Raw genomic sequence first — 58,416 nt, forward strand, 5'->3', positions numbered from 1 at the left:
TCCCCTTACCACTCTATTTCTGCCACAGCACTCATCACAATCTATAATAGCCTTTTTGTTTAATTCTTACTTTCTGTCTACTAGAATGAAAGCTCAATGAGGGTCCTTTTTGATCCTGTTAACCAGTTTATCCCCAATATCCAGAATAATGTCAGGCACCTGAGAGGCATGCACATTGTTGACGGAAGAGATAGGCAAGCAGACTCAGCTATGGAAATCAAGTGGAGTGGTAGTCTTACTCCACAATTCCCAAGTACAGATTGGAATTCTCCCTGAGCCTCTCATAAAGTCACAGAATAAATAGAGGAAGGTGATTTTATTTCTCTAATTTGCAAATTAACAATTTTTTTAAAAGAAACAAATTAGTACAATAATAGGTAGAGTCATACACGTATTTCTGGCTCCATTAGGTCAAAAGAAAAGAAGGACAAGAACACAAAGGAGACAAGCCTTCTAAGAAACTTGCTGTTCAGTCTATAGTCAATATGAAAAGGTAGCCTTTGGAGCCACGAAAAAGATGAAATCGTAGATGATTATGCTTGATTCTGAAGGAGTCAATCTCTCTGAGCAGCAGTAAGCAACAACTCAAATGTCCAAGTAGAGCATCAGGGTCCCTGAACAAAGAGCCTTCTTCTGGTTCCTCGGGCTCCCCCCACCAAGGGTATGGGCTCCGCAAGCGGTAGCAATATCATTCATAGCAAATGTCCCTCCTGTTTCAGGATGAGAACATCCACTCACTACAAGACTACAGAAGGACTCCTGGAGAGAAATGGGTAGTGTTCCCCACCAAAGGAGCTGAGGCTGGAGAAAGATAGTTTTCTCATGTTTCTGTCTTGGAAGCAGGCCAATGCTGAAGTCAGCCGGGCTATACCAATTCTGGTGTGAACATGGAGCAGCCACTGGGGGTAACAAGGTACCTGGCTGTGCATGGGTTGATGAGGCAGGAGACGCCAGGCCAGCACAAAGTCAGAGGCCCACTCTTCTAGTGTTGGGTCCACTTGATGCTCTTGAGGTCAATGCCATCCTGCACCATCTCCCAGAGAGGGCTGCCAAAGAGAAGAGGTATTTGGATGAGTGAAGGCTTAGGAAGCAGCCAGCACTGGCTACTAGGCTGTAAGCCTTGACTTGCCTCCATCTGCTCTTGTCTCTCCTCTACCTCCTTGCCCTGATAGACCCCAACACAAGAGGTTATCAAGTCTTTCTCAGCTATATGTAAGCAACAACTACTGAAGCCCACGTGCCACAACTACTGAAGCCTGTGCACCTAGAGCCTGTGCTCCGCAACAAGAGAAGCCCCTGCTCGCCGCTGCTATAGAAAGCCAACACGCAGCAAAGAAGACCCCACGCGGCCAAAAAAAAACAACAAAAAAAACCCTAAAGAACTGAATAAATTCAGATGTTTTTCATTATTTAATTAAATTTTATTTATTTGGCTGCATGGCTTGTAGGATCTTAGTTCCCTGACCAGGGATTGAACCCGTGCCCCCTGCAGTGGAAGTGCAGAGTCTTTTTTTCTTTTTTTTTTGAACAGAGAACAGGAGTATTTATTTATTTATTTTAAAATTTATTTATTTATTTATTTATTTTTGGCTGTGTTGGGTCTTCGTTTCTGTGCGAGGGCTTTCTCTAGTTGTGGCAAGTGGGGGCCACTCTTCATCACAGTGCGCGGACCTCTCACTATCGCGGCCTCTCTTGTTGCGGAGCACAGGCTCCAGACGCGCAGGCTCAGTAGTTGTGGCTCACGGGCCTAGTTGCTCCGCGGCACGTGGGATCTTCCCAGACCAGGGCTCGAACTCGTGCCCCCTGCCTTAGCAGGCAGATTCTCAACCACTGCACCACCAGGGAAGCCCTGAACCACTGGACCGCCAGGGAATTCCCCGTTATTTTATTTTATTTATTTATTTATTTAAAATTTTTTTAATTTATTTTTATTTTTGGCTGTGTTGGGTCTTCGTTGCTGTGTGTGGGCTTTCTCTAGTTGTGGCGAGTGGGGCTCTGTTGTGGTGCGCGGGCTTCTCACTGCGGTGGCTTCTTTTGTTGCAGAGTACAGGCTCTAGGCGCTCAGGCTTCAGTAGTTGTGGCTCGCAGGCTCTAGAGCGCAGGCTCAGTAGTTGTGGCGCACGGGCTTAGTTGCTCCGCGGCATGTGGGATATTCCCGGACCAGGGCCCAAACCCGTGTCCCCTGCATTGGCAGGCGGATTCTTAACCACTGCGCCACCAGGGAAGTCCAGTTCTTTAGTTTTTAAAGACACCTTTTCATACTCTGAAAACAAGTAGCCAAGAGGATCCACTTTCCTGCTTTGTGGTATCTCTAAATCCTAAAATTCAAGGATTCTCAAACTTTAATTTCTGGCAGTGTGAATACACAGCCTAAGGATAAGAGAGGAGCCAGCACAGCAATTTCTTCCAAAGGGTCTCTGGTACAATAGTGCATACCTCATTTCTCGAAGACGCTTCACATGGTAAATGCACTTCTCCACTGTGTAGTCTACTTCCTCCTCTGTAGTGAAACGGCCGATTCCAAACCTGAAAAAGACACAGAGAGGAGCTCTGCATCAGACCTGTGGCACCAGGGTAAATTCATTCAGCAAATACTCAATGAGGATATACTCCACAAAAGACATGGAGAGAACATGGTCCTTCCCCTAGAGGGCAGAGTTTCTGCGAACATGGTCTGTCCGCCACCTGAGAATCACTCTAGAAGTTTCCTACTCCTCCTCCAAACCTAATGAATCAGAATCTCTAGTGTGGCACTCAGACCTCTTCATCTTTCACAGACTTCCCAGGTGACAGTCAATAAGGTCTGCAAAACACTGCTCGAGAAACTTTCATGAAGAATGAAGAAGGGATAAGTTTAACTAAATTGAGGAAGACTCTAACAGGAGAAGAATAATACAAAAGAGGATGCCTTCCATAAATGCTGCAGCTCAAATGACTGACCTGATAGAAGAGTGAGCTAAATCCTCATCAGTGCCAATTGCTCGAAGGACGTAAGAGGGCTCCAGGGATGCAGAGGTGCAGGCGCTGAGGAGAAAGACACAGAGCCTTGCTCAGTTCAGCAATAAATCTGCTTTTGGCCACAAACCTCCAGTCTTGCTCCCACCCCCAGACCCCTGGAGTCATACCATGGAGACAAAAGAGACATTCTAATCTGACACAGCGAAAGGGCCAGACGCTGCTAGCTGCTCTGGCCCCTGTGAAGGATAACCTCCTTGAGAAGGACACTGCCAAAGCATGACAGAGCATGATACCACGTGAGCTAGGTGTGACACCAAGAGGCAGCAGAGCACCAGGTGCTCACTCCCCTACAACCAAATGCATTATCTGTACAGGCCTGGACAGCAGCTAAACCCTTGGTGGCCTCTGAAGCATCCTTGAACTCTGGAGGCCTGTAACAGAACTACCAGAATAACACTAGAACAGATACATGCATCTCCTGGGACCACAAAAGGCACAAAACTCTACCACAGGAGGCCCTCCTAGGGTGGCAAACTTTAGCCTGTGCCCAGTCAGCTAAAAATAGGTGCTTACAAAATGACTTTTACTCTCAACTGAGAGCTCTTGTGCCTGTCATCTCCACAATGGGAAGCTTATTAACCTAACACTTAAAGCCAGACTAACTGGTCCTGCCACAGTCCCTGTCTATCCAATCCAACTCACCTTCCCGAGGATAAGGCAACATCCTTGAGTGCCATCAGCAGACTCTCCCCTTCCACATATGCAAAGGAGAGGTTGATACAGCCTGGAAGAGTGAATTACTATGAGAGAAGGCTCAGAGTCTCCAGCTCTTCCAGATGGGGACAGAATGGGCACGTCTGTACCTGGGTAATGGTGCTCAGGGTCCCCATTCATCACCACGTCTGGAAGGCTCTTCATTATCTTCCGTGTCAGTCGTTCTGCTAACTTGGAGATCCGCTTGTGGTCATACTGAGGAGCAGGCAAGGGAGGACTAAGCATAGTGACCATTAACAGCTCAGAAACACACAGGACGAGAAGCCCTGCCCGGTGCCCAGAAGTGACTGGGCATCTGACCCACCTATTGCCCTGTGTTGCTCATGGAGACCACTGTATCCCCAGCACTGAGCACAGAGATGCTCAATAACTGGACAGATGGTTTCAATAACCCAGAATAAATGAGCTGATAACTACTGAAGGGCCTGGATTTTGGAGCCCATAACACCTCCCTCAATAAGATGCCAGAAGCACTGGGACAAAGATGGTTTTCTTAAACCTCCTCTTCTGGAAAAGATCTGACCCAGTCATGCCCAGAAGCCTCAACACAGGAGACCCAGCACAGGGGAAGAATCTGTGGGAGGGAACTGCTCTCCGCATACCTCCATCTCTTGCTGTGCCACCTCACACGCAGCCCCCAGCCCCACCACCAAGGGTGTTGGGACTGTCCCAGACCGCATGCCCCGCTCCTGCCCCCCTCCACTCTGCAGGGCCTCCACACGCACACGGGGCCGGCGGCGAATGTAGATGGCACCAACCCCTGGGAAACAAAGTTTATTACAAAAAAAGAGAAAAAGGAAAATGCAGATGAAACAATATATCACTTTTCAAAGGGGTCAAAATATTCTTTCAACTTTTCTGTAAGCTTGACATTTTTCAAAAAAAAAAGATTGGGGGAAAAGAAGAAACAGCAGCAAAAGCATAATATTTATCAAAATTATTTTGTACCAGAAGGAGTGACAGCCAAAATGGTTTAAAGTAGCTCCCTATGCATGTATAAAATGACATCATGCAATGCAGCATTATTCATAATAGCAAAAAATTGGAAACAACTTAGATGTCCATAATCAGGAAAATGGGCAAATAAATTATGGTACATCCATGCCTGAAATTCAAAGGAGGTGTATAAAAGAATGAGGAAGCTCCTGTACTACCACTATAAAATCTCCAAGATACATTGTTAGAACACTGGTGAAATGTGATAATGTCTGTACTTCAGTTTAAAAAAATTAAAGATGCATTGTTAGGTGAAGATGCAATGAGTGTAGTATGCTACTGTTTGAGTAAAAAGGGGAAGGGGGGAAGTATATATGTGATTATGAATGTATTTATTTATTTATTTTTGGCCACGTTGGGTCTTGGTTGCCGTGCATGGGCTTTCTCTAGTTGCGGTGGGCGGGGCCTACTCTTTGTTGTGGTGTGCGGGCTTCTCATTGCGGTGGCTACTGTTGTGGAGCACGGGCTCTAGGTGGCGCGGGCTTCAATAGTTGTGGCACACGGGCTCAGCAGCTGTGGCTCGTGGGCTCTAGAGCGCAGGCGCAGTAGTTTCAGTGCACGGGCTTAGCTGCTCCACGGCATGTGGGATCTTCCCAGACCAGGGCTCAAACCCGTGTCCCCTACACTGGCAGGCAGATTCCTAAACACTGTGCCACCAGGGAAGTCCCATATATGTGATTATAAATGCATAAAATAGTTCTAGAAAAATACTCAAGAAACTGTCTCCCTAGGGGGAACTGCATGGCTTAGAGACAGAGGTGAGAGACTTTCCACAGTGTACTTTTTTGCAGCTTTTGAATTTTGAACCATATTACCTTGTCTAAATAGAATAAAAATTTTTAATTTAAAAAAAAATTAAAACCTTGAGGGGAAAAAAAGGGGAGAAGTCAGAATGGAAGTAAAAATTAGCATAATCTCCTAGGGTCTATCAAAACTTAAAAATGTATACAACTTGTGACTCAGCAAATCTGTTTATAGGAATTTCATACCAAAATATGAGCATGAATGTACAAAGATATTCACTAAGTAGCCAAGGGTTTTGAATAGAGTGAGCACTTGCTGAAGGTCACCTTCTCCCTCACAGAACAACTACTGACTTATTGAGGCAGAGACTACAGGTACCATAGCAAGTAAGGCAATGGTTCCCAAATTTATTATGAAGGACCCTAGTTTTAAAATAATTTATGTGCCAAGCTGCATTTATTAAGAAATATTTCATTTCCCCATTAAAATAAAATCAAATTCAAGTATCCTACACTGTCTGAATCTCCGCAGTTCCCAGGTTCAGAGAGTCAGTGCTCAGATACTACATCTGGATAGTGAAGTATACAATGTTATCTAAATCTATTTAGATCCTGAGTTCAACAAGCAAGAGTTTGGATAGTGAGGGATACCTGTATACATTTACGTGCTGATCAGAGCTCCTGCTCAATATGAGTTAATTTTATCAAAACAGATTTAGGTACAAAAAAAGCCAATAAGCCAATTTTAGTTAAAGACAGAACACCTGTTGGGCTTACAAAAACACTCCTTACAACCTCTGGGAGCCTTTAGAAGAAGCCCCTCTTATATACTTCCAGGAGTTATCACACCTTTTTCCACAAGGTGTACATCCAGATGACACACCCCGCAGACACAGCAAGCGTACTGGCATAACCAACCACCACAGGCCCTCACCCAAGAGACAGAGAAGGAGTTGTTCATTTTGGATGGCTACCTCCATAAAATAGAGGACAATAGTCTCTTCCCAAAGATTGGGGTGCAGAGGCAGAATTCCAGCTAGAAAACATTCCTAGACCAATAGGACCATAGGAAACAGACAAGTATCCTTGAGAGATTAATAGGAGCAAAGACTACTAAAACTAGGAATAAACACCAAGAAACATAAAAGCCCATACAATCTTCCCCTAAGGCTAAAGCAAGACACGAGGGAATGAAGAACTCAAAGAATATTGATCTGCAAATCACAGTGGGGTAGACAAGATAACTGGACTTATCCAGCTCATTTGATTGACAAAACCTTTGTTCCTCAACCAAATTAACATCTACATGAAAGTATTTTCTAAAGAGACCAGTGAAGAATGGCCTGCTATATAGTAACTGCTAGAAGCTACCAATAAGCACATGTTCCTAGCTATTGCTAAATGACACTTGCATTCTGCAGGGCACTCTGAATATACAATTTCCTCTGAGAGCAGTGAGAGTGCCCAATGAGTCCCAGGAACACCTGTCAAAGAGTTTGCCGGGAGGTCCAGAGAGGAGGAACTCTAGGAGGGGCTAGTACCTTTCGGACCATAGATTTTGTGACCACTGATGCTCATGAGATCAATTTTCATGTCGTTGACGTCAAGTGGGATTTTTCCAACAGCCTGGGCTGCATCAGTATGGAAATACACCTTTCTGGAACTGCAAATGTGCCCTGAGAAAACAACAAAGGGGAAGAACCAGAGCACAATGTTAGGAAGTAACCTGGCAGTGGTCCCACAATGTACCATGAGATCTAAGGCAAAATTATACATGGCATTGGCCACTAGCCACATAGTAAATCACTTCTCTCTCTTTCTGTCTCTGTCTCTCATTCTCAGCTCTAGTGTCCTTGACTAGAATAAACAAGAGCAAATGCAAAACACCCAATCAAAACACCCCCGATATTCTGATTCATAAGACTCTTCCTACCTCATTAACACTGGCCTTTCAATATATCAGATTAACTTTTAGATCCTTTTGATTTAAAAGAAGCAAAGATTAACAGATCTATTTGCTAATGTACCTAAGAGGTTACAGGGCGAGTGCCTCTGGCTCTATGAGCATAGTAAAGAGATGTTCTAAAACAAAAAAGGTAAAAGAGGAAGAGAAAAAAGGTGGAGGTTTTTTGTTTTGTTTTCTGCACCAAGTGCAATAAAATGAAAACAACATAAAGGGTACTACACCTGGATTCAAATACTAGCTGTGCTATTTACAATATGTCCTTGATCAAGGAACTGAAGCGCTCTCTCTCTTGGTTTCCTTACCTCATTCTATAAAGTGTTACAGATCCTAGTCCAGTCCTGCTCCTCAGATGCATCTCAGTGGTGGGCAAGCGTCAGGGTCCACCCATGATACTCACCTATTTCTGCAATGGGCTGCTTCACTCCAATCTCATTGTTCACAGTCATGACTGAGACCAGACTGGTATCCGGCTGGATGGCAGCCTCTAGTTCCTAAGAACATCAGGAGTAAGGAAACTATATAGTACCAACACAGTCCTCCCTAACTCAGAATGTATGCAAGCTTAGTCTTGAAAAGGGGCCTTTCACTACACACCTACCGGAGTGGGTAAAATTAAAATAGTGACAACACAAAATGCTGGCGAGGAGGCAACGAAACTGGATCACTCATATACTACTGGTGGGAACCTAAAATGGTACAACCACCTGAAAAACAGTTTGGTAGTTTTTGTTTCTTATAAAACTAAACATGAAATTACCATATGACCCAGTAGTTGCACTCTTGGGCATTACCTCAGGGAAATGTAAACTTAAATTCACACCAAAAAACCGACACATAAATGTTCATGGTAGCTTTATTCATAATAGCCAAAACCTAAAAACAACCCAGATGTCCTTCAACAGGTAAATGGTTAAAGAAACTGTGTACTTCCATTACATGGAATACTATTCAGCAATAAAAAGGTACAGACTACTGAGACATGCAACAACTTAAATGACTCGCCAAAGACTTATGCTAAATTAAAAGAGTCAATCCCAAAAGGTTACGTACTATATTATTCCATTTACGTAACATTATTGAAAAGACAAAATTAAAGAAATGGAGATCAAATTAGTGGTTTTAAAAGAAGACCATGGGACTTCCCTGGTGGTCCAGTGGTAAAGAATCCGCCTTACAATGCAGGCGGATCTGATCTGGGTTTGATCCGTGGTCAGGGAACTAAGATCCCACATGCCATGGGGCAACTAAGCCCATGCACCACAACTACCGAGCTCGCGCGCCCTGGAGCCTGTGTGCCACAACTAGAGAAGAGAAAACCCGCAGGCCGCAACTAGAGAGAAGCCCGCACACCACAATGAAGAGCCTGCGCGCCGCAACGAAAGATCCTGCATGCCTCAACAAAGATCCTGCGTGCCACAACTAAGGCCTGACGCAGCCAAAATTAAAATAATTAATTAAATAATCAATCTTAAAAAAAAAAAAGACCATGAAGCATCATTGTAGTGATAGTTACAATGAAACTACACATGTGATGAAACTGCATAGAGCTAAACACACACACAAGTGTGTACAAGTAAAACTGGGGAAATCAGAGCAAGATGGATCAACATCAATATCCTGGTTGTAATATTATACTATACTTCTGTAAGATGTTATCATTAAGGGAAACTGATAGAGGGTACATGAGATCTCTCTGTATTACTTCTGACAACTGCATGAGAATCTATAATTATTTAAAAATTAAAAGTTTAATTAAAAAAAAGAGGGGGAGCCTTTCCTACATAAGGTTGTCAGAGTAAAAAGCAGCAAAGAACAAAGTAAGTAGTAAAAAACAAGGCTACTATTTTCAACACTGAGGTAGGGACCACATTTGACTAAAATATTTATCTTAAAGAAACTAGTAATCAACCTCCCAACATCTATTATACTTTCCCTGACACTGGTCTAATGTAGGTTCTCAATGTTATGTTTCTCTCAGTTTCTTGTTTACTTCCTTTATTGCATATATCTCAATTCATAATTATTTCATTTATGTGTTTGTTTACATGTTAACTGTCCCCTTCACTAAAATATAAGCTCCTTGAAGGCAGGGACTAACATCCTACTTAATGGTGAAAGCTTTCATCTAAGATCAGGAAGAAAACAAGGGTATCTGCTCTCACCACTTTTATTCAACTGGGCAAAAAAAAGAAATAAAAGCCCTCCAGGTTGCAAAGAAAATAGTAAAATTATCTCTATTTGCACATCACAGGGATCTGTCCAGGGATGGATTTGTCTAGGGATGTCTAGGGATGCTGATATCCAAAATTTGGTGGAGAAGATACTCGGACCCAAAATTGACATATAAAGATATGGGCCAAAAAGGGAAATATTATTCACAAAAACTACACCTACTCTTTTGAAGGATGAGAAACATCAGTGCAGGGAGAAGGAGGCCAGAGCTTTCCCGCGATGGCTGTCACACAGACCAGGAAGCACCAAAAAAGCTGAGAAACAAATCTTCAGCAAAAAAGGAGGATGGTACACACTCAAGGGGAACATACTCTGAGTCCCACTGCAAGGCATATTTCTCTAAACCCCTCCGTCACCATTAGATCTAGTCCTTCAAGCTCCAGCTGAGGCTGAAGAGATAGATTTATAGGCTGAAGCCAGGCTCCTCCTATTTTGTCCCTCTTACCTTCAGGTCGATGATCCCACTCTTCTTCACTGGGAGGTAGGTGACCTGAAAGCCCTCAGCTTCCAGTGAACGGCAGGAGTCCAAGACACATTTGTGTTCTGTCTGAGTGGTGATCAAATGCTTTTTCCGTGATCTGTAGAACCTGGCCACCCCCTAGAAATTGGCAGTGGTGAAAGGAAGAAGAATATACTCAGAGAGACAGCAGTGACTTCCATCCTAGTTGTAGGGAGTAAGTGGACAAGGGCAGTATGCTCCAACATTAATTATCTGACACCAATTGCATGTCCTATAATTCAATTTAATTCTGACACTAACTATCCCAAATTAGCGCAAATCCCACAGGTTAAGGGCCTCAGTCCCGCAAGACTGCCTCTACTTCAGATGCCAGCCATAAGGCCTAGGTGTCACAAGTCACCCACCCATACTTCCCCAGCTGGCTACAAATACAGGGCTTCCCACAGTCCCCTAAGGTTCAATAATTCTCTGTGATTCACAGAACTCAATGAAAACACTATATTACTATCATAGCTTTATCACAAAGGATACAACCCAGGAACAGCCAAATGGAAGAGATGCACAGGGTGAGTTCTGGGGCAGGGAGGGGCACAGAGTTTCCATGCCCTCTCCCCGTAAATCTAAGAATGCCACCTTCCAGTACAACCATGAGTTTGCCAACCTGGAAGCTCCTCTGAGTTTTGTTTTCCAGAGTTTTTATGGGGGTTTCATAACACAGGCACAACTGCTTAAATCATTGGCCATATGACTGGACTCAATCTCCAGCCCCCCTCTCTTCCCCAGATGAAAGTTACAACTCTCTAATCACATTCTTGGTCCTTCTGGAGTGGCCAGCATGTCCCTTGAAACTATCTAAGGGCCCACCATGAATCACTTCATCACCAGAAACTCAGGTATGGCAAAGGGGCTTGTTATGAATAACAAAACACATTCCTAGCATTCAGGTTTTAGAAGCCCTGTGCCAGGAACACAGGACAAAGACCAAATATATTTTTTATTGTACCATAGGTGGAAAATGGGGAACATTGCTATCCTTGCATCCCAGGAAAAGTCTGTCTCTTTTATTTCTATTTAAATACAAAACATGCAAATATGGTGATACCCAAAGCTGGCAGTGCAGAAGTGAAACTCATAGACGCATTCCTTGCTGATAGCATTATTTACACTATAATCTCTTCAGAAATCATTTACAAAGATGTCTTAAAAGCTGAATTCACACTCTTTACTGTGATTCCTCTTTTGGGAATTTACCTTAGGGCAGCGGTCCCCAACCTTTTTGGCCCAGGAACCGGTTTCATGGAAGACAGTTCTTCCATGGATGTGGGGGGGGGGGGCAGGGTTCAGGCAGTAATGAGAGCGATGGCGAGCGGCAGATGAAGCTTCACTCGCTCGCCCGTCTGCCGCTCACCTCCTGCTGTGCAGCCTGGTTCATAGACCGGTAGCGGTCCATGGCCCGGGGGTTGGGGACCCCTGCCTTAGGGAAATATTTCAAAGGATAGATGAAGCTTTAGAGGCAAAATATGCTTTAGTTATATTTACAATCCTTAAAAAAATAGAAAGATTAAACACCAACAACAGAGAAATGAACAGTAAACTGCAATAACACAACTCCATGAAAAAGAATATAGTTAGTTATATTAAAAACTATCGAGTTTGAAATGGAAAAACATAGGATATGTTATTAATGGTTACAGAAGAATAAACGTAGCATGCTACAATATGTGAAAATATTAAAAGCAAATTCATATGTATGTATAATTTGTTTTCTAGAACAATACTAAACAGACTTGAGGTCAGAATAGGGGAGGAAGAAGTGGAAGACCTACACTTTATTTTAAACCTTTCCATAGGGTTAAAAAAAAACAAAATCTCACCACATATGCATGAATTCCTTTAAAAAAATTAAAATAAATAAAATGTGCAACCCAGTCCCTCCCAGAGCTTATAAGAATACTACTTTAAAAGCAGAATATGGGGCTTCCCTGGTGGCGCAGTGGTTGAAAGTCCGCCTGCCGATGCAGGGGACATGGGTTCGTGCCCCGGTCCGGGAAGACCCCACATGCCGCGGAGCAGCTGGGCCCGTGAGCCATGGCCGCTGAGCCTGCGCGTCCGGACCCTGTGCTCCGCAACGGGAGAGGCCACAGCAGTGAGGGGCCCACGTACCGCAAAAAAAAAAATAATAAAAAATAAAAAAGCAGAATATGAAACTAATTAGGCCAAAATTATAACTACATAAAAACTGTATGTTCTTGAGGACAAGGAACATAAAAATGAAAACATTAGAAGTTCCCTCCCCACCTCCTATCTCACTTACCCAAAGCGTTGAATCCTCTAATAGCAGACAGATATTTACTCTACCCGTCCAGGAGACCAGAGGAAAGCTGTCGCAACTACTCTAGCAATCCTTGGCCTCTAGGTTTGGGAATCTGTGGAAACCTTCAAAGCAAACATTTTCTAAGTTCTGAAAATGCTCCCCATTCCAGAAACCATTCTCATCTTTGGAGAGACCACACCCCTGGCTCTGTGGCCTCTGCAGTCCCAAGGAAGGATACCTTCCTTCTAAAGGGATCAGGCAGAGTACTGATGACTCTGGAACCTGGCCCATGTCTAGGCCTCCTTTACTCAGTCCAAGGTCAGAAAAAGCCATACTGGCAACACAGGTGAGAGACAGTGGTGAGAGAGGGTAGAGCCAGAGTTGAACCTACAGCAGCCCACAATTTATCAGAGCCTTGGTATTTACACAAGTGACCCTGGCAACCAGACCCAGTCAGACGTGTTTATGTTCTGTGAAACACCGACATGACTACTGAGACTGGAATTTTACTTTTGTTAGCACCGAAGATCGGTAGGTCCTAAGGATAGAGTGACTAATCTCAGAATGGGTGATCAAGTGAATGTCTGCAGAAGGCACCACAGCAACCAGTACAAAACGGGGACATCTAAAGAAAACAGGAGGAACTTGCTGCAGACAGATCTCATCAGAAAGAAAGGGAAGGCTGAGAGGAAGGCAGCCCTGAAATCACAGATATGTGTGAAGCTGGTAACAAGAAGCAGAGAAATATATCCAATTACAAGTGTATTCTGGACTTCACTGTGACTAGATCAAAAGGATGGGGAAAAGGGTTGAGTCACCATTATTTACTCTTTGAAGTAGCTGCCGTCCAAAACACCACATGGCTGATGGTCCAAGAGCCACCTCCTTTCCTATCCAACTACCTCACTGAACTCAGTTCAACAGGAGCAAAGACTTAAGATAGAGTAGACTGCAAAGGGCTGAAGGAAGCAACAAATCAGAAAGAGTATGTGTCTGTATTTTCTTCACAATAGGGTGAAAGTGGGTAGCTGGGAAATATATATGAGCCTAAATGATGGCAGGACACCACCTCCCAGGTCAGGAAAGCCCAGATATGCCCTTTGGTTCCCTTCTCTTACCTTAATTGCTATGTTGTTGGATTCAGTAGCGCCACTAGTGAAGATAATCTCACGAGGATCAGCCCCAATCAGAGATGCTACTTGCTGCAAGCCAAGAAACAAAAATAAGTAGCATCAGTTCCCTAGGCAGGAATGCAGCTGCAGAGACAACTAAGACAAAGGTCTGGAGCAAGAAGAGCTCCACTGTATTCTATCAGCTGCTCAAGAAGCAGCTCTGTACCCATTAGAATCAGACAAGGGGATATACTCAGCTACATCCCAGATCCCAGGCTCTTTTCCAGCCCAATACAAAATAATAACTTTGGTGTTTTTGAAAAAGCACTTATTGAGCTCTTAGCATGTATACGCATCATGTTAATAAACACATCACCAGGGCTTCCCTGGTGGCGCAGTGGTTGAGAATCTGCCTGCCAATGCAGGGGACATGGGTTCAAGCCGTGGTCTGGGAAGATCCCACATGCCGCGGAGCAACTAGGCCCGTGAGCCACAACTACTGAGCCTGCGCGTCTGGAGCCTGTGCTCTGCAACAAGAGAGGCCGCGACAGTGAGAGGCCCGCACACCGTGATGAAGAGTGGACCCCGCTCGCTGCAACCAGAGAAAGCCCGCGCACAGAAACGACAACTCAACACAGCCAAAAATAAATAAATAAATAAATATATAAACACGTCACCAGAATTGTCTGATTTAATCCACCCAATAACCCCAAGAAGTAGGAACTACTACAATTTCTATTTTCTTTTTCTTTCTTTCTTTTTTCGGCCATGTTGGGCGGATTGCAGGATCTTAGTTCCCCAACCAGGGATCGAACCCAGGCCCTTCCCAATCTCCATTTTCAGTGTGAGGAAACTGAGGCTTCGAGAAATCAGATAACTTGCCAAAGGTCACTTAGCTAGGAAATGTGGGAACTAATCAAATGCCTTCAGAGGGACTCCAAAGGCCTGTTCTTTGAATCTCTTCCTGAGAGAGCCCCAAGCCATTTCCACCTCCACCCACAGCTACAAAAAAAGAAATGCCTCCCACAGGCCACTGACCCTCTGACATCAGAACCTCCTGGAGTCCTCTGTACTAACCTGGCGAGCACGTTCCATGGCTGCCTCACTCTCCCAGCCATAAGCATGTGTCCGGGAATGTGGGTTCCCATAGTAGTTGACTAGGTAAGGGAGCATGGCATCAAGCACCCGAGGGTCCTGAGCATAACAGAATAGATCAGTCTCCTTGAGCCCACAGTTTACTCGGGCCCCACTCCATCCCCTGAGACCTGCCCAACCTGCCTCAGCACACTCCCAACCCTTCAGACCCTGCCTAGATTAGGCCTCAAACATTCTTCCATCCCCTCAGGTACTAACCAAATGTTAGCCTAATATACTCCCCTACCAACCCATCTTAAATCAGATTATTCTACCATCTGCTCAGATAATCTACAAACATTGCCCTGTTCTGATAGCCGTGTCTGCAGGTGTTTCCACTCCTGCCAAGAAATGTGATCTACGAGAGCCCAGGACATGACAGAGTCCACATGTTGATGAAAACGTGCATTAATATTCAAGTGTTTATCATGCGCCAGGTGCTGTTCTAAGGGCTACTTTATGTCTTTTAACCTATTTAATTCTTGCCCAAATTCACGTAGTAAGTAGCAATCCGGCTAATTCCAGAGCCTATGCTTTTAACTACTACCAGAGTGCCTGCACTGAGTGATGTGTCCAAGATCAATAGCTAGTAAGTAGTAAAGCCATTTCTAGAGGATTACAGCTTAAGCCTCCTGACTCCTGGCTCATTGCTTTTCCCAACACACAGTTCTCAATGGCTCTTACTTCTACAGGGATTCAGCCATTTCTGTGCATTGCCACTTCTACAATATAATTCCTAAAAACAGCTTGGGGAAAGCTGCCCCTCGATCCTTACCAGAGGAGTTGTAGCTTGCACATCCATATACAGAGGTCGCAGCACTGATTCCGCCTCCGGAGCAGTGGCTGCATCTGAGGGAACAGCAGACTGGGGAGCATGGTCTACAACTGACAAAAAATAGAACGGAGTGGCCACGTGAGAGGATGCAACTCTGCACACAGGGCATCCAAGACAGCAGAAGGTAAAAGCTGGATGGAGGTGAGATAAATTTAAGGGGTGCTGAGGTCGAATCTCAGTGGAAAAGGAAACAAAACATCATAAAACTTGAGCCAACTGTAAAAAGAGGTAAGGGAGAGAGACAGGGTTCTTGGAGGGGGGTGCTGAGACAACATTCAAATTGCATAGTTGGGAGTGAGGAGACCTCTGAAAGGGCAAAGCCACTGAGAAGGAATGTGGAGACGGTATGTAAGATCTCCTTCAAAGGTTACTGGCTGGACGACTGGCATCTCTAAAATTTGGCCAGGAAAGGTCCGAAGGCCGAGCATCAAGGGCTCTGAGGGCCTGCAGGGAAGGATCTGAAGTGCGGGAGGGGGGCGCGCGGCGAAGTCAACCGTTCGCAGGGCCGGCATGAGAAAGTTTGAGGGGTGCAGCCAAGAGGAAGGGTCAGAGGGTCTGGGTAGCGGGCGGAAGAGGGAGGCTCCTGAATATGCAGGTGCGTCACCACGCCCAGGGGAGAGATCCTCGCCTCCGGGGAAGTGGCAGCGAGCGAGACCCGGAGCGTACCGCGCAGGCGCAGCCCCCGAGTGGGTGCCTTCGCCCTCGGCCACAGAGCGGCGGGGGCGGCCGCGGCCACCAGCCTCCAAGAGGTTCTCAGTAGCATCATCTCGGTGGCAGCCCTGCGCCCGAAGCGGCTGCCGTCCCCAGCTACAGGCCCCCGGAAGTACGACTCCGCGCCCCGGAAGCGGTTCCTCTGGCCGCGAGTGCGCTCCGCCTCGCGTTCCGTGTGAGACGTGGAGCTGAGCGACCAAGGCCGCGAGCAAGGTAAGGTGGGGGCACCGTGGCGCGGGGACTCGAACGCTCAGCGGGTGATGGAGCCGGGCTACACCCTTCTTTTCCTTCCCGGATTTCCCCGAACCCTCCGGCCTGCTCCCTGCCCCACCTCCTACGCCCCCTGCCCGACTCGGGCTGGCGGCTAGGCCCACTCTCCCCAAGCCTTCGAACTCCGCAGATGCCGGTGGCCGTGGGCCCCTATGGACAGTCACAGCCAAGCTGCTTCGACCGCGTGAAGATGGGCTTTGTGATGGGTTGCGCCGTGGGCATGGCAGCCGGGGCGCTCTTCGGCACCTTTTCCTGTCTCAGGTGAGGGGCATGGGCCGTGATCTCTGGGCGGGACTACCGGACTTTCCCGCCCCACTCGGCCTGCCGCTGGAATAGAGCCTACTTCTTTCCAATTCCCTCGCTGCCCTATAACGAGCGAGACTGATTTCCTAACCACCTTCAGTCTGGGAGGACAGGTTGGAAGCCTAAATGGTTGAGAATATGAGCTCTGACTCAAACCACTCAATGGCCCCTTACTCATTTTGTAACCTTAGGCAAGTTGGAGCCTGGGTTTCAAGTGTAAAATGAGGTCAGTAACCTCTACATCATATAGAGTTATAAGGCTCAAATCAGAGCACACTTAGCACACAATCTGGCACGTGTTAAGTGCTCAATAAAAGGCTGTTCTTACCGTCTTCCTGCTGTTATATTTATTTCCAATTGCGCATAGCGAAACAAACGATTAAATTTACTGGGAACAGGATGTAGAAATTAAGCAGATAAACTCTACACCCTGTCATTTCCACACATAAAAGAGACTATTCCCATTTTTCCAGATTGTAAATTATCATTTACTGAGCACTTACTGTCAGTCACGGTGCTAAATGCCCTGTTATCACGACGGGGCTGTGAATGCTGTGCTCCTCATTTTACACTTGACACAGCCTGTAAATTGCATTCTTAGTTCTTGAACCCGCGTCTGACATCCCTATTATTGTTTTAACACTAGGAAACCGTCTAAAAGACAGATGTCTTATTGGATCATAAACCAGCACAAAAAAATGGTTTCCCTGTCCATGTACTTTATACTGCTTCTGTTGCCTCCCACAAACAGAAGTCAGTTGATACATTCATCAGAATCCACCTAGAGACCCTAACGGACCCTTTTCCTTGGCATTACACAACCCATATGGGAAGAGAAAATATCCTGCCAGACTTCAGCAGTGCCCATTATAAACACAAACTGTAAAAGGGCAGTTAATGTTCCCTGCATTTTTGTTCCCAATTGGCCCCATCTTGGTTTCCTCCTCTCAGGATCGGAATGCGGGGTCGGGAGCTGATGGGCGGCATCGGGAAAACCATGATGCAGAGTGGCGGCACCTTTGGCACATTCATGGCCATTGGGATGGGCATCCGGTGCTAATCAGGGCAGTGGTTGCCCACAACATCCACCCCCTCCCATCATTCCCAGCCCATGTACTAAAATAAAACAAGTCTGAGTATTCTGAGTTTCTGTTAGAAGCATTTTTTCTCTCAGCCTGTTACCCAGCTCGGTTAGAGATCTTTGCAGGTGAGCTAGTGAGGTTTGGTGTCTTGTTTCACAAGACCTTTCTGTTAATCCAAAGTTGGGGGGACTTCCCTGGTGGTCCAGTGGCTAAGACTAGGTGCTCCCAATGCAGGGGACCCGGGTTTGATCCCTGCTCAGGGAACTAGATCCCACATGCCACAACGAAGACCCAGCGCAGCCATAAGTACTTTTTAAAAAAAGTTTAGAATGATTCTGCATACCTGGGACTTTTCATAGATTCTAATAAATCCTTATTATTCAACCCTTTAAGGTTGATGCTATTAGTTTTTCACCTTTAAAATGTTAAGTCTAGATTTTCCTTAAGGTCACAAGGTTAGCTATTACATTGTTCACCTAAAAATTGTCCTTCAGATATGACTTGATCAGAAAAAAGAACAAATTCAAACCAACTAACCTCTCAGCTTCATGAATCCCAGATAATTTTCTAACCAGCCACCAGTGAAGATGTAAACTTTACCAACTGACCCCCCCCATTCTATTAATTGGCTTAAGGTAGTTTCGTTTCCCTCACCTGTACAAGCAACATATTCCTTGATATTGCCGAGTTCCCCTCAAATATTTCTCAATCATTAAGATGGTAATAAATGTTATAATAAACTACACTGGAATATTTGGGGGGCATAAAGACACTCAGATCTAACTGCAATCAAGGACACTCCCAGAAATTACAGCACCTAAAAAATTCACAACCAAATTGGATGTTGTCTCAGGAATTGATTAAAGGATCTCACTCCGAATAGCCATTTGAGCTATCTATCTTCTATTTGACTGAACTCTTTAACAAATTTGCTTTGAACATCATTTACAACCCAAATTTCTTTTAGCTAGCTTTGGCTCTGTTGGGTCTCCGTTGCTGTGCACGGGCTTTCTCTAGTTGCGGTGAGCAAGGGCTACTCTTGCACGGGTTTCTCATTGTCGTATCTTCTCTGGTGGGGCACAGGCTTCAGTAGTTGTGGCACAGTGGTTTAGTTGCTCTGCGGCATGTGGGATCTTCCTGGACCAGGGCTCAAACCTGTGTCCCCTGCATTGGCAGGCGGATTCGTAACCACTGCGCCACCAGGGAAGCCCTACAACCCAAATTTCATTCTTTGGTGGTGGGCAAATTTTTGCCACGTCTTAACAGATGAGATTAAATAACATCTGAAGGCACCTTTGCTGGCCCAGTTCCCTAGAAAGGAATGACAGAACAAACCTGATAGTAACTTGATCCAAGAATACATTTTTAATTACTAGGAGATAATCTGGAAAGAAAAAAGTTGGCATTATGTATGTCTCTGCCACCCAATAACACTGCTGCTTGGTGTTCAAAAATAAAGTTGAATCTTGAAATTTTTCTTCAGGTTAAATAACTGAAGCAAGTAAGGGAATTACAAACATCCCTCAAAAGGGTTGGTAGAAAACTGTGATGCCTCTAAATTCAAACTGAGTTATCTTGATATCTGAATAAACCTGTAATACTTATGATTCAGCCCTAACAAATCAATACAGTAGTAACAGAAATTCAGGCAGGTGAGGAAATCAGTATTGGAAGGAGCAATTAGCAGCAACATCCCCTACTCAAAAGATTCAACCTAGACACAAAAACTTGAAGCAGAGTTCAGAGTACAAATCATGAAGGGTTGCTCCCCAAGTAAAGTTAAAGCTCAAAAATGCAGTTAAATCAATTTGGGAAACCAGTTTGAACTTACACCATTTTCTCCAGTATTTGCTTTTAAATAACAAGGCATTTTTTTCCCCCACAAATACGTCCAGAAAACGTAGGAGAGACTTAAGGATGCCCAGGTTTGAGGCCTGGTCAAATCAGTTTGGTTTTCTTTTGGTAAGTTCCTCAGTTTTGATATAATACCCTAAATAAGTAGTACGGTACTAAGACTGATACAGAGGAATGTAGAGGGACAACTTGAGGGCAACAGTTTCACTAAGAATTTTCCCAAAGAGGCAACTAAAAAGTCAAAGAAACTAATATTCTATTTCCAAGTTTCTGTGACTTTAAAACATTTCAAAAATGAAGATTTCTTGTGGCCTTTTTAAGAGAATTTTATTTGAGTGGTTCTTACAAAGATTGTTGCAATATGAAAGTCATTTGTTTGATAGAAATATCAAGCTGTCTTGTCAAACACACTGAAGTAACCCAAAAATATATTTCAGAGCTCACAGAGCTTAAAAAGAGCAAAGATTATATGCAACCAGACAAAACCTATTTCTGCATTTCCTATTTCTTGCTCAGACTGCTTTGCTTACCAGACTGTCACTAAACATCTTGAGGAAATGCAGGGATCATTTTGTTTGGAATCTTAGACACACCCAAACACATAATATTTACAAAGAAACTTTTACAGATACATTAATTGAAAAGATACCATCCAGAAATGTAATTTTGAAATCTCCTTTTCTTGCCAGTTGATCAGAATGCAAGATGAGATGTTAATCAAACAGCCCTTTTAGCTGTCTTGAATTTCCATAAACTATGTATTCCAGAAACCTCTGCTAAACCATTAACCAAATATCAACATTAGTGAAATGTAACTGCTGTGTAAAAAGTTAGGCTTCTGAAACATTAAAAACATCATTACATCCCTGTCTGCCTTTTTATGTTAAGCACATTTGTTCCCCTAGAGCTATTTCTATAGATCCTTAATGTAATTTTCTACATGTACATTTAAAAGGCAGAACAAGAGAACAGCTTTGTATACAGTGGGATTTGCTAGTTAGGGAGAATGAGCACACTGCATTCCTGTTAACATTTTTATTTTTTCAAGGTAACAGGAACTGTATACAAATGACAGCAGACCCTTGCCTCTTTATTTTTATCTAAATAAAAGATAACTCAAGATGAATTCTCAAGAAAGAAAAAAAGCTATGTACATAAGGGACTATATTTTCCTTCATCGTCTACTTGGAACCAGTAGTTGTGTTGCTGTCATGGAATCAGGAAAGAGGTTGTGGTAAGTTGGAAGAGGTACATACGCTGCTGTTATCATTTTACCTGTTGAAAGAAACACATATGGTCGTTTAGCTTCTTCACTTAGATTAGACCATTAAAAACAATCACTCAGAAAAAAGGTCAAACTCACCAGCAAACCACCTGCCATGCAATGCATTGACAGCAGCAATGGCTGCAGCAATTGATGGGCACTTCACATACACATTGCCCTAAAATACAACAAAAAAGGTTAAAGGTGTGATATACAACATGGATTCCAATAGGTTTATTCAAGTTACCTATAGAAAAACTGCTCTATAACTTTTCCACTAGCCAATATATATAACCTAGAAATTCACTGAAAATACTTCATCATCCCCAAAACTGGCCTTGTTACTATCTTCTATGATGTGAAAGCTGCTGAAGAATGAAATCAAGGTGCCAGAATTTCATGGCAACCTTTGAACACTAACCAGCAACAATAATGCTACATGATGACCTGAACTATTTTAAAAGTGTCTTTATTTCGTAGGGGGTGTATTTAGTCAGTATGCTAAAGCTTCTCTCAGGAGAAAACAAAAAACCCCAACACGCTCTAAGGAAAAACAGTGATCATAATATGCCCCAAGTGTGTGAAAATTAAGACACAAGAAAGTAACAAAATACCTGAGCTGAATTTTTGTCAACATAAATATGAATAACTCCTCCATGTTTATTACATTCTTCAATCACATCATCTTTAATCTCTGTATCCCATCCAACTTCTTCTTCTCTGTAACAAAGTATTAAATCTATGAGACACTACTCAAACTTATAAAATGATACACATATATTCCAATCTGTCTAAAAAATCTTAAGTGTGTTACTTTAAAAATCATTTGCTTAACATTTAAGTGGTTAATTGACATCTTTCAAATATACTTATACCAAGTTTATCACCATTTCATAGGACTAGGAAAAGTATATTTGTATACTGGTGATACAAATAAATACTGATACAAACTTCACAGAAAACTACTAGATATAAATGGAAAACATAAAATCTACAAAGTTTTCAAATGAATTCCAATCTTACAAACACATTCAAGGGAAATAATTCATAATGTGCAGAAAAATAATTATACTAAAAGGATCAAAATTGTGGCAGTGTTTGAACTATGAAATATGTTGAAAACATGCTAAATGTTAACTTAGACAAGTTAAACATTAAAGATTTCACAGCATACCCTTTTGAACTTGACCAAAGTATATTACTTACGTTTGAGGGTTAAACATGTTAGAGAGTTGGAAACACTGTGTTGCAAGAGGTTGAACAGAGGCAGCTGCAGCTAATGCTGAAGCTAAAAAAAAAAAAAAGAGAAAGGGAGAAATCAGTTTCATGGAAAATGCATCAGAATATCCCTATGAATAAAACAAAGCCCAATATAACCACTGGACCCACAGGGTGAAACTAGGGTAGTCAGTCACTTCACTAATTCACCATATTCAATAATGCTATCAAACATCAGTGTATATAACAATACCCCATTTTAGCTGCCAGAAAGCTAAGGCAACTTAGTATTTGAGACAGCTGATCCTAAGTTGGGACTTTTGTTTTTAGAAGGGAAGTTAAACCTTAAATGTAGTGAAAATTCATTCAATTAGACAAATATCAATAATACAAACAAGAAAATAAAAACAAGACTGATTTCGTAGGACTGCTGGAGTTAATACCCTGAGAAGCAGGGGATGATGCAAATACAATATTAAAATGCCAACTAAATCTATACCATGTTTTATTTCTTATGTTTCTGCCTATGAATATATAGTTACATATTTTCTTTTAAATATATAAACATTATAAAAGGATGAAGTTTTAAAAATAATATACATAAAACCATCCAAGTATTTAAGATTTAACATCTTAGGACTGTAAAACCTACAACATCAAATTAATATTTTTTAAATGATTAGGTCTGTTCTAGCAGGAGAAAACACTAAAAAGAGTAATATGTATCTATAATAGTCATTGTTAAAAATAAAAAACTACTGGACACTAATACTTAGGAGCAAATTTAAACCAATGTTGGTTTTAAGTTTGAAGTGCATTTTCCAAGACAGTTGCTCCATTGCTTTTATGTGACTTAGAAAACATTACCAGTAGCTGTTACAGAACTCACCGTAATCATAATATTTGACCAAATTTCATTCCAATACATAACAATAATAAACAAAGCTATGGATAAAACAGTGCATTAGAAATTATGGTAATTAAAATGAACAATAACCTGAGTAAGTATAAGAAACATTCCACTGAATAAAAACTAGGGCTGTGCATGAAATACATCATAAAAAAGATAGTTTCTGATAGAGTAACAAGTACTTTTTGCTTCTTTATAGTTTACTTCAATAAACAAGTATCTGTCTTTCATAAAACTTTGTATGAAAATAAAAATGCTAAGATAACTAACGTCAAATTCTATTGAAGAAAGTTAAAGATGCAAGTGTGCTTATATTACAATAAAAAAATGAAGCCCACTGTGTACCTTTATCATAAACAAATGGAATGAAGTATGCTTGGAAAAAACACTAGAAGGTCACTGTATGCTATGAATACTGAAAAATATTAGAAAATATATCATGGAAATATTCCAGCTCAACCTAGATGAATGCAGAACACAATGAATTCAGCATAGAAATATAACTAAGAGGAAAATCCACCAGTTCTACTTTTAAAAATCTGTTAGGAAAAAAAAAAGATTGAGTACAATTGTCTCTTTTGCTGAAAAAATTAAGATACACATTTAATTCCTGACTATCAAGGAACAAGAAAAGACCTTTTTCATACAGAATCATTTACCTAAACGACTTTAAGTATATCCTATAAGATACCAAATTACTGCAACAAAATGCTATATTAAGTGGCAGAGATTTACTTGATAATTGAAAACTAAGAAAATAGCCTATTTTATAAATTGTTTCACAATCTCTGAAATCTGCATGCAATTTAGTTCTGGATAATCTCATTGCTTGGTACTGCTTACACAAATCACTGGAGTTAGTTTTTCCTAACCTTATATTAAGTTCACAGACTCCATGTTCTAAAAGATTTGTCTACCAAAATGACAAGTTTCATTTTCTGACATCTATATAAAATGTACAATCAGAACACAAAGATAGGCATACAAAGTTGAAAATAATTCTAAGCAAGCTATAGCAAAAAAAGCATGGACATTTATCATCTTTATTCATGTAATTGTAATGACTTGGATTAGGCCTTCTGGCTTACTGTTAATGACACTGTATGTCATTCTGACAAAACTGGGCCCAAAATACAAACTACAGTAGTAATTATGATAAAATATATATACACAACTATGTCCTGCTACATTAACATCCACTTCAAAAACAAATAAAAAACTCAACTCACCTTCAGTCTGTTGGGAAAGTCTTGTTTGCAAATCTATAACAAAAGAGAATTCTACAGCTCAGTGCAGGAACAATGAAGAGCCTCAACTAACAGGGTAAATGTCAGGAAAGCATTAATAAAAGAGGACTATGGTAGCAGGGTTTATCAAAATGAACTTATAGTAAAACCTGGCAGCCAAACCTCCTTCCCCATTCCTCATTGACAAGGCTGTGGGGCCTTTTTCTTTCCTCCTATCCTAGGAAACTTATGCCTCTCTATTCCTATTCCTAGAACTCTTCCACATCTCAAAGGCATTCCACTATACTACTCTTCACATGGGAATAATGGGAAATGGGGAAAGGGAAGCACACCGGTCAGAAAAATGCATGAAAACCCTGATCTTGAGAATTCAATTCCAAGTACTTGGGATATTCAACTATTTATTGTTCTATCAGTGTCAGTAAGCATTTTAAACTTTAGAAGTTTATGGTGAAAGAGTAAATACTGCAACAGTACACGTCAAACACTTTCAATAATCTACTGATTAAGTAGTGAAAAACCCCATTCTAACCATATGTATATATTATTTAAGTTCTTTTAAGTTGTCATGTCCAGCCCAGAAGGTGGTAGTTTTATTAGGTCTGATTTCCTGGCCTATTCTGGAAATTTAATGAGGCAGGAATGAAATCTCATCAGATTTACTATATGTAGTACAAGAAAAATCTAACCATCTAGTCTGTATTAAAAATAAACAGAATGGTGATTTCTACCAATATATTTTCTCATATAATCATTAAAATTCTACATGAGAAGGCCAATTAAGAGAAAGCTGCCATCAAGTGAAAGCAGCAGCAAGTGTGAAACGTGAAGAAAATGTCACAGTATCCAAAGGTATCTTGCAGTTTAAAAATTATAGATATATATACAACATAGAAATTGTTTGAATTCAGTAACCTAATTTTCAGTAACACGTGATTCAACTGCAATACTTTATTACCATTTGGGCTTCTTGTTGAGTATACAAAATGATCATAAAACATAGGCAAAAATGAAAAGGGATCTGCAGCCCAAGTCACATGGGGATGTAAGAATACCTGGGTCCTAGGTGCTCAAAACTGGCATCCCAGGGAGCTGAAGAAATGTAACTGGTGTATACTGAAGGAACTTGAAGATATGACCATAGGAACATTGTCAATAAACTTTAAATTATAAAGCAATTTGTCTTTTTTTCCCTAAAATGGGAAAAAATGTATAGATATCAGAAATCCATGCTATATTAAGTGTATATAAATCAAAATTTCAAAAATGGTTCTTCAGGTCATTTGTAACAAGTTAGGAAACAAAGCATGGGTTTCATACAGATAAGAACTAACTTATCTTAGAAAAGACCCATTAAACTTCCAGAATAAAGACATGTGGATATAGTGATAGGCCACTCTTGGTTTCAAAAAACAACTTTTAAGAACTTCGGCAACAAGGGCCTCAAATATTGACATCAACACCAGTGATTTATCTTATTTTAACAAGGAATGTGTAAGGTTTTAACGACAGAAGAAAAATACCCAGTTATGTAAATATTTACCTTAAAATAGAGTGCTGATTAGTAATTCAGTAGTAATAGCAATTTACTGGAAGTTTTAAGAAAACAGTACGAAACTTTAAAATCATCTATCAACACTAAAAAGGGGGAATATAACAAATAATTAACTAAATGGCTATTTTAAGCAATCCATGGACATTTAGAATTTTCAGCCTTAATATAAACTACCCAGTTAAGTGTGCCCAGGGAAGTACAGTCATTCTTCATTCATCGTAAGAGAAATAATGGCTTAGGGAAGTAATAATGTCTAACACTGAAAAACTATAGGCGAAGATATTGTTTACAAACCAAATCAACACATTTGATACAGCAGCCAGGATATAACAGAAGATTGTTTAGAAATGAATCATATGTATTTGTATTAAATCCCTAAAGGCACCAGCCTCTAGTGAAATATCTAGAATACGGTAAACACTCTAGCATTTTTCTAAATTATTGAAAGAATGACCTGAACAATGGGAAGCAACACACGGATACAGTTTTCAGGTAAAATAGTTAACTGTCAAACCAGAGACTAGGATATATTTCTGAAGTGATGGGTTTCCTTTAGTATCTTCAATTACAGTACGTGACATTCTATGACTACGTGTTCACTGCAAAGAAATTAAATGTCTAATACTTGTTTAAATCAAAACAATAATTTATTCATAAATACAGAAATGCATTAATAGTTATAACTCTCCTTCTCATATGAATACACTAACATGATTGTCAGTAATTTTAAACAACTACCTATCAGATTTCAAAATATATCGGTTTGAAAGGAAGCACAAGACCCTAAAGTACTCACAAACTTTCGAAGTCACTAAAAAAAGGAAAACACAGAAGTGCCCCCTATAAAGAATAATGCAGATGCAGAAACGATCCTATTAATGGCTTTTCAATTGAAAAGGAAATCATGAAGCAACCACACAGAACTTTTTATATATTCAGCTGCAGTACCATGATCTTATATTGCCATACTTTCTTGGGTTAGTGTTTCTTGTCATCTAAAGTACAAACTACAAACGGTTCTTCTCAGATATTCTAAAAGCAAGACTTCAACATCTCAAAATTTAATACTATCCTAGCTCACAGATTTGGGTTAATTTCAAGTACCTGAGCCACAAAAGAGAAGAAAACAATGTGATTCATAAACTAAACCCATTGTTACATAATCGTAAGAAACTATCAATTCTCTCCCTCTTTTCCTCACCTCTCCAGGCACTTCATTCTATAACTCAAAATCTCAAAATACAGTTGACCTTTGAACAACTTGGGGATTAGGGACACCAACCATCTGAGCAGTTGAAAACCCATACGTAACTTATAGTAGACCCTCTATATCCTTAGTCCTTCCAAATTCATGGATTTAACCATGTGGTATTTACAACTGAAAAAAATCCATGTGTAAGTAAAACCCTTGCAGTTCAAACGCATGTTGTTCAAGGATCAACTGTAGTATGTTCTAATTAGGAAAGCAGTATTCTCTGCACTCTTAACACTGTAATTATTTTAAATAAAGCTTGATTCAAAGGCCTCTGGTAGCTTTCCAAACAAAAACATTACAGAAACTATTTTTCCTTTGAAACAATATAAACTTTTTGGTCTTCAATACAAGTGACAGACTTAAAGAGACTTAACAACTTACAGGGACTTCCCTGGTGGTCCAATGGTAAAAGAATCCGCCTTATAGTGCAGGGGACACGGGTAAGATCCCTAGTCAGGGAACTAAGATCCCACATGCCACGTGGCAACTAAGCCCACGCGCCTCAACTACTGAGCTCGCATGCTGCAAGCTACAGAGCCCACACACCCTGACACCTGCACACCACAACTAGAGAGAAAACCCGCATGCCACAACTAGAGAGGAGCCCACGTGCTGCAACAAAAGATCCCGTATGTCGCAACTAAGACCTGATGCAGCCAAAAAAATCAATCAATCAATCAAAACAAACCCAAAATACAACAGCAATTTCAACTAAAAATTGGTATGCAGGGTTCAAAAATACCCTGACAGTTTATTATGAGTGGATAATTATGTCCTGTATCACCACTTCCTTACATGAACTCTTGAAATCTGTAAGTTAAAAGTACTTGATGAATTGAATTCTCAGTAAGTCCTTTTAAATGCAAAAATTTGGCAAATTTTCGAATTAGGTGAAAAAACAATGATTTCAAATAGAAAAGATTCAATTCCTACCTGCCACAGCACCAAATGCCAGAGAGCCACTCATTTGCAAAGCCTGCTGTGCTGCTGGTGGGATCTGCAAGCCTGTACCTGTAAAAGAATAGGTCTTAACGTCCCTGCTTTAAGAGTGGGAAAATCCTAGTTTTCTGGTTGCTTAATACGAAAGTCACTTCATTAAAACAAATTACAGTGGTCTTTGGTAGCAGGGCAGGTGACATTTTCCAGGATCTCCTCGGGTATCAAAATCCACAAATGCTCAAGTCCCTCATATAAAGTGGCGTGATACAGTCTGCCCTCCGTACTCAGATGCAGAACTCACAGATATGGGAGGCCAACTGTACAGGCAGGACATAGTATTAAGCACTGCAACTAAATTTATTCTGAAGTATGAGGATATAATAGAAAGCAAAAGAAATCCTGTAACATATGCTGTGGTACTCAAAAAGCACCATCATAAAGTAGATTCCATTATAATTAAGGCAATGAATTTCACCTATGAAACCACATGTGCCGCCCAAGGATAACAGTCAACACCAAAATAAGAAAAAATAATTTTCCATTTATTTGTCTGCATGGTTACCTTTCTCATTACGGTATCAACAAATCATTCACAACACTAGGATAAACTTACCCTCTGCGAGTCTAGCCATTAACTGGAGACGACCAGTTGTTCCCAAGTCAATTCCAGTCCTTTCCAGTTCATCACTGTCCAAAAATGAGCTAGCACTGGAAGCATCAGTACGTTCAGTAACATGACCAACTTTCATCGGCCTTCCTGCTAGCTCAAATCCATTAAGTTGTTCCAAAGCTTTCTTGGCACATTCTGAATCAGAAAACTATACAATTGAGAGGGGGATAAAAAGTCCAGCAATTATTTACATATGCAAGGTAAAGAAACCCTTACTTATTAAAGCTAGTATATTCAATAATTACATCTGCAAGGATGATAAAGTAACAAGTTCAAGCTATAAGTAATATAACCTAAATTATCAGACCACCAACGTTTACACATATTAGATTTATTAATGTGGTGGTTTAAAGGGCAAGACATTATCAAGTAATGATACCTGTCTTTGGGAATAAAGAATCTCAGTAACAAAATGTGAAAAGTAGTTTTTCAAACATCAAAACCCTTTTTAATATGCTGGAATAAATTAAAATGTTGCTTCTTTTCTCTCTTAAAAGCACACTATTCAGGAAAATTAAAAGTTCAACTCGGGCTTCCCTGGTGGTCCAGTGGTTAAGACTCTGCACTTCCACTGCAGGGGCATGGGTTCCATCCCTGGTCAGGGAACTAAGATCCCACATACCACAATGCAGTCAAAATAAATAAATAAAAAAGAAAAAGAAAAAAAGTTCAACTCAGGTTTTTAATACAAAACTTAATTTTTAATACAAAATTCTGAGTCATTGTTTTATTGCCAGTTAAGTAAGTATTAGTCTTAATTTCAGGATGCAGACACAATAAAACTTTAATTCACACAATCTGGTTTTAATATAATGGAAGAACGGGCTATATTCTAATTCCACAGCTTCATCTTTCATCAGAATGTTGAATTGTTTAAAAATAATTTTTTTCCATTATTGAGATGGGAACAATTACAGATAGTAGTTACAAAATATAAAAACATTTACACACACAACAGAACCATGTAGATTTACATGATCTTGCTTTAAAAAATATATTTCTTTATTTATTTGACTGCACCAAGCCTTAGTTGTGGTAGGCGGGATCTTCGTTGCCACATGCAGGAGCTTTGTTGTAGTATGCACACTCTTAGTTGTGGCATGTGGGCTCTAGTTCCCTGACCAGGGATCAAACCCTGGGGCCCCTGCATTGGGAGCTCGGAGTCTTAGCCACTGGACCACCAGGAAAGTCCCTACATAATCTAGCTTTGCATACAAATCAGTAAATCATAGGAAATAGTTCATACTTGATTTATGTTAAAAAATTAAAATGCTCTGCAAAATGTCTTCATTGTTTACATGACATTTAGTAGTGTTCTAGTGAAAATATGGCCAGTGAGCAAATATTCAAGCACTAAATCTAGCACATAGAACACTAAATACTTTAGACAGTAGGAGAAAATATTTGTAAGTTGCATGTAAAATCCCTTGAACACCTTTTTTTGGGGGGAAGGGGAGATCATGCTAATGTTACTAGTAACAAATTAGCATGTTGGTGTTTTATAACTTTTTTCTTTTCACCAACACACACTGAGGTAGATAAAATCCCACTGAACGGTGGAACGTATTATCACTACAGAATAGGTTTCAATTTTATCTAAATTTGGTTATAAGACACAATTGTAATTTCTTGATAAAATCTGGGATCTCTATATTTTTAAAATTTTTTTGTGTATAATGGCAGCAATGGTGACAACTATCTGTATTTTAAACTAAAAATGTGTTTCCAGCACTTTCCAAGGTTAAAAAATAATTTGAAAAACTGTTCTCATGTAACTGGATTGCATCATGAACATTAATATTTACTTTTAAAAGGGCACCTCCATTCACAATTATTCACAATTATTCCAAGCTGCCACTTCATACCCTATTCAGGCACTGGGCTTCAACGGTCAGCTACAAACACTTTTAATAAGGCAATCCTGGTCATAGTTGTCCGACGTGTCCATATAAAAAGTAAGAGAATTCCAAGAGACCTTTATGCAACTAACATCCTGTGTCACAAAAGAGACTGAAGAAATCCTAAAGGAGTGAATGACTTCAATTACATGAACAGTTGGCTAACCAAACTGACCATAAACAGAATGATAGCAAACTGCTTTAAGTTTCACATTTGGTGGACACCTTTAGCTACTAAGAATTGGCTACTAACAGCAAAATAAGTTAAACCACTTGAAAATATTAACCTTACCTCCTTCCCCACTATCAATAACCAATAAAGCTTTACACTACGCTATTCAAATCAAAAACTTTTAAGTCATGTTAATCATGGTTAATTGCTTACCGTAATAAATCCATAACCCTTGGATCGACCTGTTTCACTGTCCATCATGAGCTGGATACTTTCAATCTAAAAATGAAAACCACAATTATTATTTATATAAATGAAAAAGGGGTGCAAAAGTATTTTACCCCTTGAAACATGATTTTAAAATGGCTCCCCCTAAAACATAATAGAAAACATATCACAATCCCTCATACCCAAAAAATCTTTCTAGAGGCCGAGGAACTTCCTAAACACGAAGTTATGCACTGGGGAGTCTTTTGCATCAAAACCCACTAAAAATCTTAAATCCTTTGCAGAATACAATGTTAAAAACTAAATCAATCTTTTTTCTTCCCCTTTGCTAAAATACACCAAATGTTAATTCTCAATTATGCCAGACACAATAAATTGCCTGAAATGTTGGCATAACTAAGAACAATGGGATGTGGCTGATGGTTGCACAACACTGTGAATATGCTACAAAGCAATGATTGTTCACCTTAACTGAGGGAACTGTATTTACTACATCACAATATCCCAACAAACTCGGTCATACAAAGGAAGCATGAACAATTAAAAAACAGCACCCACATATTATATTTCATGTTCTGGTTGTTTCAAGAACGTATTCATTTTGTAATGACTGACCAACTCATACAATTATGATTTGTGCACCATTAATATGTGTATATTTCCAATAAATATAAAGCACCCACAAAATTCAACACCCCAACTTTATCATTATTGACACATAAAACAGTTTAACAAAGGGGTTGAGTGGGGTAGTGAAAGAAAACAACGAAATGTATATCCAAGGGCCATAAAGATTAAGTAGTGGACAAGGTACGACAGGAACCAAGCTTTTTATTCATGGCCACACAATGAATTTTTTAAACCAGAGCACAGCCTACTAGTAACATTTATTCTAACATCTCTTCTAAAATGAGGAGAATTAGACTTACCCTGGTGATTCTTTTGAAAAAAATGCATAAAAAAATCAAATTACTATGTTGTGTACCAGGAACTATTAGTGTTGCAATTCAACTGTACTTCAAAAACAGACTCATGGAAAAAAAGATCAGATTTATGGCTAACAGAGAGGTGAGGTGTCGGGGGTGGAGGGCGGAGGGAAGAGTTAGATGAAAGTAGTCTAAAGGTACAAACTTCCAGTTATAAATCAGTACTAGGGATGTAGTGTATCACCACACTGCTGTATACCATAAATTAAGGCTCAAGAGTAAATCCTAAACGTTCTCGTCACAAAGGAAAAAAATTTGTTATCTATTTCTTTAATGTTGTATCTGTATGAGATGACAGATGTTCACTAAACCTATTGTAATAATTTCATGATGCATGTAAGTTTAATCACTATGTTGTACACCTTAAGCTTAGACAATGCTGTATCAATTTTATCTCAATAAAAAAAAAAAAAGAAAAACCTTTTCCTCAGCTTCCGCTAAGGTGCTCAGTCCTTCCGAGGAAGCTAAGGCCGCGTTGGGGTGAGGCCCTCACTTCATCCAGCAACTAGCACCGTGCCCGGCAGACCCTGCCTAGCCCTCGCCCGCACCGTCTCGGAGCTCGCCTACATCTACTCGGCCCTCATCCTACACGACGATGAGTTGACAGTCACGGAGGATAAGATCAATGCCCTCATTAAAGCAGCCGATGTAAATGTTGAACCTTTCTGGCCAGTCTTGTTTGCAAAGGCTTTGGCCAATGTCAACATCGGGAGCCTCATCTGCAATGTGGGGGCAGGTGGACCTGCCCCAGCAGCTGGTGCTACACCAGCAGGAGGTCCTGCCCCCTCCACCACTGCTGCCCCAGCTGAGAAGAAAGTGGAAGCAAAGAAAGAGAAATCTGAAGAGTCTGATGATGACATGAGCTTTGGTCTTTTTGACTAAACCTCTTTAGTAGCACGTTCAATAAAAAGCTGAGTTCTTTAAAAAAAAAAAAAAAAAAAGAGGACTAAATGGGCATAAACAGTCTAATTCTAATTCCTTACATATTAAGTACAGAGAAGCTTATATACCCTTAAATTTTCAGTAAGAAATACTATCCTAAGAAACAAACCAAGAAAAAAAAATCTCTTGCTCCAATGCACAGTACATTTTATCATTCAGGTCGATTTTTTAATAATTGAAGCTAATACTATGCATTTCACTGTAGCATTACAAATGTTGACAGATTCTGTCTTCAAATGCTATCTTCAGGGAAACTATCTTGATCTAAGTTGTCTCAAAAACTTTATAGAACCACTCCAATCCTAACATTAATCTCTTAGAAACATGACAAAGCAAATAAATTATTGTGCAGTTACATTTGTTTCAAGATTTAGGATCCACTAAAAAACTTGGGACTTACCCTTCCAAAAGGCTCAAAGATCCCCCGAAGCATATCTTCAGTTATGTTAAAGTGTAACGAGCCCACATAGAGCCTCATAGGTCCAGCACTTCCCTTTTGTAGATTGTTTGCCATCGCTGCAGCTCTGTTTTTTTCTGCCTACAAGTTAGTTAAGACAACACATAAGGCACATCACACATCCACTTAAGAATGAATAAATACCATTTTGAGCAGAGTAGCAAATCCCACTCATACCTTAGGTTTGCTTAATGACAACTGATATCAAATTATGCTAAGTGTAAGTCATACATAAAAGAATATTGGGGACTTCCCTGGTGGCGCAGTGGTTAAGAATCCGCCTGCCACTGCAGGGAACACGGGTTCGAGCCCTGGTCCAGGAAGATCCCACATGCCACGGAGCACCTAAGCCCATGCGCCACAACTACTGAGCCACTGCTCTAGAGCCTGCGAGCCATAACTACTGAGCCCACGTGCCACAACTACTGAAGCCAGAGCACCTAGAGCCTGTGCTCCGCAACAAGAGGACCCACCGCAATGAGAAGCCCGCGCACCACAACCAAGAGTAGCCTCCGCTAACCGCAACTAGAGAAAGCCTGCACACAGCAACAAAGACGCAATGCAGCCAAAATTAAATAATAAAATTTTTTAAAAAATTAAAAAAAACCCTACATTATGCCAGTCTAAAGCAGCATCCTGGTAACAGATATGCCAAATGTGGAAATACAAGATTATCTCCTGGAAGTGTTAAATACACTCATTATTCATGTGCTCTCAATATCACTGTTACTCAACGTACAGTACACCAACTGGCTGTCCATCTTAAAAGGATTAACATCAATATAAATCAAACCAAGTAAACCATTCAGTTCAGCAGTCATTTTTTCCCATACCAAGTACTTCTCAAAGGAAACAGTTCTCAATTTATACTCTAACACAAACTCCTTTAACAAACTGGGGCATAATAGGAGGTTAAAGTTAAATGAATTCAAAATCTCATTTATCAATGTGATTCTTCTGAGCCCTTTGCCAGGCCAACGTACACACTATTAGGTTTGTCCTCCATCATGGGAAATGAATTGAGCAATGATTCCCCCCAGCCTGCTTCCTAACAATTCTTTTCTTACTGTGACATATGATCAAATGATAAGTACCCAATATTATATACTACTAAAACACTATGTAGGACCTACCATCGTCTTTTAGAGATAGAAGGTAGTAATCTGACCACAGTTACAGCTTAACAGTGAAACTGGAATTTCACTTAAGATCTGGTTACAAATTTTGTGCCTAACTACAAAATGATGTAAAAGCTTGATGAGTAACCAGATTTTTCAGGAGTTGTAAGGAGTATTTGTTTCAGGGGTTTGAAAAGGAACGAACATAACAACTGTTATTTTGTATTGCTCAAAAAATATTCTTTAAATCCTCAGGAATTCCCTGGCAGTCCAGTGGTTAGAACTCGGCGCTTTTGCCACTGCCATGGCCCGGGTTCAACCCCTTGTGGGGGAACTAAGATCCCACAAGCCGCTCAGCAAGGCCAAAAATAAATTCTTTAAATCCTATATTCTCCATTTAAAAAATCTAAGTTATCAGGTAGTCACAGAAATCAACTTGTTTCTTAGTACAAAAAGGTACTGATGAAAAATCAAAAAACTATTTTCACGTTAATATACTCAATAAAGGGGCTTCCCTGGTGGCGCAGTGGTTGAGAGCCGATACAGGGGACACGGGTTCGTGCCCCGGTCCGGGAAGATCCCACATGCCGCGGAGCGGCTGGGCCCATGAGCCATGGCCGCTGAGCCTGCGCGTCTGGAGCCTGTGCTCCGCAACGGGAGAGGCCACAACAGTGAGAGGCCCGCGTACCACAAAAATATATATATATATATATACTCAGTAGAATGATATATCCCAATTTTTCCATACCTAAATGAACTAAAATATTAACACTAATTTCATTTTTACAAAGGCAACACTCAATTTATTGTGGAGCATCAGCAAAGAGGAATTAAATCATAATTTGGATTATCTTAAAAAACATTCTCCAAATTAGTCTGAAACATCTTACTTTCAAGAAATGCTAGAACTAACAGCTAGCTGTTCAAACTATTCTTAACATTATATAAAATCTTTCGCAAGTATGTATTTTAAAACAGTGAAAATATTAAATTTACTAAAAATGTCAAAACCATTCCATTTAAAAGATCGGAAGGGGAAAACATGTTCTTAGATGCTTCTATCCCCAAATAAGAAGTCATCACAAATCAGTAAAATTCTAGAACAAGTTCCCAAGTCTTTTCCATGAAATAAGTATTTACAACTTACATTAAAATGGAACAGGATGTTATTAAGAACACACAATTATCAAAGAAATCAAGGCAAATTTTTTTTTAAAAAGCTACCCTGAGACCATCTGACTTATGGTAGGAAGTGGTGATTGTGTAAGGCTCAAGGCGTTACAACACAACTCTAAAAAACAAGTTTCTAACACTACCAATGATCAAATTCTTAACCAAGAAAAAAGTTACCTGTGACGCCTGTACTATGATTGGCACTCCTAAAACCCGCTGGCCAGTTAATCCTATTGCTAGAGGCACTGAGCTAACATCGACAAATTCCACATAAGCAATTCCTTTGGAACGTCTTGAATTTCTATCAGAAATCATCCTCACATCTCGAACCTAAAAAGAAAACACACACTTTAGGTTCTGTTTGTGCAACCATTCACAGTAAGTATAATAATTTCAAAAGACAAAAGAGGCATATCAATGATATTGCAAAGCAAGCCATTAAAAAGATTTTTTTAAATAGGTAAATTTGTAGGCCCAATTCATTTATCAACATACATCAATTCCAACACTATTAACTTCCAAGTGAGGCAAAAAGAAATGGTATCAAAAATAAATTCCCTGGACTTCATTCAGTGGCTAAGATTCTCCACTTCCAATGCAGGGGGCCAGGTTAGATTCCTGATCAGGGAACTAGATCCCACATGCCGCAACTAAGTTTGCATGCCGCAATTAAGACCCGATGCAGCCAAATAAATAAATACTAAAAAAAAAAAAAAAAAAAAAAATTCCCTAACTAAATTCCACCAAACAAAAAAATGTATTTAGATGTTTTCTAATTTTATCTGTCACACTGACAATTGCTAAAATGTTGTTTGCAGTTTCTACTTAAATTAGCTCTGTAAATAGGCTTAGATTACCTTTCCTACTGTGGAGAAAAACTCTTCCAAATCCCTTGGCCGAATTCTTGCTGCCAGCTGCATACAGAAAACGGTCCTTGCATCTCTTTCCTCAGGAGTCAGATTATCAATAGGCTCCCTAATAGGGGTAAAGAATATAGAATTAACTTTATAATTTATTCTTTTAAAATAACTCTTAATGCACATTTTCAGTAAACAGAATAAACTTTCCTGAAACCAGTTTGTCATTACTCCCAAGCCCATTTTAACTATGATGTATATAAAATGTCCATAACATAATTCAGTGTGACTCAATGCCTTCAATATGATGATAATTTCTAAATGTTTCTTCTGATAGTATCTTACATTATCAGGACCAAAGTCCACTGGCCTCTCAATCTTACAAATGGTACTCTCTCCAGGATAATAAAGGGCCAATCAGAAGCCTGAGAGTTTAATGACAGTCACAAGTAATAACCCCTGAGTCCACACTAATGTTGGACTGGTCCAAATTAGTAGAAAGGATGTTTCCCCAAAAGGAAATCATAAAATAAAATTAAGTTTCATAATCACAAATGACAAACTTGAGAGTAAAACCCCAAATGATGAAAACTATTTGACTCTAAGAATTTTTTTTCACAAACTGAGACAGATACATGGAATACTGAGGCAGCTGTTTATCAGAATTAGATCAGTCTTACTAAGACTCTACAAATTCAATACCCGAAAAACTACTTGATGGTTGTAGAATACAGAGACAGGAACAATTAGCAAGTCAAAAATGAAAAGCAAGAGATTATCTAGCCGAATAACAATAGTGGGATTTAATCTACTCACGCTTACAAATAGATGGTGTACACTTCTAAATTTACAGAGGAAACTAAAAGTGCCCAAATATGTGAGAAAAGTAAAAGAGCACAAGAGATAAATTTAACTTAATGAACGTCAAGGAAAAATAACATTGTCTACTGACATTATTATAAATAATTCTACTAAGATTAAGGTTCTAAGTAAATCCTTAAAAATGTAAGCATAAACATGCTCTTCCTTAACCATGTTCTGGACATTCTCCGGAAGAACTTTACAAAACTCATGTTACATCCCCTTGAGAAATCTGCAAGTAATTTTAAACCTATTACCGTAACACAGCGGTACAAAGCTGACTATATCCAAAGAATGAGAACTAAATGGGAGTTTTCCCATGAAAGAAAACTAAATATTAAACAAAAACTCAGTATCTGTTACGAAGAGCGCCTTTAAGAACATTAAGGCTATCACTAAATTCTAGGGTTAGAATATGTCAAACAAGTAGACTCAAAAGTTAAAAGGTACCTTTTAAGGGAAGCCAGAACAAAAAAACAATGCTATCATGTTAACAAAACATTCCTTGAACCAAAATGGTAGACTGGATAGATCAGTCTTATCTTTTTTTAAGAGTAAAATACCTCGCAGAAACACTCAAAAACATAATATTACTACTTGAAATCAAGTCAACTCGGTTACGATTTTGGAAATTAAATACTTTTCTCAAGTAATGGAGCCAAATGATAAAACTCATGACTATTTCAACTACTTTCCCACAAGAAGTTATTTCAATAACTTAAAATTTATTAACTCCAAAGGTGAGTCAAGGCTAAAGTTTTCTACAGCTACCATTAAAAAATTTTAGACACACTGCCAACACATGAAAGAATGCTCAACATCATTAATCATTAGAGAAATGCAAATCAAAACTACAATGAGATATCACCTCACACCAGTCAGAATGGCCATCATCAAAAAATCTAGAAACAATAAATGCTGGAGAGGGTGTGGAGAAAAGGGAACACTCTTGCACTGCTGGTGGGAACGTAAATTGATACAGCCACTATGAAAAACAGTATGGAGGTTCCTTAAAAAACTACAAATATAACTACCATACGACCCAACAATCCCACTACTGGGCATATACCTTGAGAAAACCGTAATTCAAAAAGAGTCATGTACCACAATGTTCATTGCAGCTCTATTTACAATAGCCAGAAGATGGAAACAACCTAAGCGTCCATCATCAGATTAATGGATAAAGAAGATGTGGCACATATATACAAGAGAATATACTCAGCCATAAAAAGAAACGAAATTGAGTTATTTGTAGTGAGGTGGATGGACCTAGAGTCTGTCATACAGAGTGAAGTCAGAAAAAGAAAAACAAATACCGTATGCTAACACATATATATGGAATCCAAGGGAAAAAAAAAAAGGTCACAAAGAACCTAAGGGTAAGACGGGAATAAAGACACAGACCTACTAAAGAATGGACTTGAGGATATGGGGAGGGGGAAGGGTAAGCTGTGACAAAGTGAGAGAGTGGCATGGACATATATACACTACCAAACATAAAATAGCTAGCTAGTGGGAAGCAGCTGCATGGCACAGGGAGTTCAGCTCGGTGCTTTGTGACCACATAGAGGGGTGGGATAGGGAGTGTGGGAGACGCAAAAGGGAAGAGATATGGGAACGTATGTATACGCATAACTGATTCACTTTGTTATAAAGCAGAAACTAACACACCACTGTAAAGCAATTATACTCCAATAAAGATGTTAAAAAAAATTTTTAGCTACTATAAAAGGGAAATAAAAGCACATGTAGCATCTACACATTAAAGTGGGAATTTCTGCTCTGTTCTTCTCACATGCAAGTTATTGAAAACTTAAAAATTCACATTAATAATACTAGAATTGGGGGCTTCCCTGGTGGCGCAGTGGTTGAGAGTCCGCCTGCCGATGCAGGGGACACGGGTTCGTGCCCTGGTCCGGGAAGATCGCACATGCCGCGGAGCGGCCAGGCCCGTGAGCCATGGCCGCTGAGCCTGCGCATCCGGAGCCTGTGCTCCGCAACGGGAGAGGCCACAACAGTGAGAGGCCCGCGTACCGCAAAAAAAAAAAAAAAAAAAAGAAAAAAGAAAAAAAAGAAAAATAGTAATAATAACACTAGAATTGGACTTCCCTGGTGGCGCAGTGGTTAAGAATCCGCCTGCCAATGCAGGGGACATGGGTCCGAGCCCTGGTCTGGGAAGATCCCACATGCTGCAGAGCAACTAAGCCCGTGCGCCACAACTACTGAGCCTGCGCTCTAGAGCCCGTGAGCCACAACTACTGAAGCCCTCACGCCTAGAAGCCGTGCTCCGCAACGAGAGGCCACCGTGATGAGAAGCCCGTGCACCACAACGAAGAGTAGCCCCCGCTTGCCCCCACCAGAGAAAGCCCGCGTGCAGCAATGAAGACCCAACTCAGCCAAAAATAAATAAATCTTTTAAAAATTAATAATACTGTAACTGCAAAATGAATCAAGATTTAATATGATCCAAATTACTATTTGTCATTAAATTTAGCAGTAACATAAGTTGTAAAAACTTTATAAAAGCTAAAAGTATAAAACAAAAGAAATAGGGACAACAGTTACCTCACTGGGCTCTTGTCTTTTCTGAATGGACTTTTGCTTCGGGAGCGTCGTCTGCTGCAAGTTAAAAAGTTTCAAAAGTTACCCAAACAAGTACACCACGTTAGTTCCTTGAAAAACAATTTAAACAATTCAGAAGTATGTTTAAAAACCTTAATTTGATGCTATGAGGCAACCCAATCTTTCCTCGGATGGCACTGTTAAATTTTGGTCCGGAGCTAAAAAGGAAACACAAAATTACACTAGTTACAGGGTTAGGGTCTTGCTAAGATCGCGTTCATGCGCTCTCCAGCAAGTTTAACATTGTTTAGGCTGCTTGTTTTCCACCTCAATTATGAAGAGGAAATAAAGAGACTTTTTCTTCTCTTAACTCTATCCCAGGCAAACTGCTCTTACAGTTATCCATCCTGGACCACTGAGAGGTGCCAAGACCAAAGGTTACAGCCTCAAGATTTTTAATATTCTGAAAATGCTCAATTTTCAGTCTAGTTCTCTTGAACTACGTATTTATGAATACGTTCCTGAGATTTAGGGGGAAAAAAAGACACAAAGTGAAAATTATCCTGAACTTCCCTCACACCAGGACTAACTATAATTAACAATTTGGTGTGCATCTTTGCAGATCCTTCCTAAGGAATATACATGTGCTCATATATACATACATATACAATATTCATGTATGTCTTCTTGTTTGAGGAACTCTTTTTTTATTTTTATTTTTTCAGGCCACACCGCATGGCTTGTGGGATCTTAGTTCCTCAACCAGGGACTGAACCCAGGCCCCAGGCAGTGAAAACGCAGAGTGCTAACCAGGGAATTCCCTTGAGGAGTTTCTTTTAAAATATAAAGGAACTAATTCTTTCCATAATCATGAAACTCCCAACTTTTTCATTTAACAGTAAGTCTCCAAGACTGCATATAAGCATATGTAGCATGTCACACACCTCAGTTCTTTTCGACAAAATAGTCCATGGTAAAGATGTGAAGGAAGGAAGTTCATCAATCCCTCAGGAAAATTCTTTATTCGGGACTTGATATTATTAAAGGAGTGTTTTCGAAAAAGATCACAACAGTAACTTTTTAAAAAGCTTTATTCTGTAGTCTACAATATTCTAAAATGGCCCAGTAGTTTATGGCCCTTTTATTCTGAAAGACCAAACTAAGTTAAAAGGTCAGATCAGATGTCCCTTAGTGCTCATCCTGCTATCCTTTACCAGATGGGTAGCAAAATGAAAATATATAGTGGTCTTCAATCCACATTTGGATTTGTTTTCATGGACTCTATGTGCACGTATAACACCCAAGCAGTTCCAAATAAAATTGTATTAAATGGGTCCTTTGCAAAGCACACTAAAAGTGATCATTAAGAATATATATTTACTGGACAAATAAGAGTCTATAAGCTATTTCCTTTCCCCTTCAATTATAAAAGTTTCAGTTACTGCCTTGGTAGTTAAAAATCACCTGAAACCAAACATAAGAACCAAGTGAGTTTAAGTCAGACCAGAATCACAGGCTGACTTGAAGTATTCATCACTGATCAGAGATAATAATATTCAGAATTTATTAAAGCAATCCTTCCCCCCTATTTAGTTCATTCTGGTAAAAAAGAATGCAGTAAATTTTGATCAATTGGACAAAAAGCAAAGTATTTTCTAATAAAGCACTCAGACGTAAAATAACATTGTGGTCCTTTTTAAGCTGTTAAAAAGTTTATAAAATAGTCAGCTAAGAGGACCTTAGAGAACAAGGAGTGGAATCCTTTTTATTGAAAAACCTGAATCAGAACTCCAAGTATTACTAACTTTATTGGCTTCAAATAATAACAAAACATTTCATCAATAACAGTATTGTGGGTGCTCTAATTTACATTCTCTTCTCATTCAAGACTCAATAGCCTGTCAGTGGTTACCTCCTTCTTAAAAGATGAGAAAACTAAAGCTTAAGAATGTTTCTTAGAGTGTTTAACCAATTTAAAGAGCCAAGGCTCTGATTCAGGACTGTTGTCTTTGAATTCAATCTTAATCCATTCAAGTTTTAACGTTAAAACTGTTAATTTTAACGTATCCCACAGTTTACAACAATATATTTACTAACAGGAAAGACCATCATAAATCACTAGGGATTGTTAGACTGAACTGCTTAAAGAGTTGCAAGAAGGCTCTTCCCAAAGTCATTAATACATTTTAGCTTTTTAAAAATTACTATTAACGAAAACATTTCCAACATGTTTAACCACATCAGAATTTCCATAGTGATTCAACCTTCGAAAGCAGTTTTAGTGCGTTCTTACTATTAAAACACCTTAAATACAAAGATGTGTGATCATTATCAAGAAGCATGCACTAAATTCACAACTGGTCTGTCATTTCAGCTGAAAACAGCCACACAGACAAGATTGTTAACTATGTATTTGACTGACTATACATATTTGCAATTTGTATCCATCTGAGCTTTAAAAACTTTATGTTCAGTAAAGGATACTGTGATAGCTCACAAACCTTTAAGCTTTCACATATTTGGCACTACAATATCAAATCTTTTTTTTAAAAGCACTTTAGTGCTTTAGTTTGAATTGGCACACAGTAATATTTTTAGATGGAGTAACAGAAAATGTTCTGCATGCCTAGTAAAACAAACATGTATCTGTCCACACAATGCATTTCTACTGGACTTTTCAATGCCAAAATCCTTATTTAATACTTTTTAACTAATCATATTGAAAAATAAAATTCCACAATTCAAGTCACTCCTGTTACGCTGCTATCTGTAGACCCAGAAAAATCTCTCAAACCAATATGATCATAATTATAGTTACATACTAAGGACTTCTGTAACGGCCTCTGAATCTGCGATCTCGACTTCTTGAACGGCTCCGTCTCCTTTCTTTGCTTCTACTCCGCTTCCTTTCACGGCTTTTGCTCTTTTTCCTTTCTCTATCTCTACTTCGCTTCCGTTCCTTACTTTTGCTTCTTTTTCGTTCATGACTACGACTTCTGCTCTTGCTTTTTTTCCTCCTGAGAAGAAAAAAGTCACCATTATCTTGCTGATTTAAGAATATGCAAAAAATATACTTCCTTTTATGGTCAGATATATTTTGCTATTTTTACTATCATACAATGATACATAATCACTTATGGAAAAACAATTCCTAGGTAAGGCAAACAACACCCCACCTTTGCCTTCTACTACTGAAAATCAGCAGCCAGTTGACAATGAATCATTTGAGTGAGAGGGACTATAATGACCTTTCTTGACAGTCAGCTAAAGCTTTAACAAGGAGAGAACTTATTGGTAGGTATAAATCAAAACCTGAACTTTTAAATTTTTTTTTTTTTTTTGGCCATGCTGCACAGCATGCAGGATATATCTTAACCCTGACCAAGGATCGAACCCCATGCCCCCTGCAGTGGCAGCACAGAGTCACGAACCACTGGAGTACCAGGGAAGTCCCGTGAACTTTATTTAAAAGTTCTATCATATCTGGCCAACTAAGTATAACTGTAATCCAAAACATACAGTAATAGAATCAAAGTTACAATAGAATACTTTAAGTATTAGTGTTGGATCATATAAAAAAGTTGCCATTAAATACACTAATTTCTCTTAAGTAAGCCAATTTTGACCCAATTTGCACATATTAATATTATATACTTTCAAAGGGCCATACAGGCATCACTATTTCGGTTTTTATGGGCAAAATTATTGCAAATAATGACAAAGGACAATAAAACTAATGCCGTAAAATGCAATCTGACACTCCCAGACTTCAATGTGACTTCAGATACTTTCTTTTTCAAGTTACAATGAGTACACCAGATATTGAAATATGCCATCTTTATGCCAGTTTATACAAGCCTGTAGGGTACAACCAAAAGGAAGAATCAACACCTTTATAAATCTTTATAAATTCTCAAGCTCTGAAAGGTAAAAAAGCCAGTCAGTCGTGTATCTTCCTGTTCATTTCTGTATTCCTCACAGCATACCACCCACTCAATTCCATAATTTTTATAATCTGTACCTCTGTCATCACCCAAATTTTAGAGGTGCCTTCAGATATTTCAATATATATTGAAAGACATTTCAAATTAAACTTATCCACTTAAATGTCATTTTGTAGTGGCTAAAAGATTATGAAACATTTTGACAACTACATCATTTGGAAATTGAATTAACTGTTTAGTCCTTATCAAAGCAAAGTTAGCACAAGAGCAATTGAAGTCTGCCTCAGAGAACCTGTAAGCAGGTCATCTTAGAGTGCATTGAAAATAGAAAATGAAGACACCCACCTTCTGGAATCTTGAAACCCACACTCCAATCACAAGGAGATGTAGAGCTTTCCAAGGAGGCAGAAACTTTGTCTAAAATTTCAAGATAATCCACCTGACTGTCAGAAATGTATATGCTAGGTAGCACATGACAGAAAATTAGGCTACACTCATTACTTATACAGAAGTCATCAAAGCAATGCCCAGAAGGGCAACAGATAACATTCCAACTTTGTTGCCTAAAAACCTGAAACTATCTCTTAGACTAAAGAATTCTGAGATAGCTATAATCAAAAATCCTAAATATTATCAATTAGGGGACAAAGTAAAAACTCCATCCCCCACAAAAAGGACAAATAAAATTTTGCTCTGCTTATAATGGCCCATTGCAGAGAGGCAGCCAACCTCCCAAATTACCTCTTTTTAGGCCCAAAGTTTATTGCGCCAAAGGAAAGGACTCGAAAATTGGAGAGCTAATTTCAACTTAAGGTCTTCCTAGGACTTTTTATAAATGAGTCCCCACCCACATCTGAAGGCAACCCCAGACAGGTAAAAAGACAGCAACATACTAAGACATTCAGAAATATAATCCTCTTTATAAAGCCCAGACAAAAATTTAAGGGTGCAAGAAAGCAGTGTACTTCTCTATAACAAGATGAAGCTTCAAAGAACATTTATTAAGTTAACTAAAGAAGGGTTATCAAAATCCACACTAATAGTCAAATCCTGTTACAACTTAAAAGGGACTTTCCAAAGTCTTTAGTGGCAGTGGAATTTTGTACTGAACATCATTGAAGTAAATGGTCCACTGGGCTGGGCCTTTGGACTTTTTGGTTATATGGCCTCTGCTGTAAAGGTGTTTTGCTATAACTGGATTTGACCTCTTCCATGTAAGAAGATCTAAATTTTAAATGCAAAGTACTCTGGAAAATAAGAAAAAAAATAGAAAAGTCATTTATTCCAAAATTTATAGATAATCCACACCACAGTAGCCAATATATTTCAACTGTGTCATTTATTGTTTTTTATCCTTTTTTGAGAAATTCCAAAAGAGCTTAACTGAATGGATGCTGGTTGCGACTTTGCAAAACTGGTTATACTAACAAATAATACTCCCATGAAGGCAAGCGCAAGTACTTAAAAAGGCATACTTTGAGGTCTTGCCAAGCTCAGGAGTATAGCTTTTCAGAAAGAAGGCTAATAGACAACCAATTTGCGTTAATATTAAACTTAGTTCCTTTTACTATTACCTGAAATCAATTGAGTGTATGTACTGAGAATTACTATTTTTTAAAAGAAAACATGTACTAGTCAACTCTCAATTTCTCATAATGTGCATTTTCTTACTACCTTAAAACTACATCCCAATACTCAATGGCTTTTAAAAAAACAATGAAGTTTTAGGATGAAAAATGCACATGGCACGTTCCTTTGGTTAAGAGACCTAATTTATACTAAAAACTAATACACAAGAACATTCTGCTTGTTTTATAATTTATGCCTAAATACAAAAATTTTTTTCTAGGTAACTTTTAAATTAATTTGAAAGATTAATTCCCTTCAGAAAAAAAATGGGTGAACAGTTACTGACTGACCAAGGGAGTCATTTAATCAGCTTTAACTGAGAATGAGGAGAATGAGAAGTCTGACAAGAGAAATAATATGTACATTTAAAAAGAAACTAGATGATAGCTGTAGTTTTGAAAAGGTTCTTCCCTTAAACAAAGAATCCTATGGCCAATTAAATTGTCCATTCTTCTATTTAGTCCCATTGGACTCTTTACATTATATATATAAACACCACTAAGTAAGCACCAGTCATTGAGAGCTTAATGCTAAATTTCCTTGTAAAAGACTGGTAGTCTTAATGAGCTCAGTTGTAGGATGATTAACAAATATAAACTGGAGATGGTATTAGTAGCAAGAAATGACATGTAAGAATGGTACAACAAAGAAGGCATGTGCCCTTATTATAGTGTAGGTCCTCATTCTTTTGGCACTTAGAGTGAGATCTTTATCCATCCACTTGGCCTGATATCTAGAGACTGAATAATTTCAATTTATATGGTTACCCCTTCCTGGGTTTTCTTTTGATTACAGAATTGCAAATCACAACGATTAATTAGGAAACTTACTTTGGTAAAAGGTCTAAAATCAGAGGACATTACACCACGCAAAGATTGGTTGACTGCCTCAAATCGTAACAATTCAAGACTAAACCCAACCCAATACCCCAACATGATTAATGAGGAGCTATAACAGACTCCCACCCAAACAGAATAAATATAGGACATGTCCTACAAATTGCATCATTTTGATCCATTACAATATTCTAGGGGTAAGAATATCGGTGTAGCAAAACCTGGACAATCCAGTCTATGGCCTCATCTATTTTATGAAATTATATTAACCTACCTTACAAACCTATCCTACCTTGTGAGGATACTGAGGTAGTATATTATGAAGCACTTAGAGCTCTTAGAAGGAAGCACCAAAAAGAAGCAAATAAGTGGCTTATTCTACATCACTTTTCATTATGCATTATGGGGTCATAAACATGACAGAACGTTTGAATATGACATCACGAAGGCTAATAAAACGTCTTAATGCTTATAATACAGAGCATGTGATGTTAAGACTCAAATGATTTTAGAGCTGAAGGAAAACTCCAAGAACAGGATCAAATTTTATAAAGCACACCTATTTAGACTTCTTGTATACCATACTCTGTACTAGTCTGTATCAGAGTTCCTATTAAGGGTTACTTCTTTAACCTAAATGACACGCATAAATATTCATAGCTTTTTGAAACTCCATTCTCACTATTAAGTCTGTCAGAGTTTAAAAAGCTTAAGAGGACGAAAGAGGAACATTAAGAAGTACTTAAGTGTGCTATAACATTACTACAAAAAGAACCTTTAGGAGCATCAAGGAGCATAAATAATTCACAGCTCTGACTCTTTCAGTAATTTAGGACAAACAATACTTCTCCACAGCCTGGTTATTACCTTCTTCTTTCTAACTATCTTCAGTGGATATAACAGTTTTACTGATAACATTGATAAAATAATATTAAACCGAAGTTAATAAATTTAAGACAAAAGACAAGCTCTAACACTAGAACTCTTATGCAGATTGTCATGGATGGACTTGGAGGGGAAGGTGTCCAAAAAGTTCCTGACACCAATTCCTGAAATTAAGGGAAGAGTCCACAGTTTTACATCCTCAAATAGTGTCTCATCCCAGAAAGTAAAGAACCTACTTTTCTAAAAAAGGCAAAGAAACCCTTCAGGAGAGAACCTTGGGTTTGATGCTTTAGCCACAGGAATACAACTTAAAAAATCAATCACATATAGCTCCCCCCAACCCAAGTCCCTTCTTAAAACTTACTTTTTGCTACGTTCTTCATGGCCGTTGGCACTGCTCAACTTGTTCTCATCCTAAGCAGGGTTGATAGAAGAACATCATGAGGACGAAGTGGTAACATTTCAAGTTGTCAAAGGGTAAAGGGAATAGGAATAAGAAAATACAAAACAATTTTAAAACTAATTACTTATTTACAGTTTAACATGGAAGGCTATAAAAAAATTTAGATGGATATGTGTTTAACCACTTTGTTGCTTACAAATTAAGTCATCAAGATACAAAAATAAAAATGCATATTAACACGTCAAATTTTATTTTCTTACATAGTTAGATAGTAAGTTATCCAGATTTACAGTGTTGAAGTGGTTAAATAGAATTTCTATAAAACATGAATGAAGTCCTGTTGAGTTTTATTCCATGTGCTATGGCCCCTTTGGTCAGTACCATGGCTCTATTTCTGCCTAAGCCCCATGTGGCCATGCTAGCAGCCAGCCACTATCGATTTCCTGTGACCGATGCCATTCCTGAGATCTTCGCCCATTTCCGTTGGAGGGTTGGGACTGTAAGAGCTTGATGCCACCTCTGTCACACATCTCGCCCTGAAGCAAACAGGGATTCACACTGCTTTAGTAATGTTGACTCCCAAGAACCCAAGAAAGTCAATTAATAATCGACCAGTCCTACTTCCATACCTGTTTACATGGAATTACATCCATGTTAAACTAAGACAGAATCTTAACATTAAAATAGAAAGTAGCGCTTCAAGAGTCTAAGCATTACAAAACTACATACACTATTCAAAGCTTTAAAGAATTCATCCAAATTGGTACCACATGGTCGAGCTATACACTCCAAAAACAAATGTATTATTTTTAAAAGGTTTAGCGCAATGTTTATTTTAAAGTTTGATCACATCAGTTATAGGAGTATAAGTGCTAATTTACAAAGCTTACAGTTTGTGACATCAGTGATAACGCATGCATACTGCTATTTTCACCACCAACTGGTGAAAGAATGAAAAGACACTTTTACTGTGATACTGAAATGGGTCAAAGACTGTATTATTAGTCAAAATAACTCCTTTGTAGTTTTGTGTGTGAAATATGACAGGGACTAATTAAAAATAAAACAATATGGAGAACAGTTAAAACAGTCATCAAGTGACTCAAGTTGTGATATTGCCTCTTTTGCTTTAAGAATTTGTTTTATTCAGGGATCCAAGAATTTTGGTAATTTTTAACTGAGCAGATCATCACCTGCCTGTTTTAATATTGACTATTACCAGTCTCATGTATAGGATAAATTTTTAAATCTCACCCATTTCTTCTTGTAAGACTTGTCTTATTTAAAGATTTGCTTGCCACAGACTGGTTATGCTGTGTTATTCTTGGACCCCTGCTGCTTTCCCAAACCACTACATTCACCTTTTTGCTATACCAAACTGGAGCTGGTAATTCTTAGTTGAGTCATTTTACCTAGGGGACCACGGTACAGCGATAAGTCACTCAATTACTACCTTATGATTGACAGTTCACACTGGAATCAAAGGTGAATTCATGGGAGTAGAGGTGAGATATCGTTAGGCAAGTCTACAAAGAGAGATAGATGGGCATTTATTCATCACGCTGAAGTGAAACTACTGCACAATATTATTACATCAATAGCATATATTTACTTTTGTAAGTTACACTTAATGCATCTCTGATAAGATAAATCAAGAGGGCTCCGGGGAGGTTAGTTTACATTTCAGCAGTAGTTTCGTGAATAATGCTAAATTAAGAAATAGATAAACCTCACCGACTTGTTTTTTCTCACCTTCTTGTAAGGAGCCTCAAGCATTGCTTCAATATCAATATCGTCTGCCATTTTCTCTGAACGCCTAGGTAAAGAATAAGAATGAAAAATTCAATGAGTAAACAATTTTAAATTTTGCTAAATTTCCTTCTTACCGGACATATTCCAAAACTTCCGAGACGCCCCACAAAACGACTAAGGTGGGACGACGCACTTTAGTAGGCTTGACAATTAAACCTGAAATGTCCCCAAGACCGAACACGCTAAAGCAGATTAAGTATCCGATTTTTAAAAAGCCTGTAATGCCTCAAAAAACAACCCGAGAGCATCGAACGAAAGCTCCTCTTTCCGCGCAAAAACCCGCGCTGCCATTTTAGGGGCAAAGGGAAACTCCCTCGGTTGGGAGGAGTTCGGTGCCAAGACAGCATTCGGCTGGCGCCATGTTGGGAGGTCGCGGTCGTCGCAGGCCTCGAAGGGACAGGTCGCCATCTGCCCGAGGCCTCTCTGGAGCCCATGCCACCCGAAAACCCTGAAATCTACCCGACCGAAAAAGAAGGGCGCGGTCTTCGAAATGAAGCCCATTTCTCGAAAGCCTGCCCCCCCCACCCCGTCGCTTAAGACCGCCTAAGGAGTGCCCCTCAACCCAGAAAAGAACCACACCTCAGAAAAGCCCTGCAAATACGGGGGTCCGCGACGCCTCCTTACCTGTGCGGGCTTTCGGGGCCCCAGCGGTGCTCGTATTCGGAAAGAGGGGGGTTGCTACTGCCGCCGCTGTTGCTACTGTTAAGCCGCTAGGCCCAGGCCGCAGTACCACCCAGCCCAAATTTCGGGCTCCGAGGGCGGATAGGCCCAAGAGAATCTAAAAGAAACAATGGGATTAGAGGAGCCCGCGCGGGAGTTCAGGAAGGCGGCTTCGGCAGCGGAGGATCCACCCCGGCGACAGCGTCGGCAAGCTCTCTGAAATGGCGGCCGCGGCTTCCCTGTACTAACATTCACCAACAGAGATACACACACACAAACACACGGGGCCTCACAGAGCCCTCAGCACGGGCTCTCGCGAGAAGCTGCTCTTAGTTTCAGTCCGGAGCAGCGGAAATATCGCGAGATCTAGCCATAGGGCCCAGCGACCGTGGCCTAATCTCGCGCAATGATTGCGCCACGGATATTCCCATCCCCCACTCAGAGAGGCGCTTTTGACTCCCCCCTCCAGATTGGCGTCCACATTTCGCGAGATCGCTCAAGTTGCTAGCGCAAAGACGGTTGGTACGTTTCCTGTCAATCTTCTAGAAAACTCACCGTTGAGTGGAGCATGGTGGTCACCGCCCCCTCGTGGCACCTCCCAGCGACTATCAGAAGGTTTCTCCCTCAGCGTTGACGGCTTTCCACCCCTCCCGCGAGCCTCCCATCTAGATGTCTGTCAAGGTCGCCATAAAGCAACCTAGTCCATATGGCGATAGAATAAAACGAAGACGCTCATGTATAGATTATCCGCCGGGGTGAAGATGGAGTGAAAAGCATGTGAGAGAGAAGTCGAAAAGAGACGTACAGGCGTAGGGAGCTAAGGGTGTAGAATAAAAAATTAGATTTCTCGGCCTTGTGGAGCCGGTGGACTAGGCACCGCGGCGACTGTCGAGCTGCAAAACAGCCTTGGAAGTAGTGGAAAAAGGCAAAGTGAAGGTGAAAAAACACTGCTTCTCTTGGCAGTGGACCAGCTTTGTGACCCTCGAATTTATAGTCTGGCCTTGTGTCGGGGTTGCTGTTGTTTTTTCAAAAATGTCCCCCATCCCCCTGGAACTTGGCTTGTCGCCCCTGAAGTCTCCCAGATGCCTGGCAGTTAGAGTGTACATTCACCGCTTGTTCTTTGGTCTACACGGTGAAAAAGCGGAGGGCAGAGAGATCATTGACTATAAGACTTTTAATTCTAAGATAAAAATGCTTGAAAAAATTTGGAAAGATAACTTAAAAGCAACAAATCTTGAGGAAGAAAATCTTTTTTTTCTTTTTTAAGGGAGAAAATCTTGAAGTCTGTTGACAGCTTAATGATTGAGGGCAAAGATTTGAAATGAGTTTGTAACTGCTTCAGCACTGTGACCGTGGGCAAGTAAATTAACCTCTCAGAGCCTACCCTCCCTTTCCTCCTGTGAAGAGTATAGTATAATTACTTAACTTCTTGATCTTGACATAGGCCGATAATGCTCACTAGTGAATTCTCAGCGCTTAGCCACATACCCAGCCGGGTGGACACGTAATAAATGAATGAATGAATGAAAGCCTAATAGTGTAGTGAGGATTGAATGAGGTAATAGCTGTAAAATGCCTGGCAAATATTTAATCCTCAAAACAGTTAACTTCTGTTATTTCTAAACAAAATTATTTAGAGGAAAGTATAGAGAGGCTTTCCATTTCGGATTAACTTTCCACTCAGGTGTTTCTTTAAGAGGGTTAATAGATTTTGCATAATTAGTAATATTCCCTTCTTTTCCTAAAAACTCAGATCCTCTTTTCATTTTTTATTTTATTATTTTTAATATTTATTTAGTTAGTTGCATCGGGTCTTAGTTGCGGCAGGCGGGCTGCTTAGTTGCAGCTTGCCGGCTTCTTAGTTGAGGCACGTGGGCTTAGTTGCAGCATGCATGTGGGATCTAGTTCCCTGGCCAGAGATCAAACCCGGGCCCCCTGCATTGGGAGCACAGTCTTAACCACTGCGCCACCAGGAAAGTCCGTTTTTTAAATGTTGAAAATCACCACATTATATTGACGCATAATATATCAGAAAAGACAAACTAGCCTTTGCCTTTCTTTTCCCTTTAAGTGTTGTGACTTGTTAATTGTGCCAATATTAAAGCATAGGTGGTAGCACCTGCTTAATTTTTTTCTTTGTTTGGGAACATGACAGAATTCGACCTTAACCTCTAGACTTCTTATTTGAGAAGAGAAAGGATTTAAGCTCTAAGTCACTTGAGTATTGAATATCCCTTAAATTGTTTTCTGTTCCAGGAATATCAGAGTGAACCTGGCAAGTGAGCACACAATCAAGAAACATCTGCTGGAAAACTCAGTCTCTAAAACAAAAGTATTTTTATATATTTAAAAGAAAATATTAAAAACATAATATGCTTTTCATTCTCTTTGCAAAACCTCTCTCGCTCTGTCTGGCTCATGGACTCATTGCCCTTTCATCATTTTGTTCTCGAGTCATTTGCAGTGAAGATCATTGGGTTAAATCATCACCAGCACCAAGAATATCATTCTATCTTAAAACTTACGAAGAGGAGACCACAGCATAACTAAGTGCCAGGGATAAAGGAGGTAACAGATAATTTTGAGAATTTGGCTGAAAATTAAATATACTTTGCCAATGTGAGTTTTTTAATGTCCACGTATGATTTTTATGGACAGGGGATGCTATTTTTCACACTTGCATTTTAAAAACTAATATTCAACTTATATAGTAAGTGCATTTTATCCAGTTTTCCTTGAGTCTTTAAGACTGACTTAGAAAATTTGTTTTATTTATGAATCTAAATAAAATTTTAGAATCATCTTCACTTTTTCTGTTAATATTGAGTTAAATTCCAGTTGAATGGACTAAACTCCCTTCAAAAACTCAGTCCCATTTATGTTCGGCAAGTTTCTTCAAATTTAGTATGCTATCAATTTAACATGATGTATTATTTTTTAGTATTTTAAAACTTTCCGAAGTATGTAAACAATTCTTCTAAATCTAAAAAATTAAAATCACAAAGTGAGTTTTAAAACTTCTTTTTTTTTTTTTTTTTTTTTTTTTTTTTACACAGTCCAGGTCTTTTATTTTCTTTACACCCATCATGCCATGAATTCATAGGGAATGGGCTCCAACAGTTCAGGCTCCTTTCCATTGGTTCTCACGAAGTGTGCTTCTCTGGGTGGAGCAGGCTGGCGCTTCAGTTGAACCCAAGTACCTTTCTCTTTGGCTTCCTTCTTTTTCTGATCATTTTCCTTCACCCGTTTCAGGAAGCTATCCCGGCTCTTAGAGTGCTTAATATGCTCGATACGCACATTAATTCTCTTGGCAAGAATCTTCCCCTTAACTTGTTTGTTTACAATGATGCCAACAGCATGCTGGGTAACACTGTAGACTCTCCCAGTTTTGCCATGGTAACATTTGTGGGGCGTTCCTTTTTGAACAGTGCCCATTCCCTTGATATCTACAATATCACCTTTCTTGTAGATTCGCATGTATGTGGCCAAAGGAACAACTCCATGTTTTCTAAAAGGCCTAGAGAACATGTAGCGGGTGCCCCTCCTCTTTCCCTTTGTGTTGGTCATTTTGACAAATTACTGGAAGATGGCGGTTCCGGCCGAAAAGAAGTTAAAACTTCTTAAACTATTCTAATGTAGTCTCATACCTTTCCAATTAAAATCACAAATCTCAAGTCAATTACTCAATCACACATTTTTTATTTGAATTTCTAGTATGCCAAGTTCCCTTAAACATTACAATTTTTTTTTAATTTATTTATTTATTTTATTTATTTTTGGCTGGGTTGGGTCTTCGTTGCTGTGTGCGGGCTTTCTCTAGTTGCGGTGAGCAGGAGCTACTCTTCACTGCGGTGGCTACTCTTCATTGCGGTGGCTACTCTTGCTGCAGAGCATGGGCTCTAGAGTGCAGGCTCAGCAGTTGTGGCACACGGGCTTAGCTGCTCCGCGACATGTGGGATCTTCCAGGACCAGGGATCGAACCCGTGTTCCCTGAATGGGCAGGTGGATTCCTAACCACTGCGCCACCAGGGAAGCTCCTAAACATTACAATTTTTTTTTTTTTTTTGCGGTACACGGGCCTCTCACCGTTGTGGCCCCTCCCGCTGCGGAGTACAGGCTCCGGACGCGCAGGCTCAGCAGCCATGGCTCACTGGCCCAGCCGCTCCGCAGCACGCGGGATCCTCCCGGACCGGGGCACGAACCCGTGCCCCCTGCATCGGCAGGCGGACTCTCAACCACTGCGCCACCAGGGAAGCCCTAAACATTACAATTTAAATACAGATACATACAAACTATTCTTAACCTTAATATGAAAGTTTTAAGACTTTAAACTTACCTGTATAAAAAGGACATAGAAGGGTTTTACTATTTTTGAGTTTAACATTCCAAGAGAATTCAGATATTATCTTAGCGGACCAAGGTTCCTGATGGGCCAGAGTTTCTGACCTGGACCAAACACTGTGTTTGCATGGTTTCCCAGACAGATTCCAGCAATTCTTGAGCCACTGAGGGCACAATGAGATTTCCCCCCACCCCGCCCCGCCTTAAGTTTCCATAACAATGAGAAACTCAATCCCGTTTCATACTGATGGAGGTAATTTTGCCACCCATATGACTTTTGCCTGATTTGAGCAGATCAAATCATGCCCCTCCCCCCACCCCCACTTTGTGCTTGATTTTCTAATAAATCTACTTAGAGATTGAATTTGGCACTTGTTTCAAATACTTGCCTGTCTACTGGCAATAATGTCAGTGTCATTGTAGTGACATATCCAAAAGGAATTTGCATAAATTTGTAAATGGTTAGTCATTAAAAGATGAGCCGTTGCAGGGTTACATCACCAGCCACTTATTTGTCCCCCCGTCCATCCGATGAACAGAAGGATTGTGCAAGGGGCTTCCCTGGTGGCTCAGTGGCTAAGAATCTGCCTGCCAATGCAGGGGACACGGGTTTGAGCACCGGTCTGGGAAGATGCCACATGCTGCGGAGCAACTAAGCCCGTGTGCCGCAACTACTGAGCCTGTGCTCTAGAGCCCGCAAGCCACAACTACGAGCGCGTGTGCCGCAACCACTGAAGCCCGCGCCTAGAGCCTGTGCTCCGCAACAAAAGAAGCCACCGCAACGAGAAGCCCGCGCACCATAATAAAGAGTAGCCCCCACTCACCGCATCTAGAGAAATAACGGAGCAACGAAGACCCAACGCAGCCAAAAATAAATAAATAAATAAACACTATTTTATTTATTTTTTGGCTGTGCCATGTGGCTTGCAGGATCTGTCTCCCAACCAGGGACTGAACCTGGGCCATGGCAGTGAAAGCCCGGAATCCTAACTACTAGGCCACCAGGGAACTCCTGCAAAACTTATTTATTTATTTATTTGTTTATTTATTTATTCATTTATTTTTGGCTGCATTGGGTCTTTGTTGATGATCATGGGCTTTCTCTCGTTGTGGCAAGCAGGGGCTACTCTTTGTTTCGGTGTGTGGGCTTTTCGTTGCAGTGGCTTCTCTTGTGGAGCATGGGCTGTAGGCGTGCGGGCTTCAGTAGTTGTGGCTTGTGGGCTCAGTAGTTGTGGTGCACGGGCTTAGCTGTTCCGCGACATGTGGAATCTTCCCGGACCAGGGATAGAACCCGTGTCCCATGCATTGGCAGGCGGATTCTTAACCACTGTGCCACCAGGGAAGTCCCGCAAAACACTATTTTAGATTGAAAATAAAAATGACAGAAATTCAATAAAATATAACTTAAAATTTAAAGTACTCTTTTATCTGCCCGCGTGAGAGGGCAGTGAGAGGCCCGCGTACTGCGATGAAGAGTGGCCCCTGCTTGCCACAGCTAGAGAAAGCCCTCGCACAGAAACGAAGACCCAACACAGCCAAAAAAATAAATAAACAAATGTGGGGTTTAAAAAAAAAAGAATTTAAAATTAATACAATCATAAATAGCATGTAGGTCAAATAATAAAGCATAATTAAGATTAGAAAATATTTTTAAAATATTAAAATAAAAATAAATAAATAAAATACTCTTTTAGAGGTTTGTGGGGTTTTTTTGGATTGAGATATAGTTGATTGATAGTATTATATTAGTTCCACATGTTCTACATATTGATTCAAAATTTTTATAGATTATACTCCATTTACAGTTATTATAACATGTTGGCTGTATTTCCTGTTCTGTACAATATATCCTTGTAGCTTATTTATTTTATACATAATAGTTTGTACCTCTTAATACCCTAATCCTATCTTGCCCCTCCCCTCTTCTTTTAGAGTTCGATCTGTGAAATGTACCATTTACTGATTCATTCTCTGTTTATTTAGTACCCTCTGAATTTTTGACACTCAGTGGACAATTTGCGAGTACCAAATAAATAAAAAACACAGTCTCTTTCCTTCAAAAGTTTCTAGATTAGTTAGAGAACTCTTGAAGGAACAAAATTATGTTCAAGATAGTGTTTTGTATTAAGATTTTATGCAAGCTCAGTGCCTTGACCGTCATAGAACTAATAATAGCATGTTTATATAGCTCTTCACAGTGTATAAACCATTTTTATACATTATCCCATTTATTCCTCTAAATTTTGTTTGTTTACTTGAATTGGATGAAATAAATCGATGGGATCAGACTGGTGGAAGTGATCACAGAATTTTCTGCAAAGAGCTGATTGACATAGGTCATCAGAGCAGTTGAGGTTTGCTTTTTTTTTGCATTTTACTATGAAAATTATCAAACAGAGAGGTTGAGAGAATAGAATGTATGCCTACCAATTATTTTAAATTTAACATTTTTCAATATTTGCTTTACCACGTATCTATTCATCTACCTATCCCTCTTTCCATCCTTCTATCCAGCTTAATTTTTTTTTTTTTTTTTTTTTTTTTTTTCCAGTACGCGGGCCTCTCCCGCCGCGGAGCACAGGCTCCGGACGCGCAGGCTCAGCAGCCATGGCTCACGGGCTCAGACGCTCCGCAGCACGCGGGGTCCTCCCGGACCGGGGCACGAGCCCACGTCCCCTGCATCGGCAGGCAGACCCTCAACCACTGCGCCACCAGGGAAGCCCCAGCTTAATTTTTTAATTCTTTTCAAAATTACAGACATCAGTACACATCATCCCTAAACTCTTCAGCATTGCATATTTTAAACTGAGTTTACTAGTTCACAATTCTTTTTTTTCTTTAATGAGGTAAATTTTACATACAGTGAAATGCAAAAATCTTAATTTTACCAATATATGAGTTTTGACAAATGCATACAAATTGGGTAATATTAATTTTATTTAAAGTGAAGGAATGGCATAAGCAAGCTTAGAGGACCAGAGAAAGCAATATATTTTATTCCAAAATATTCTGATTTGACAACAAGAGACGTGGATAAAACACTGCAAATTAGGAGGCGGAGTATTGTTTTAAAACATCTGCTAACGGAAGCAAAAAGAAATGTAATCAAACATAACATTGCAAAAGTTTTCGAATTTAAGCAAATTTAGCAATGGAGAGGAAGATCCTGCTGACAAGGCATCACAAGATGGAGATATACCTTGAAAATGACGGATGAAAAACAAAAGAAGCATCAACCCACAGTGATTTTGAATGAAAAGCATGTGATTCTGTGATACGAGTGAATGAAAATGAATAGCCCAGAAAGGCAACATCTCTGAAAGTGTGTTTCTAACAGACTCAAAAAGAATTTTTTGTTTTGGAGCAGGAAAAAATGTTCCTTAACAATCATTTTCTGAAGGAGGCCCAAAGAGACATGACTTGCACAAACATCTCCAAATAACCAGGTCCTAACTCAAGATAGAAATGAAGCATCAGAGTTGGAATATGTGCAATATGAACATGACTTGCGTGCAGTGGTTGTAAAAGAAGCAAGAGATTTTGGTAAGAATATGGAGAAAGTGGAACCCTTAGACATTGCTAGTGGAAATGTAAAATGGTACAACTATTGTGGAAAATAGTTTGGCAGTTCCTCAAAAAGTTAAGTATGGGGTCTTCCCTGGTGGAGCAGTTGTTAAGAATCTGCCTGCAAATGCAGGGGACACCGGTTTGGGCCCTGGTCCAGGAAGATCCCACATGCCGCGGAGCAACTAAGCCCATGTGCCACACAACTACTGAGCCTGTGCTCTAGAGCCCGCAGCCACAACTACTGAGCCCATGCACCACAACTACTGAAGCCCACACGCCTAGA

At 39.9% G+C, this 58,416-nt stretch overlaps 5 protein-coding genes across 9 annotated transcripts; 2 read left to right on the forward strand and 3 right to left on the reverse strand.

The window, feature by feature from the left end:
* Positions 1 to 301: 301 nt before the first annotated feature.
* NFS1 (NFS1 cysteine desulfurase) lies at positions 302 to 16,423 on the reverse strand. Its single transcript, XM_082671393.1, has 13 exons — positions 16,191 to 16,423; positions 15,465 to 15,574; positions 14,633 to 14,749; positions 13,562 to 13,645; positions 10,115 to 10,267; positions 7,835 to 7,928; positions 7,013 to 7,147; positions 4,335 to 4,492; positions 3,822 to 3,927; positions 3,661 to 3,742; positions 2,941 to 3,024; positions 2,437 to 2,526; positions 302 to 1,046 (listed from the first exon to the last, which is right to left on the reverse strand). The coding sequence occupies exons 1-13, from the start codon at positions 16,288 to 16,290 to the stop codon at positions 983 to 985; spliced, it is 1,377 nt and encodes a 458-aa protein (XP_082527519.1). The 5' UTR covers positions 16,291 to 16,423; the 3' UTR covers positions 302 to 982.
* ROMO1 (reactive oxygen species modulator 1) lies at positions 16,341 to 17,947 on the forward strand. 2 transcript variants are annotated; one of them, XM_082671394.1, is made up of 3 exons: positions 16,341 to 16,448; positions 16,636 to 16,766; positions 17,760 to 17,947. In XM_082671394.1, exons 2-3 carry the CDS (start codon positions 16,636 to 16,638, stop codon positions 17,866 to 17,868), a joined length of 240 nt encoding a protein of 79 aa, XP_082527520.1. In that variant the 5' UTR covers positions 16,341 to 16,448; the 3' UTR covers positions 17,869 to 17,947. The 2 variants fall into 2 exon arrangements, with proteins under 2 accessions (XP_082527520.1, XP_082527521.1); XM_082671395.1 differs by having other exon boundaries at positions 16,382 to 16,448; positions 16,620 to 16,766.
* A 1,333-nt stretch (positions 17,948 to 19,280) lies between these two features.
* RBM39 (RNA binding motif protein 39) lies at positions 19,281 to 50,473 on the reverse strand. 4 transcript variants are annotated; one of them, XM_082669951.1, is made up of 17 exons: positions 50,190 to 50,473; positions 49,506 to 49,569; positions 47,715 to 47,764; positions 42,879 to 43,073; positions 40,209 to 40,274; positions 40,060 to 40,113; positions 36,634 to 36,751; positions 35,954 to 36,106; positions 33,429 to 33,566; positions 31,086 to 31,151; positions 28,746 to 28,950; positions 28,127 to 28,204; positions 24,366 to 24,398; positions 22,215 to 22,296; positions 21,623 to 21,728; positions 21,108 to 21,186; positions 19,281 to 21,019 (listed from the first exon to the last, which is right to left on the reverse strand). In XM_082669951.1, the coding sequence occupies exons 2-17, from the start codon at positions 49,554 to 49,556 to the stop codon at positions 20,919 to 20,921; spliced, it is 1,575 nt and encodes a 524-aa protein (XP_082526077.1). In that variant the 5' UTR covers positions 49,557 to 49,569; positions 50,190 to 50,473; the 3' UTR covers positions 19,281 to 20,918. The 4 variants fall into 4 exon arrangements, with proteins under 4 accessions (XP_082526077.1, XP_082526076.1, XP_082526079.1 ...); XM_082669950.1 differs by having other exon boundaries at positions 24,366 to 24,416; XM_082669953.1 differs by lacking the exon at positions 40,209 to 40,274.
* On the forward strand, positions 31,520 to 33,009 carry LOC309832222 (large ribosomal subunit protein P1-like; the record flags this gene model as incomplete). Its single annotated transcript, XM_082669850.1, has 2 exons — positions 31,520 to 31,535; positions 32,589 to 33,009. The coding sequence occupies 2 exons, from the start codon at positions 31,520 to 31,522 to the stop codon at positions 32,966 to 32,968; spliced, it is 396 nt and encodes a 131-aa protein (XP_082525976.1). The 3' UTR covers positions 32,969 to 33,009.
* A 2,770-nt stretch (positions 50,474 to 53,243) lies between the features above and the next one.
* On the reverse strand, positions 53,244 to 53,818 carry LOC309833333 (large ribosomal subunit protein eL21-like). Its single transcript, XM_082671570.1, has one exon. The coding sequence runs from the start codon at positions 53,790 to 53,792 to the stop codon at positions 53,310 to 53,312; it is 483 nt and encodes a 160-aa protein (XP_082527696.1). The 5' UTR covers positions 53,793 to 53,818; the 3' UTR covers positions 53,244 to 53,309.
* Positions 53,819 to 58,416: the final 4,598 nt, after the last annotated feature.

The sequence above is a fragment of the Grampus griseus genome (genome assembly GCF_964374135.1).
Source record: "Grampus griseus genome assembly, chromosome: 14".
NCBI lineage: Eukaryota > Metazoa > Chordata > Mammalia > Artiodactyla > Delphinidae > Grampus > Grampus griseus.

Coding starts and splice junctions, on each gene's coding strand:
- NFS1 (XM_082671393.1), bottom strand. CDS start 16,290: ATGATGCTACTGAGAACCTCTTGGAGGCTGGTGGCCGCGGCCGCCCCC. Junction 13,646..14,632: donor CCATGGAACGTGCTCGCCAG/GTTAGTACAGAG, acceptor CTTGGCTTGCAG/CAAGTAGCATCTCTGATTGG. Junction 7,148..7,834: donor GCAGCCCATTGCAGAAATAG/GTGAGTATCATG, acceptor TTGTTTTCTCAG/GGCACATTTGCAGTTCCAGA.
- ROMO1 (XM_082671394.1), top strand. CDS start 16,636: ATGCCGGTGGCCGTGGGCCCCTATGGACAGTCACAGCCAAGCTGCTTC. Junction 16,767..17,759: donor GGCACCTTTTCCTGTCTCAG/GTGAGGGGCATG, acceptor TCCTCCTCTCAG/GATCGGAATGCGGGGTCGGG.
- RBM39 (XM_082669950.1), bottom strand. CDS start 49,556: ATGGCAGACGATATTGATATTGAAGCAATGCTTGAGGCTCCTTACAAG. Junction 28,951..31,085: donor AGGGTTATGGATTTATTACG/GTAAGCAATTAA, acceptor TCAATTGTATAG/TTTTCTGATTCAGAATGTGC. Junction 28,205..28,745: donor AATGGCTAGACTCGCAGAGG/GTAAGTTTATCC, acceptor ATTCTTTTACAG/GTACAGGCTTGCAGATCCCA.
- LOC309833333 (XM_082671570.1), bottom strand. CDS start 53,792: ATGACCAACACAAAGGGAAAGAGGAGGGGCACCCGCTACATGTTCTCT.